The sequence below is a fragment of the Phalacrocorax aristotelis genome, chromosome 1 (assembly GCF_949628215.1).
Source record: "Phalacrocorax aristotelis chromosome 1, bGulAri2.1, whole genome shotgun sequence".
NCBI classification, from domain to species: domain Eukaryota; kingdom Metazoa; phylum Chordata; class Aves; order Suliformes; family Phalacrocoracidae; genus Phalacrocorax; species Phalacrocorax aristotelis.
Genome location: NC_134276.1, coordinates 177,732,067 through 177,804,155, shown reverse-complemented (window position 1 = coordinate 177,804,155; position 72,089 = coordinate 177,732,067).

Sequence of the window (72,089 nt, the reverse complement as noted above, 5' to 3'; positions counted from 1 at the left end):
CAAACTGCTGCGTCCCAGTCAGAGGAGGAAGAAAGCCCCAAATGCTCTTCTCGTTTGGCTGCAATCTTGCTACAGATCTGAGTGGGAATAGATTCTTGCTGTTATTCATATAACAGCTGTGACAAAACTTAAAGATAGGGGTTTGATTACACTATAAGGACAAGATGGACCAGATCTAACCCTTACTAGTGCTCATCAGATCTTTCCAACCAGCCTCTGCTGAGTGCTGCACAATGGTTTTGGCTCTCTTTTCAGTCAATAATTTAAAGCTTCACTAAGCATTTCTGGCTGTTGTTAGTGACTGTGGAAATACCAGAAGAAGTTTTTGTTGCACATCTTTAGGAACAGAGAAGAAAAAGTGTTGACATTTTAATATCAGCTGATGTTTTTGAAAAATTCATTGTGGTGAACCAAGTGGGTTAATTTGGGCAAACTTCTGGGAACAATAACACTCTGGAAAAAAAAAAAAACAACAAAAAAAAGAAGTGCCTAACTAGGAATTTTCATTTTCATGTTTTCTTCTTCGTGTAGTTATTTTTCAATTTCAATGGCAATCTCCATCACGTTTTGTTAAAATAATGCCCTTTAGAGCCTACCTGGATAACTGTGCACCCTATATCGTGTGTTCAAGCAACTTTCTCACTGAATGGAATCACTTTTGCTTGAGGGCACTACTGGCACCTTAGACCAGCAAAATGCGAGGATTCACATTTGTAACCTTCTCATTTCTTTTTTGCTTTTCCTTCTGTCCTCTCTTTCAAGCCCTCCTGATACATCAAATTAATATTCTGTTTGGGTTTTTTTCACTTTGTACCTTTCAGGGAGGGTGGAAAACTTACAACTGGTGTTTGGCAGCCTACTGGTTTGTAAGAGAAGCTTGTTAAAATATGTTGGCAAAGGAAAAAGACCAGACGTTAATGCTAAATAGTCTCTACTTCAAATCAGAACACACTTTAGGCTTTAAAAAGCCCATTTTTTTCATAACAGCACAGGTTTTTTACTCCAGTATTATACAGTTTTCCAATAGTAATGTTCTCTAGGTATTAGTCGGTAAGTGACCTCTTAAACTGTAAGTGAACCATATTGGAGGATAAACAAAGTGGGCTGCAAAGTAAACATCGGTCTCACAGGTTAGTGGGTGTGAAGCCTATTTGCTATTGCTATAAATGAGTGCTTGGAATGAAGACTATTGGCCACTTAAGACATTTTGGATCAGTTCACCTTAGCCAAGAAATAGTTTTTAATAGTTTATCCTAGTAACAATGAGTAAGGGACTTCTATGAAGTCTAGGAATAGGATGATGCTGAGTTAACCCTGAGAAAATTGTAAGTTTGGCTGACAGCATCAAGTAATTGCTCAATTCTAATAGCACTTTATACTGCCTTTAACTTAGCACTACACAATATTCTGATTAAAAATAGTCACTTTACATTGTCACTCAAGCACATATTAAATAGATTAAGCATTCACTAACTAGCAAATCCCCAAAAGCAACTGGCAAAGGGAATCATGGACCTAAGGGTTTTCAAGGAGTACTGATGGTATTCAGATGAGGCTGGATGCTGTTCAGTATTATCTTCAGTGATCTTAAATTATATTTATGATCAGAGTTGATAAAATGCATGGATGAGACACTTTATAGACAGATAATGATGAGGATTAAATATCTCCCCAGGGCAGTTTGGATTACTTAGTAAATTTGGCTTATTCATGTAGGATGTATTTCAGCGTAGCCGAAACTGAGCCAAAAATCTCAACATATTTTAACAAGAATACAGCAAGCCTTCTTTGCCACACATTTGCTGTCCAGATGCTGCCTGTTTCCAGGTGGATCACACTCAGTGTGTAAACACTGGAATTAGTAAACAACAGTAAGGGTAATACATGAGCTATAGCTTAACCACAGCCTTGGGGCGTACATGACCAACAGAGCAGACATGGCTTTCAAGCTGTGTCCGTTCTCACTGAGATGGGCAATAGCCCATTGTCCCCTTTTTTTTCTGGCCCCTTTCTGATAATCACAACCCATACCTTTTTTAATGACATAATGACTTTGCAATTGTGATGCTTCTTTGTTCCATTCCTCTACCCTTTGATATTCTCTTCTGTGTAGATGTGAGACTGTCCAGGAAAAAAGCATAAAAAACTAACCTGACGTGACCTGATTGTAAATAGTGATACATTAAAGTAGCGCATTTCTTCAGTTATTATTTTGCTCGAGTTTAATCTTCCTCACTTTTAGCTGTTAGTTCTGCAAGAAGTAGAAGCAACACCTTGTGTTCCTATAGATTTATGTCTCGATTTCAAATTCTCTAGTGTCTAGCAGCATGCTACATGTGATAGAAACTTTTCCTTATTGTTAGAGTGTGGATAACAGCTCTTCCAGTAGGGATTTTTTGGTGTCTAATGGGAGCTGAGTGCACGTCTTTCCTTCGCTGGGGAGAATCTACACAGACTTTCTCCTCTAGTTGCTTATTTTCTGGCACCTTGCAGAGATATAGTCATTTCTGAGACAGTACTTCTGAAATAATAAATCTATTTCTGTGGCAAACATGGTTGCAATTTATCAAGAGACACAAGCGAGATCAGGTAGAGATAGGCAGCTGGACAAGACAGACACAACACAGTTCCTTTGTTTTGAAAGCCAAATAAGAAAATACATGCCTAATTTTTAAATGTTAATTTGCTTAGCTTCAGCACCCAAATGTTGTTTCTTGGTGTACTTTTTCTGAAGATTATAAAGGCATTTGGAACTTATTTTCTTCCTGTCAAGGCAGTTCCGTGATATAATCAAGTTCCAGCTCCTGTTTCTTTTGACAGACTCAACAAATCATATGCTCTAAATCTGTCAGTCCAAGGTATTTTTATTCCAGACCTGAGATCAACTCTATAGTTCTTTTCTAAATATTTTCCATATCTCTTATTATACTTTACAGAAAGCACTTACTAGACATACATGTGGTATTCTAATATCAGCCTTCCTTTCTTTTGTAGGTTTATGTTTAGCTTTGACCATGAATAAAGTATGATTTAAAAAAAAAAGAAAAAGAAATCTGAATATTTAGTAGCTTTTGCAGAAAATTTCAGGCTCCTAGCATAGCCATAGCTCTGATAAAATAAGTTACAATTACTGGTTTCAGCCGTCACTGGAGGTTTCAAGAGCCTGATGCCTCATAGAGCACTGTTTGTTGTAAATTGTTTAAAATGGACAAAATGTAATAATTTAATGGACAGTTAAAAAAACCGTGCATTTAGAAAAATGTAATAAGTGCTCTGCTCCCCACTCTATAAAACAACCCAACCCTCATTATATTAAATGAAAACATGACAAATCTAAGCTTTAGAGGTAGAACAATGTGTGGCAAGCTCATTACATGACTGTGATGTGCCAGTATCTCCCAGCTGCTGCATGACCCTGTTTTATGTCATTTTTTTTGCACAAATACTTTTCTGAGTCCTGGAAACACTGCACCACATCTTTGGACACATCTTTCATAATGCTCCAGAATGATGTCCTCATTACAATATAGTGCACATCTTGTTAACAGGTGCATTTTATAGCTGCTTATAATCTCTTTATCTATGTCTGGGGATTAACGCTCCTCATCAGTTTTCCTCATCAGTTCTCCTGCTTGTTGTAGGGGTTTTTTATTGCAGCACATCAGATTTCAGACTTATTTTAGGTTTGTCTTTTTTCCTCTTGTTGTTGGTGAGTGACTACCATGGAATGTAAACCTGGTCTAAGTTAGCCCTTTAAGCAACTTTTAAGACCAGCTGGCCTCCAAACGACTATTCAAACCTCTGGTTCTTTGTAGAAGAAAACAAAACCAAACCTGAAACACCCTGGAAAATAGTTTATTAGAAAATATATTTTAAAGTTTTTGTGTGAACTGGAAAATTTCTGGCAGAAAAGCAAGGGATGGCAGAAGGTTTCTCTTCTTGTGGCTCTGGGTCTCAGTCATCTTTTTGGGATGTTTCGCCTTCTGTAGAGAGGTCCAGTCCTTTACATGAGGTAAAAGAAGTGAGGACTCTCCCTGCTGTAAAACATTCAGTGTTTCTTTAGTGCACGAGAATATCAGTGTGTGTTGGTGGGCATCTCCTCTGTAAAGCCTTTGAAGCACGGCAGCTCAGGGTGTAGAGGCTCTGAACTATGAAGATAAACATTCTCAGCCTTCTCATGGACCAGTTCTGACCCTCTCTCAAATAGAAATAAAGAAAACCTTTAAATGGAAATTGTTAATTCCTTCAGTAAGAAGCTACTGGTCTCATTTAAAACAACAAAAATCTCAATATTTATATAGTGTTATTTTTATTATTTAGTCGTATATTTCTTTAGATAACAAAGTAAGTATTGTGGACCCTGTTCTCAACCAAGGTATATCTGTGTTCTTGTTGCTTCTGCAGACTCATTTTGATTTACATCTGAACAGTATCTGACAAACTGAGGACACGACTCTTCCTTTCTTCTGAAAAGCATGTTTATGCAGTTGTGAATCTTTTTTTTTTTCCAGAAGGAAATGATGCACCCTAATAACTCTGATAACTCTGATACCAGAGCTGGATTTCAGTGCAATGTCATGGGTCTCGTCTCTGTTATCTCTACTGACATTGACTTTTATGGTTCTGATTTAAGGCAGCACTTTCATTAACAATTCTTTAATTTGATCCTTGGCTAGAATTTATTTAATTAAAAAAATGTAAGTACATTTTTAAAAGACAAGATTTATTTTAGAGCTGTCTGATTTATTTATTCACACATAATTATTATGCATTTATTGCATTTATGGTTTCCTTTCTTTGAATGGCTCACACACTGAACTTGAAGGACACTTTATGATACTTTATGGTACAAACCAGTACAAACGATAGTTTATCTCACAAGAGAAAATTATTTCCTCCTTTAAAAGTATTTCTGGGAAGCATAGGACCAGTGTATCAACTCAGTTCAGGAAAAAGGACTGCTGCTGTTGTGACCCTCATCCAAGATAGTCCCACACATCTTCTGACAGTGGCAAGCCAGCAAAAGTTATATTGTCTAGGAGCCAATTCAGGGCCATAGTCAGTGCTTTGGCGTTTTTCAAAAAGCATTTAAATACCACACAGAATTTGTATAGAATTTGAATCACAAATTCCAACATAGGTATTTCTGAACATAGATGGGCAACGAGGGATATTTTGAAGGCTTAAGCAGATCTGGTCCTTCTGCAGGGCCTTATGGAAGCAGGTTACAGTAATCAAGCCTTGATTGAAGCAGATGAGATCTGGCCCTAAGTGTTTACAAATATTTAGCCAAGGACCATTCGTTACTAAACCTGACTGCTTTATCTTGGACTTCGGGAACACACTGACCCTCAGCAGGATTTTAAGAACACATCATCTTCTCATGGACCATAATTCTTAACCACTCACTGTTGGCACAGGCTGCTTTCACAGAAGTGGCACAGTTCATTTTGACTGTTTGTTACTCATGGCATGTGATTAGTCATCTCAGTCAGTTAGTTTTGTTTTCACTCACTTCCTGGCTGAGAGATTTTTAAATACAGAAGGATCAATAGGCAGCAATGAATAACTCTCTGCTTTTATTTAATGATTAAAAACATTTCCATGAAAACCTGACAAATATGACTAGTCATATACCAGAGACTTCTTAATGATCTACATGACAATCATATCACTCTCCAATGAAGTGAAGTCAACCCATTTGGTTATGAGTATACCTGAGACTCTACTTTTCCATTGTTCGTATCCATTAGACCTTGAAGTATTTATTTCAGAAAGGAAACAAAGAAAACCGAGGTAAAATCTAATCTAAAGGCAGACTAAATAGTGAAACATAAAGGTGGGGCAGTGGGGGAAGAGGAAAATATTCCAGTGATATTGTCTTCTAAGTTGTATTCTCAGATACCTTTTCTAGGATTTTTTTTTCTTTTGTTTCCATCCACTTTCCAACTGGAAGAGCCCAGAGGCCAAATCATGCGAAAGGGCCAGCAATGCAATACTAGGCATCAACAGTAACTTTAAGAAGAATGAAACATTTCTTCTGGATTGTTCACTTTATTTACCTGTTCTTGACTTTATAGTCTTTTTGGTAACAATGACTGCTTTCTTTTCAGCATATTTTGCCTATTGTGGTGGTTCTGTGTATTATAACGCTTTATAGAGACTGAATTGCAATTAAGTTAGGAATGTATTTCAGGTTAAGGACTTGAAGGCCACTTTTGCACCAGAAGCAGCTCTTAGAGTGATTATGCCTGTCTCAGGCATTTTATGTATTACAACAGGTTCGTTGATGTAGCTAAGCTGGTGCAGTTCTAGTGGCAAATGCTTTTTCTGTAGAGACAGCCTGTGCCAGGAAAGGGAAGTGTTGTGCTATAATTTATATCATTTCTTCCAATAAAGTAAACTATACTGGCAAAGTAATCTTTTTTTTCCTTTCAAACACAACTGTATAAAGCACTGGCTCACTGCTTTAATAATCCCCAGCAAGTTATTGTATCGGCACAGAATGACTGTTGGTGTACTAGAGCTGGCTGAGAAGTAAATATACTGCCCATAGAAACCTAAGCTCCTAGGAGCACGGACTGCTCTTACTGACACTTCAGGTAAGAAAGATTTCTCTTCTGTGGATGAGACTTCCATGCTAGGCAAACCCTTTTTGCGTAAGGCAATGGTAACAGACTCAAAAGTGATACATGAAAGCAGGGTTTACATTTCTATGGACATGAGCCAACGATGTGCACTTGCAGCCCCGAAGGCCAACTGTATCCTGGGTTGCATCAAAAACACTGTGGCCAGCAGGTCAAAGGAAGTGATTCTGCCCCTCTGCTCCGCTCTGGTGAGACCCCCCCTGCAGTGCTGCATCCAGCTCCGGAGCCCTCAGCACCAGAGGGACATGGAACTCTTGGGGTGGGTCCAGAGAAGGGCCGCAAAAACGATCTGAGGGGTGGAGGGCTGGGTCCTCCTACGAGGAGACAGGCTGAGAGAGTGGGGGTTGTTCAGCCTGAAGATGAGAAGACTGCAGGGAGACCTTATTGCAGCCTTCCAGTACTTAAAGGGGGACTGTAGGAACAATGTGGACAATCTCTTTAGCAAGGCCTATTGTGACAGGACAAGGGGTAATGATTTTAAACTAAAGGATGGTAGATTTAGACTGGATATAAGTAATTTTTTTTTTACCATGAGCATGGTGGAACACTGGAACAGGTTGCTCAGAAAGGTTGTGGAGGCCCCATCCCTAGAGACATTCAAGGTCAGGTTGGACAGGGCTCTGAGCAACCTGATCTAGTTAAAAATGTCCCAGCTCACTGCAGGGGGGTTGGACTAGGTGACCTCTAATGTGTCTTCCAAGCCAAACCATTCTATGATTCTATGATTCTATTCTGGGTGATATAACCCAGTGTCTCAGCTTAGGCTTTTTCCCATGCTAAGTGACTGTTGTTTCATGTATTCTGAGGTCCATAAATTTCACTGTTTGTGACAGCTATCGACACTGTAATTATGATGTGAAACTGAAAACTACTGAAATCATAAAAATCTCTGCAGTGTGGAGGAATTCCTTCCACTCACCTCTACTTGGTGCTAATATTTCTTCTGCATTGCTTCACTCTATATAAATGGTGTGAAAAGGAACAAGGGAGCATTTCACTATCTCCATGTACCCCATCATCTCATAAAGCTGTTAGGTATGGATCGCTCCTCTTTTTCCCCCATGGTCATACAACTGCTACAGAGCTGGGTTTGGGGATGCTCTTTTCCCACAGTGCAGTAGCAGATGAAGAAAGATTCTTTAAATATCTTCTTTTTGGACCAAATGTGCGGGTAGAAATTTGAAATATTTTCATGCAATGAAAGCTAGAAAAGAGTAAAAAAGTAAGGATGCTATGTTTAGAAAAAACAACAGGGCTTTTTGCTAACTATTGTGCAAGCTGTTGCAACAATAGTTGCAAAAATATTTACTATTAAAGCTCATACCTTTCTTGGTGAAGAAATTTCTGAAAGTGTAATACAAAGAAAATACAATTCAATTCATTGGACTATGCAGCCTACCTCAGCTTTGGGAAAAAAAATTAGTATTATCTCCCTGGCTGATCCACTTCGTTGCATATTCAGAGCATGCATTCAACCCGTAAGTTATTTCCAAGTGATTATTGGTTACCAGACACCTAGGTTACAGTGGTCATAGGAGTGAAAATGGGTTTTCTTTACACCATTTCCCTTCATTACATGACTTTCTTATCACTCTAATGTTTGTTCTTTTCATGATCTTTTTGACAGGAGAGGTTTTGTCTTATGCAAAATGATCAGTGTGAGCTAGCTCGAACCAAGTTTAAATAGACTTGTATTTTCTACACTGTTTGTTCAGCTCTAGTTTCTGCTATTTGATGTAATTCTAGGCAGAGAGCAGAAAATCCACCTCTTTTGGCCTTTTCATTTGAATTGTTGTTAACTTGCAACTCTTTACTTTGTCAGCCACCTTTGAGCAACAGATCAGATTATCAAGGCACAGGATGTTTTCAGCTCTGTACCGTAGAGAACCTTATTAACCACATCTCTACTCTAATTAGTCAACCATGAGTTAGCTGCACTGATGTGGTTTCCCATGCCACTATTTAGAGACCCAACAAATGAAGAGAATAAGCACAGTCCTTGCTTCAGACAATGTGAAGACCAGGATCATGCCAAATTACCACAGACGTATAGCATGGTGATTTGGGGAATAAGGTAACGGCAACAAGGTCAGAGTAAAACATTCTTACATAAGTCAGTATATTCAGGGGTAGAGGTTATCACAGCAATATTTTAATGTATTGCTTAATATATTGATATATATACATGGCATATATACATGATATATATATAACATACTATATAATAATCAAGAATCATAATCTTTCTTTCATCGTTACATCTAATTAATTTTTTCTGTTATCCATCCTGTTCCCTTCTTCCTCTACTTCACCTTTTCCTCTTGTTCCCATTTTGTCCATTTGCACTGTAGAAATAATTCAAATGTCTCATAAATACTGCAGATTTCTGCAGATACAGAAGCTTTGAAGTTCTGACTTAAATTATACATACACCCAATTAATATTTTTTGAGAGGTACCACTCTGAAAACTTTCAAGTTACAAACATCAAAGTTTTCATACATGCTCAAACACTGCCAGATCAATGAATGATTGTTGGAACTTATTAGTCTCATCAATTTCTATTTTTACACGATAATTACTGATGAACTTCAGAAGACTTCCATATTTTCTTCCTTGGGTTATGGTTTTATCAGAACTGGCATGTGAGAAGGGTTGGTGAGCTTTGTTCCTGAGGAAGCTCCACAGCAGGCTTGGAGGTTCAGAAGGAGAAATGCTTTCCTGAGTTTTGAAAACTGTATCAGAATTGGTCAAGAATATTTTCTTGATTTTCAGAAGCTCCAGATGTGTCAGAAGTGAGTGCAAGAAATCATGGACAAGCTGTCTCAAACTAAATTGACATGTTGTCAGACTTCAGGAGCCTTAATAATGGTGGGGTTTTTTTTCCTGGTGTTTGAGACTGCATGAGGTGGGAAGAGGCTGTGGTGGTTTTGGTCTCTGAGATAGTTTTCAAGGTTTCCATTCATAAAAATAAAATTCCTACATTATTTTTTACATGTATAACCTTCATAGAGAGAAGGTTCACAAGCCTTTGTTCTGCCCCTTGTTCTAGGGCCCAGATTAAGCCAATACCTTCAGCAAATGTGAAGGGAGATGGTGTACTCTGCATGGTGCCATCTTCAGCAGAAGAAAGTGTGGAAGAAACTGAAGTCTGATTGTAGTAGACATCTGATTCAACTTCTCACATAGACATCAGAGTTATGCTCAGACCCCTATTTGAATGTCTACTCTAGAGACACTTCTGTTAAGTTAAACAGACCAATGCTTGTCCTATCTATCCCTGGCAGCACTGAGGTCGCCATGCATCCCATTGCCTCTGTATTTTCACCGCATCTTCTACAGGTTTTAAATCCTATCCACCTGCCAAACTGCTGCCTCTAGATTTCTACTAGGATTTGATCCTAGTCCAAATCTTGCTCAAGTGTGTCTTTACTGCTGTCTGGAGAGTGCAGTATAGTTGCCATTCATTCAACTATAATTTTCAAAACTGTTTTGCATCAATTTCTACCCTGCAGCTGCAGATGGAGATAACACTTTCTTTTGGATCCTTATTCTGAGCGGTATTGCTAAGTTGCAGTGCTTCTTAAACAGATGCTTTGTCCGATCTGAGCAGTTCATTTTGGTGGAGTCACTGAAATGGATTCTAGTTACTGGTGACATCTGTGAACTCTTTTGGCTGAGCTGAAAAACATGACCTCAATCTTAAGTTCTTATGCAGTACTCTTTTCTCCCATTTTTACAAGAGTTTTAAAGAATTCCATAGCTTTGTTATGATAATAAACGTATCAAAATTATTCAAAGCTACGGAGTATAAATATGTATTATTATTTCTATTACTTTGTGATATTAATTATTAATAAGATTTCGTTGAAGTTCATAGCTGTAAAATACAAGGCAAGGTGACAGAAGTAATTGTTAGTTTTAATAACATTTCTGGTAATATGTTTCCCTTAATGTATCCAGTGGCAAAGAAGTCCTGAGCTATGGCATTTTGCTACAATGTGAGGGACCTTTACAGACAGGTCTGGTCCCAAGGCAGGGCAGTTCTGACCCAGAATGAATTCAGAGGAGCTTAGTCCAGGGGGTCAGAGGGGTGTGCCTGGGACAAGGTGCAAACCTGCTGCCAAGGTCCATCAGCCATCCTCTCCCCAGGCAGAGAGAGTGAGAGCAGGGGAGAGCAGTGGTTGCTGCTGAGTCTTTCAAGACAAAGTTTTCCAATCTGAGGTTTCTAGAAGGATGGCTAGAAAAGGGCAGGGAAGGAGGCCTAAAAGTAACCAACAGGAAGACCCCAATAAGCAATCAGAAAACGTGATGGGGTCCTCTGCATGAATACTTCTCATCTCTGTAAAATGGATGAAGCTTGGGGACATCTTTAAAGTTCTCTTTCTGTGTGCCTCTTTGATCGAATAAATTTTTTTGTTCACCATGCAAAATGGATTAGTTTCTGGTGGTGCCTCACCCAGAAAAGCTGATGTTCCAGTGACCATGAAATCTTTTGGAGATACAGATTTATCTCCCATCAGGTGATGAAGGTTAGCCCAGGTTCCCCTGCATCTCAGTGGATGCTCTAACTACTGTGTTATGGTGTAAAGCACACATCAATATGTAGTCTGTTAACTGTTGTTTTCCTGATAAAAAGGAGTTGGATTATTAGTAGCTTGACAGATATATTTTAAAAAATATTGATAGAGATGAATACTCAGTGCTCAGCGATTCATCATGAGATGAATCCGGGGTGGTTTCTGACAAGATGCAAAGCGCTCTTTATAGCATACCACTGCTTTTTAAGCCGGTAACTAAACAGGATGACATCTGTTCTGCTATATGCTGGCTTACATGAGCTTTTCCATTGTTTTACAAAATGTGCTCTTGAGGCTCTCTGTTAGGCACCGAAATCAGAAGTTTTTCCTCTGCAAAAGGTCATAGTGATATGGGCAAAGATAGGTGGGCGTCGTCGTCCCAGTAGGAGGGATCTGAAGCCTCAGTTAAAATTTCTTTCAGAAGTGTTGTCCTTCTGAAGAAGATGACTTCCTCCAGAAGAAGCCTTCTGAAGAAAAGGCTATGTAATTACAGCCACCAAGGGCTGAGGTTTTAGTCTTTAACAGTTTTAGGTGCCTGGAATATAGGAACATGTGGATATAAAATAAATGTTCATTTAAGAATCAGAAGTTTTAAGTTTTCTGTTCAAACACAGAATAAGTAATTTTCAGTCACAAATACATTTGATTTTTACTGTACCACTCAAAGAAACCTTTAGTATTCAACAGGATTTTATTATTGTCTTAAAGAGATGAAACCAGTAGTAGAATGTCTTTATGTCTAAAGATGTTATTATCAAGTTTTGCTGTTGGCTACGGGTTATTGTATGTAACAGAGGAGGGGAAGACAGTGTGATCTTTTAATGATAGCTAAAACACATTTTTGACATCCTTCTTGTTTAGTATCTTATATTAGCTATTCATTATTCACCATTGGAATACATTACTCTGTGTTTGTAATATTCATTTGCCAGGAGACACACATTTTATATCATCAAAGCTCTTCTTTAAAATTAAGTACAGTAGCAAAAGCTTAGTGAAATTCAGGTACGAGCTGGCAAGTTAATATTTGCTTAAGCGGGGAAAAAATATTAAAAAGTTTTTGTGACTGAAGAACAAAAGGCCGTGAAAAAAATGTAAGGAAAAACAATCTGAACCATCAACCACCCAGATCAGATTGCTAAATTCTATACTGGAGAAGAATACAGTGGCAAGGAGCAGTGTATAAAAATTATGCAACATCTGACGTTTGCCATTATATTTTTTTGGACTGTAAGAGAATAATCACTAGCTTGTAAATACCAATTACAAGGCAGAATGAATACATTGAGAAGGCATTGATTTTTAATTTTCTATTATTTGGTTCATGACCAATACACTATTTCATATGGAAAATCTATCACAAAGAGCCATACAATAGAAATATACAATCTATGTGTGACTAAAGGTGTGTAAATGCATATTTAAAATTCCTAATAAATAAATCCTGTCTGATTTAGAACAATAAGAAAATAATGAATTTGCAATTTAATGTATATAGGTACAGGTAATCACACGTAATTGCAAAATCATATTTTCTTTCAACCCTGTCACTGCAGTATTTGTGTTTTTCCTCAAACTTCACTCTTCGTATTTTCTCATTTCCCTCTAATTTGATTTTTGTATAGAGTTTCTTTCATATTTGAAAGTCTATTAGTCATCAACAGCAAGACAAGAAGTCAGTGCTTTATCTAGCCTGTTCTGTATATGATTTTCGAAATTGTTTCATGTATTTCTGCTGCCAAAAGAAAAAAACCCAAACCTGCAGAATGGTTTGTGGATGTCATGTGACACAATAAGCTACTTCTGTCTGGCCATAGTAAATGGACAGAACATTAATCCCCCCCCGGATGTTTAGAAAGTGTTTGACTCTGGAATATAGAAATCCAGCTGAAATCAAGTCAGCTACAATACAGAAATTTGTTTGGGAGCTGATATTTTGGGGGATTGTTTGTTCTTTGGATAGAAAATAGTGTTTTCTGACAAAAATAAACATTCCACATGACAGTGTTTTCCTTCTTTATATAGTTTGATCATTTCATCAAACATGCAAACAAGCAAAATCTAAGTAAGACAGAGGCTTACTTCATGGATCTCCTTTCTTCATGGAGAAGGAAGAAAAATGTGTATTTTGGAAGTTGATGTCCAGATGGCCTGAGAATCTTGGTCAAAAATGTGGATGCCATATGAGATTACAGCCGTGTTTAGCATCTGAATAATATTTTTGATATTTTACCAAGATGTAAAATGCATCCACCTATAATCTCAATAAGTACACAAGAAGTATTTCCTGTGTTTGCCAGGTTTTTCTGCAGGGGGTAGCCTGACTCCTGGTTGTCTTTATCTACAGTAATTTTGCTTTTAAAAAATCCAGTAGAGAAGTTTAAAAGCTTGTTCCAGTCACAGGATCAGCACAATAATTTGTGAGAGTTTTTTAAAAATAGGTAAAGGGTTTCTGGTGGGAACTTTGTGGTTAACTCTCTCGTTGTGTCCACTGTCGAGGTTCACAAAGGGGAAAATTTTATGAAGTATTTCTAGCCTGGTTTGAAGAATCAGTCTGATTTACTGCTTGGTGAAAGGGTGAGAACGACTTCCAAGAGTTAAAGGGAAGTTAACCACTTCAAAATCTTGATGAGGATGGAAACCCTGCCAGAATATGCAGGTATCATTGCTTTGTAAAACAGCTTCATGCAGATCTCATTTTTGAGTTTTGTAATTTGACCTTGGAAATTAATTTGTAATATAGTTCCTATTGTCCTTTTACATACATGAGATCTATACTCTTGCAATGTACATGCTGTGAATTGGCAAATGCTGTGCTGACACACAGCTTGTCATTTCATAAGCTTGTTATATATCTATTTTTCTTCTCTCTGAGCACAGCTGTTTTATAATGCTTCTGGAACTACTGACTACCTTCCCTGGGACATGGTCAATCAGTATGGATGGTAAGTGAATTTATTAAATCAGACAGTATTTTTAGTGTTTAGTGTTTTGTATATGCTTAATTTTGTTTGATGGTCACTCTTTATTATAATGTCTACTGCAAGTGTGTCTGTGTATTGAGATATTTTTCAGTAAAGTTCTCTAATGTATCTTCTGCAGCTTGGAGAAAGTTGATAATTTCTACTATGGTGATGCACTTATTTCCTAGTTAACCTGTGCATTATTCTTGTCGTCCTTTAAGATTTATTGCAAAATCTTCCAATAGTGCTTGTAGACTCTGTAGGATGCAAAGGTATGGCAAGATCTGAGGAGAATTAATAGCAATTAGTGATGCAGAAACTTTGAAATCAGTGTCATCACTGGCTTTTTGGATGGTATATGTACAGCATATTCTCTCCATTTCCATTTGTTTCATATACATTAGCCATTTTTCAATAACACTGAAAGTACATCCTTGACCGTATCTTATTCTGTGGTAGTCTCAGTGTTTAAAGCTGTACATTCTCTTGATCATAGTGTTTTGACTTGTGAAGTACTAAATGACCAGGGACTTGACTTGCTACCCAATAGCTTGAACAACAGAAGCATTGAAACTGACAATCTGTGGTCTCAAAGTGGAAAGAATGGAAGCTCAGATACCCAAAGAGTATTCCTGAACTTCATTCTGACACAGCTAAGAGTCATTGATCCTTGGGGCGTTTGTTGTGATTGATCTATCTCTCTGAACATGCCAGGGAGGGTGGCTGCCTTCTTGATTTTTGCTTGGTGCAGGGAATGTTTTGTTGGTTTGGTTTTGGGTTTTGGTTTTTTTTTTAATCAGTTTGGCTCAAGTTGCAGCACTCTGTAAAGTGCATCTGAAATATTTTTCCTTAAATATTTATTTGCCCTTTTCATGTATGACCAAAGTGGAGCTATCTAAAATCAATGTGACCTCAGGGTTTTTGAAATAAAACTGACCTATTTTTCTTTGAAGCAATTTCAAAGTAAGCTTCCTTCCTCCTTTACTCTATGCAAATTTCTGGGATTGGTTGTAGATTCACTCAAACTTTTGCTTTCAAACTTCTTTTCTGTAATGAATTAATTAACTTTTAGAAATGCAAAATACTTCCCCTCAAAACTAGAAAAAACTGCAGGACTAAGATATTTCATATCCCTGCTGATATACTGCAGTACTAATATTCAGTACTACAACCATTTTTGGCAGTCATTTCTGCAAAGAGGAATAAAGCATTGCTAAATCTTTTCCTAATTTTTATACATATCATCACTTGATTTCAGCAATGGGACATTCTGTAGGAATGCTAATTAATGCACTCCTGTGGAATTACCTTCAGTTAAATGAATGAATGCCTTTCTGCTAGCTATATGTACAAGATCAGACCTTATTGCTTTCTACAACTACCTGAAAGGAGGTTATAGTGAGGTGGGTGTTGGTCTCTTCTCTCAGGTCACTAGTGAGAGGACAAGAGGAAATGGCTTCAAGCTGCATCAGGGGAGGTTTAGATTGGATATTAGGAAAAAATTCTTTACCGAAACAGTGGTCAGGCATTGGAACAGGCTGCCCAGAGAGGTGGTGGAGTCACCATCCCTGGAGGTATTGAAAAAACCTGTGGATGCGGCACTTCAGGTGATGATTTAGGAGGCATGGTGGTGTTGGGTTGACGGTTGGACTTGATGATCCTAGAGGTCTTTTCCAACCTTCATGATTTTATGATTCTATGGTTCTATGATTCTATAATTGTATTTGCTAACCTAAACGCCCAGGACCTTACTCTGAATTAGCTGTGTAACAGGTTCAACATTGAGCTTACTTACTTCCGAGAAATTGGCCTGAAACTCATAACTGTAACCCTGGTTTAAACGTAAGTTTTTATCAGTAAAATTATTGTGCTAAGGCTATGACTTTTTCCTGTTAAACTTAGATACACTCTTATAACCACATACAGTGTTGTCAGTCAGACTGGTCTAAAGATGTTATAGTAATACAATCTTTCTCTGTGATATAAAGGTAACTATCACAGAATGCTATAATATCCAGAGTAGAATAGCTATATGACTATATAATTTTTTTTTTTTTTTAAGTAGATACATATTGGTAGGAAGTGATGCAACTCTATAGTACAGGCATATTTTTAAGTCTTTCACTCTGAATGAAACCTAGATGAGATAAAAAATAGGTCACTTTCATTTTAAATCTCTGTGGCCAGAATTCTGGTCTAATATACGTGTGAGGAACTCTCACTAATTTCAAAAGGGATTTCAAACTGCTAGTTGAGAGCAGAATTTTGCCCCCTCGAATTGCCTGCTCACTATTTCTGAGGTAAAAGTAGAGGAGCGGTGACAAGGAAATTTCTATCATCTTTGTCCTCTTAATACACACTTCATAAGCATTTTATTATTTTGCTTACTTTACTGGTAAAAATGCACTTATATGTATTCACAACCTATTCAAATTTTAGGAATGTATAACAAACCCTGTAAATAAAGTGAAGAAGATAGATTACTAAAGTATTACAGAAAGCAGAATATACAAAATATGAAAGTATCTATTCTACTTTTCAGGTGTCCCTAGGAAAATTATATATCCATTGATAAACTGCCCTATGATATAAGGGGAAGATTGTTCTTATCAGAGAAATCAAGAAAAAAAAGTTGTTGGCGGGAAACCACTTGTAGAGTGTGGTGTCACATAATGATATAGAAACAGGAATTAGTGTACCCATACCACACAAAATTCCCACTGTACCCCAAAGCTAATGACTCCAAAAAGAATCAGAATTTTTGATTTGTGACAGAATTTGTCAGAAGATTACCCTAGAGCTTTTGGTTGGAGAATTTTGAACAAGTTCTCCAAGCAGACCTTAAATCTACCTCTCTTGAGAGATATTCCTTTCAGAGATAGTCTTTGATCCACTTGACCTGTTCAAAATCATGAACTTTCATGTGGGTGATAAAAAACATTACCACAAAGTAAAAAGCCCTCATATCTTTGGGACTACAGACTGACCTACAAATGGAGAGTCTTTGAGATGGGAAAAGCTATGCACATGTCAGGGAAAATATATTCAATGAAAAATGCCCTCCAGCTCTTCAATTGCAGAGCTGGGTGTAGCGTAGATTTCAATTTTGCTTTTCAGAAAGTGAACAATCTGTATTTCCTAGCTGAAGGACCCACAGCTGTGTAACTAAAATTGTAAAAATTTATAAAGCAGCTTTACTTCTGTTAGTCTTGCTCTGACAATTAGGGAGGTGAGACTTGTGGAGTTCAGATCCTCAGCACAAGTGGGAGCACAAATAAGAATAGGTCTCTGAGGAAGCAAAGAATATGAGAGTTGTTCAGGGCCCCTGGGATGTCATGAATCCATCAGGATTGAAAATGCTTTTTTCTCAAATAGAAGTACCCAAACACCAGCATTAAGTTACTGGTCAAAACATCTGTTTGTCCTATTCCATGGACATTCCATGGAAGGAGGTGAAGAGATCTCATCTCCAGGATTGAGGGCGTGCCACTAAACAAGGAATATTTTTAGGCACTGCAATCTCAAACTGGCGGACTTACTGAAAAGTGGCATTGGATTTTCACTTTTTTTTCCTACCTGAATTTGTAAGTCACTGAGTTTTAGCAAAAGTAGTTCTAAGTCTCAGCCCCAATTCTAAACTTAGGTCCCAAAGCAGAACAAGTTAATATGATCCTATTTTATTTAATTAGTCTAGCACAATCCTTTATCAGTCCATCTTTTGCTAAGAAATAATGACTAATAAATAAAGGTTCAGCCACTGGAGAAGGAAAAACCTTGACTGTAGTGGCGCTAATGGATTTATCCAGTTCTCCCCCAAGCACTCAACAGAAGGAGGAAAAAAAAGGTTAAATCTACTCCTAAAAAGTAGTCAACAAATTATTTGGTAATAAAATTGTATCAAATCACAGATTTGCTATCAGATATTCTTAGGCAACCAGTTCAGTAAGTACAGATAGAGTACATGACTAGGGAGTAACAAATGCATGCAGTCATATTTAAGAAATGGGAAGAAATGGGAGGAATTGGAAACACAGTAGCAAATGGAAAAACGCCATTGAGGTTTACCAAAAAGAGGATGTGCCAGATTTTTTTGATAGATTACATTTGATGAGAGCTGTTTTTCTAGCAAAGAAAATGCAGTAGATCGCATCTTTTTTGGACTTTAGGAAAACACTCGACATAGTGGCACATGGGAAATTATGAGTTAAGAGGGTGAAGATGGGGGTTACTAGGAGAACTGAATGTATTAAATGAAGTGGCGAAAAGAAGACAGGAACAAGTTGCATTGACAGAAAAACTGTCAGGTTTGTAGGAAATTACCAGTGGAGTAATTCAAAAGTTCTTTGTGGAACTAAGTTTTAATTTTTTCAGAAATGCCCTTGCCACCAAAAGTGTCAGTGTGCTGATGAAATTTGTTGATGGTGTGAAGTTCAGAGTCATCTTTCATACAGAGGAGAGAGATGTGACACATGAAGAACTTCATGACTCTGAGATATGGTTTAATAGAAAGGAAATGATACACATATAAAGAGAACAAGGGGTTTTTTTGCAAAGGGGGGTAATAAGAAAACTTGTGCAGTAAGCAGAGAGTGTGTGAGTTGGAAAGAATGCTTGGAGGGGAAGGTGCAAAGGAAAGTAGTTGATCTCACGATAACTATGAATTAGTAACATATGCCAGTCCGGGCATTGCCCTACCTGCGAAACATGTATGAGGAATAAACTCAAACTGGGACAAATACAGAGAAAAGCTACCGGGATGATCAGAGGAATAGAGAAACCTTTGCTAGGGAGGCTAAAAGATCTTGAGTGTTTAAACCACTAAGCAGAGGATGTTACTGTTACTGATTCAGGGTGAAGGGGAAAATCTATTTAAAACCAGGAACAAGTGGTTTTAAAAAGAGGTAAGTTGGAAGTGAAAATAGCCTAAATATTCTAATATTCAGAGCAATGACTCTGTGGGCTGTCTTCCAGCAGAAGATTGATAGTAATCATTTTGAATGATGCTCTTCATTAAACTCAAATGGATTTCTTGCTGAGCCGCTGAGGTAGTGTGGACCCCCAAATCAGTGGCTGAAAATCCCTCCCAGCACTGTGGTGTTAAATAAATACTCTAGTGAGAGGGACAAGAAAATTATAGCTATGGTTATAATATTGTATTTCTTTTCCTTGATCAACATGTTTCTATAGAAAATGTCAAATGGCAAAAAAAAACCCCGAACCAAACAAAAACCAACCCAGTCAACTCTTCCCCCCTCCAAGCAAACAACACCAACACCTAAGTCCTGGAAAACTGATTTTGTGGGTGTGAAATCTACCACACCGTCTCCTGGGAAGTCTGATGCAGCGGTGGAGGTGCCCAGTCCTACTGTGACCCCCTCAGGCTGGGGTCCCTGCTTTATTTCCCACAGGGACTGCAGTCTATCTTGCTGGTGAACTGCATTGTGCCTGATCAGAATTGTGGCTGGTGGAGAACTGGGACATGCAGGGATGTCTGAGAGTGCTTTTCAGATTTTGGAACTTCTAATTTTGTTAAAAGTAATGCATTTCCATGGAAACAAAGCTATTTGAGGAAATTCAATTAGTCAGAAATCCCATTTACAGTAACAATACAGTTTTGATGAAAATGTTTTTTACATAGTAGTAATTAACAGTTCTGTAATGTGAATAGTTCGTACATGCTCAGGCTAGCTATGAGAAAAACACAGGCTTCAGAGATGGCTAAAATTTCCTATGGTTTTGATAATTTGCTTTCTTAGAACTGAGCCAACATCACACTGATATCAGGAACCCCATCAAAGCTTGATCTTGCTGTCACTGTCTTCAGTGGGAACAAGACTGGACCCCAGGTGAACTTCTGAGATCACTGTTAGCTAGCTTAAATTAATTAACCATCTTCTACCCTCCGGCACTAGCTGCTGTTAGCAATCTCATTTCATTTTCTGAATTGAAATTACAGTAATGCTAAAGCATTTAACTTTGTCTCTTTTATATGACACTATTTTTGACATCTAATAGGAATACTCATCTGGCATTTACTATCCTTCCTTTATTACAAGTCTGCCTGCCTTTCATTACATTTTCATTATTCTTATGGTGACTATATTTCATATTTATCACAGTGGTTAAAATCATATCAGTCACAATCAGCAATCGTGTACATTACTGAAATGTTTATTGATCTGTAAGCAACAGGTACAGTAAATTTAAAAGATGTTGTTTCCCAAAGGACATGAATTAATTCAGGCATTCTGGAACTAGGCAAAATACTGTTACTGTGGTAAGGATGTTAATTTATCATGCAATAAATCTTTTGCTTAACTGGTCAATATTGATTATGTGCAATAACTATGACTACAGTTGTAGGCAGTGCAACAACATGAAAAGAATGCTCTTTTTAAAGGACTTTTTTCATTGTTATTTGAAAACAACATTGTTAAATTACATTATTCTTACTACTAATGAGTTCCAATAATAAAAAGTCAAGAGTATAAACCAATAAACAACCTGATATACTAAAACCCAAAACCTCTCACATATGCCTTTGTTCAAACGGTTGGTTTGTTTTTCAGATTTTAAAGGTCATCTTCTGTGTTTGAGATTTGTAAGAGATGAAATAAATTTTTTTACCCACTCTAAAACTTGTGTTGACAAATATTCATAGTCAATACAAACAGTCTTGGTTTCACTTCAAAACTGCACTGAGAAATCATTTCCAGCTCTAGCTGAAAGGGTATTAAAAAACTGCCAAGGTCAATTCTTTTTGTCCAGTGTTCCATTAAGAGTCAAGCAAATATCTTCCTGCCTTGCTTTCTTAGGAAATCCTAATTATCCAAGGTCCTTAAAGTACACATAATCAGCCTATTAAGGTATATTTCAGTTTCCTGTAAACTCTACCCCATTAAACCACTGTTATTTTAACTAGAGAGCTATACAGATGCCCAAACCTTGTGTGACTGTGAGGAAGGAGGGGGCTGAAGTTGTGACCCACCTAGTGTGACTTTGTTCCTCTTCATTGACTTGGTCCCTCTCATTTCACCACCTAGTCTTGGCTGTCTCAGTAGCTGAGATTCCAAATAAATCTGAGACCTGAGCTTCCTTGCTGTTGGCTGCTTGCAAGGGATGGATCCTCATCCCCAAAACTCTAAATGGTGGTGAAGTTCATTGTTCTAAAATTCTGTTCAATTACAGGTAAGGCTGAGGAGAAGGTACGCCTCTTAGTGCTTAGAGTGCTATTTCAGGACTTCAGAGACCTAACGTAAGTCTCTGAGAGCACCAACATACACAGTCAGGAAACTTGGAAATAACATTCTGTCTCCCTGTTCTACTGGCTGAAGATGGAATTGCTTGCAACAACCTACCACTGCTTACAAAGCAATAGAAAAAAGAAATTTCCATCCTGAAGTGTTCAAGGAAAAGAGCAATCAGCCCACTCCACCTGTGGAAATACAGCTGAGGGGAAAGCAGGGCAGAGAAACAATGGACAGTATTCCAAAGGAGACCTTGGAGTAGATGGACAATTTCTGCTTATACCACGTATACATAAAGTGGCCGGAGTAGCACCATGCAAGTCAAGTGTTACTCACTGGTCGTTGCTGCTTAATGAGGACATGGTCTCCCAGTTCTTCATATGCCCCTTGATGCTTTCATTCAAAGGGATAAAGTGAAGCAATTGATGTTGGACATGAGCTCACCTATGGTGCAAGGCTGCACTATTGCTCTATACTTTCTGATTTTTGTTAAGTAGAGGTGTGCATTGATGTGCTGCTGGAGTGTTAAACACTGTTAATCGCTACTTAAATAGACATTGAGAAGAGTGTAAAACACTGCTTATTTTGACAGGTGAAATGAACTTTTTGTGTTGTTATCATTCCTTATTTTGGCAAAAATGGCAAAGGTGTCTTGTGGGAAAGAGTGAAGCCCATGGAAGCTGCTTGGGGCTCCCTTATCTCATTGTTCAGCATCACCACCGTCGCTCTTTTTCTGCCTTTTTGAGGCAATGACTGAGCAAGTTGGTCCAGGACCTTTTCCTGGGCCCTGAGTGCAAGTGACATAATCAGTATCATACTGATAAACTCTCTTTCTCTAAAGCAGAGAGATCTCACCCAAACTGCTTCTTGGGAACAGTTTAGGGCCAGTAATACCATGTGTTGGGGAAAGTACTGGTTTTGGGAAAGTGCGTGTGAAAGCTGTGCCAAGAAGTGTACTTAACAGCAAAATGATCATGGCATTTGCAGGGCAATGTTTGAGGCTGTGTCCTAGCTAGCTGGCTCACTAGAATTGATGTGACCAGAATGGGTGAAAAGGAATTGGAAGGGTAGAGGGGAAGGAGCAGAGTAATTAGTAGGTTACAATATACACATTACCAGTTGGAGGTAGGGAATAGGTTAAGTTTTTTTGTATTCTTCCTCAGAAGTAAACTGCTGAAGACTTTCAGCATAGACCATTAACCTCCTCTGACTCTTACGAACCACAACATTTCTGAAGATAATGTAAATTATAATGTAGATTTTCAAGTACTTGGAAAATCTGTTGTCAAACAATCAGATAATATAATCTGCAGTACTTCAGCTCCTGCAATCTGTCTTTATAAAGTCCCCTGTCATTTATTCCTAGAGCCTTTTCCCCATACTTCAAGTTTAGCCTTCCTACCATACATTTTACTTTTGCTCCTAGGTGGGGTGTAACTCCAACAAAAAAATCACAGTCTTATTACATTTTTGAACTGTCCTCATTCTTAGACATGTGTTCAAATCCTAACCCTTGTCCTTTTATTTTCTCTTTTCCTACAAGCTGCTAAACCAGGCCTTGGCCAGGCTAGATTCCTGAGAGGGCTTCCTCATACTGCTGTGAGAAGCAAATATTATAGGCAAGAAAGAAAAATAAGGAGGGTAGGTGGTTGAAGGAAAGAATCTCTGGCAAAAAATAATTACAATACATGTTAATCCAGGTGCAATTGTTGTGATATTATTGCCCTATAAATATAGTTACTCAGTCTTTGATCTTAATGAACAAATACAATTATAGAATCATGGAACCATAGAACCATAAAATCATAAAGGTTGGAAAAGACCTCTAGGATCATCAAGTCCAACCGTCAACCCAACACTGCCATGCCTCCTAAACCATCACCTGAAGTGCCACGTCTACATGTGTTTTTGAACACCTCCAGGGATGGTGACTCCACCACCTCTCTGGGCAGCCTGTTCCAATGCCTGACCACTGTTTCATAAAGAATTTTTTCCTAATATCCAATCTAAACCTCCCCTGATGCAGCTTGAAGCCATTTCCTCTTGTCCTCTCACTAGTGACCTGAGAGAAGAGACCAACACCCACCTCACTACAATCTCCTTTCAGGTAGTTGTAGAGAATGATAGAGGTCTCCCCTCAGCCTCCTCTTCTACAGACTAAACAACCCCAGTTTCCTCAGCTGCTCCTCATAAGACCTGCTCTCCAGACCCTTCACCATCTTCGTTGCCCTTCTCTGGACACCCTCTAGTATCTCAAAGGCCTTCTTGTACTGAGGGGCCCAAAACCGAACACAGTACTCAAGATGCGGCCTCACCAGGGTCATGATCACTTCCCTACTTCTACTGGCCACACTATTCCTGATGCAAGCCAGGAAGCTGTTGGCCTTCTTGGTCACCTGGGCATACCGCTGCCTCATGTTCAGCTGGCTGTCAACCAACACTGCCAGGTCCTTCTCTGCGTGGCAGCTTTCCAACCACTCTTCCCTAAGCCTGTAGTGTTGTGTGGGGTTGTTGTGACCAAAGTGCAGGACCCAGCACTTGGCCTTGTTGAACCCCACACAGTTGAGCTTTGGCAAATCAACCCAGCCTGTCCAGATGCCTCTGTAGAACCTTCTTATCCTCAAGCAGATCAGCACTCCCACCCAACCCGGTGTCGTCTGCAAAGTTACTGAGGGTATATTCAAGCCCTTGATCCGGATCATTGATAAAGATATTAAACAAGACTGGCCCCAACACTGAGCCCTGGGGAACAGTGCTCGTGACTGGTTGCCATCTAGATTTAGCTCCATTCACTACAACTCTCTGGGCTTGGCCATCCAGCCAGGTTTTTAGCCAGCGAAGTGTACACCCATCCAAGCCATGAGCCACCAGCTTCTGTAGATTCTCTTCTGTAGCTTCTGTAGAAGGATGCTGTGGGTGACAGTGTCAAAGGTTTTACTAAAGTCCAGGTAGATAATATCCACAGCCTTTTCCTCATCCACTAGGTGGGTCACATGGTCATAGAAGGAGATCGGGTTGGCCAGGCAGGACCTGCCTTTCATGAAGCCATGCTGACTGGGCCTGATCCCCTGGTTGTCCCACACATGCCTGGTGAGCTCACTCAAGATGAACTAGTCTATAACCTTCCCCAGTACTGAGGTCATGCTGACTGGCCTGTAGTCCCCCAGATGCTCCTTCTAACCCTTCTTGTAGATGGGTGTCACATTGGCAAGCCTCCAGTTATCTGGGACCTCCCCTGTCAACCAAGACTGCTGATAAATGATGGAGAGTGGCCTGGCAAGGTCCTCTGCCAGCTTCCTCAGTTCTCTCGGGCTATTTTGGATACTGACCTCTATGCAAGCATTTTTCTTCTTGAAGAAGAGTAACTTTTTATCTGAGAGATTAATCATTCTAAGGTGTCATTTTAAATTTGAAAATAGATGGCCAAATATTAGAGTTTTACACTGCCACTACAAGAACTGGACATGAATTATTTCTTTGCGGAAGTGAGGGAATAGGATCTGAAATATCCTGTTATAATATTTAATGGAAAATTATTACTTTTTTCCAAAAAGTTTAAATCAGATACGAATGCTTATAGTAGCCAGAAAAATCTGTGGTTTGGTAAAAAGATATACTGTCAGAATAACTAAGTTGAGATGCCCAGATCCATAGTGGTGATTCACCCTACTTCTGTAAAAAACCCCATATTTCACATTTACATCTGGAGTCATGTTTTCATTTCGAAGCCCATATTCACATAAGACTTGAGACAGTCAGGACTGCAGTTTGGTTTGCCTGAGACTGAATTTTTTTACTTTAATATGCCTATACTAAAGGCTCAGAAGGAGCTCCTTGCATTGTTTTGTCTTCAGCAGATGCACCCTCATTTATTTCTGACCATGGAGACCCTTCAATTACTTCCACTTTCCCTTTAGTCCCAACAGCTCTTCAAAGTAGAGCAATGAGGTGTATGTCCTGGAAGGCTATAGATCGAAGGTCTCATAAATCATCTCTTTCTCTGTAGGAATGAAATAGATGTTAGTGAAGTTTTATTTGTTTTGCAAAGTCCTATGAAGGATTCACCTTTTCCCCATTTGGAGAATGAGACAACATTTCAGCCTGAGATGCAAAAAATAGCGTTATAAAAAACATACCCTTTTCATTTTTTGGAACATGTTAGGTGCTAATTATACCAAGGCAAGCTACTTTCCGCTGGGTATTTAAGTAAGACATCTAAAACAATCTGTCAAGTACATATATATATAATTTAATGAACTAGCTTTGATTTTTTTAACAGAGCAGAAGCGAGCTAACTGTCCCTTTGATGCTGTAAATGATGACAGTGAGGAAATCAGAGACTGGGTATAGCTGTGAACATAGGGCATAAAAGGCTGCAGCCACTGCCAGGAGCTTACTTCAGGTACTACTTCTTTTGCCTTTGCAATTTAGAGAATTAAAAGAGATTAAAAATGAGATGACAAGATAATCTCTCATTTTACACAGCTAATTGAGAGCTCAAACACTCGTATCAAATACTTTGGCAGAATAAAATAAAGATGAAAGGTAAATGATGAAAACATTTAGAACAGATAAAAGAAATTCTATCTGTTTCTTGGGGACATAAATACCCCATATAAAATCAGTAGTCTCCACTGGATTTCACAGAACCTGTACTTCTCTAGTATCAACTTTCCTCCCCTGCCACTTTTCCAGTTTCCTCTGAAATAACCTTCTAATAAGACACCATCAAGAAAAAGTCAAGGAGTTAACTAGTGTGTCCATGGAAACAGAGGGGCTGATGGAGCCGTGTGTACAGTGAGACTGTCAGTTTTAACCCTGTTACTTGCAAGGCTTTTCCTTTAAAGTTTGGGGCAAACCTAGAAGGTTACAAAGAATATACAAAATAGTGTTTGAATAATTTTAAAAAGGTACAACAACAAGAGCCTGCAGACCTGACAGTCTCTTGGTTCTGCCATGGACCTAACTTCTGTGAGCATGGACTTGTCCTTTCAATGTCTGTTTTCCCCTTATACTTTTTTTTTCCCCAAGACTTAGACTCGAGGAAAGGACTGTCTCCTATGGTGTATTGTTACAGTGCAAAGCACTTTGGGATTCTGACCTTTAACGTCTCCGGGTGCTACTATAGTGCTAAATCTAAATAATAAAAATTATATAAGTATCAATATGTGTTCTTAATAGCTTTGGAAAGGCTGAAAGTTGTTTTGATCTTAAGGTACAGCCAATTATACTTCTTTCTTCTAAGGCCCTACCCAGCAGAGCAGGGGTAATGATTCACCATTTCCCTCATCTTTTCCTTCGTTAGGCGTTTTAAAAGCTAAAATACCAAATTGATGAACAGCTGTATGAATTATTCCAATTTTATTTTTCTAATAGATAACTGAATTTCAGTAACATCATTCATCTACCACAAGAGGCCCACAGACCTAGCTGTCATTTTCTGCTGAGGCCATAGGTCCATGACAGAGCACATTAGTTTGAGCAGAGCACTCTGCTAAAGTGGGCGTTCAGCTTTCAGGATAGACCTGGCTTATATTTTCCCAGGTTAGTGTGTGTGTAAAGCAAGTTCACCTACAACTGAGCAAATTAAGCATGCAAACAGATAAAGAATGTGCCTTTTCTAAAGACTCCATCCTTTTTTGTACTGCCTCTGTTGCTGGTTGGCTTTAGGTGCCCGGGAGTAAACCTCTAAAATAGAGTTTTTCAAAACATAAGGCATGAAATGCTTTTCAGAAGACAATGCAGCTTGCACTGAAATGTTTGGTAGTTTGAAGTGGTTTCAATTTAAATGCAAAATCAGCCTTTCTAAAAAAAAAATATCAAAACACTCCACCTGTTCCAAAACCCAAGCCAACAACAATACCTTCCCTAATCTATACAAAGCAAATTTGGGAAGCTGTGATATGATCCAGACTAGAAGTTCTCATTTATTTCCTTGATGAAATTTAGTTACTTTTTATTATTGTTCCCTGTGCTACTAGTATAAATACAATATACAATACAATTTTTAATTAGCAGGAAATGAAATACAAGTGGCATTAACAAACAAAACTCTAAACCCATATCTAAAAATATCTTTGCAGCAATTTTGCCTGGTATGGCCCTCAGAAGAAACTTGCATCAAGCACGTTTTGTTTTCTGCAAATCTACTGCTTTATTTGGTACCTAAATGGGTGTAACTCTTTCTGAAAAAAGCCTTCTCCTGCCTTTTATGTACTTACCTCTCAAATAATTTACCCTACTTTAAAACTAGTGTGCTTTAATTGCTGACTTACACCTGTGAGCTGCAGAATGAGACCTCTCAATCTCCATATCTTTTATTTCAGTTGAGGAAAGAAATTATGATCTATTAGAAATAGGTTAAAAAACCCAAATAAACAAACAAACCCTCAAGTTTTAAAAACTATTATTCTTGAAAGTAATGGTTGTAAAGGAATGCAGAAGGAAAAGGGGTATATAATAAAGGAGAAAGAGTTTATACTGAAAGAATAAACACAAGAAGCTTTGCCCACTGTATTTGTACAGTGTCTGTTTTAAAACAGGAATATTACCAGAAAAGTGCTTGCAGATTGTAGTGTAAAAGTTGCTGTCTTAAGATATGCACCCTGAGGTCATCAGTTGTGTTAAACCCTAATAAGTGATCAAAGTGCTAAAGAAAACCACGTTTCTGTTTTGTTAACTGTATTTATGGCTCACGTCATTTATTTCACAGATTCAGAAGTGCTAGGAAAAAGAAAAAAACCACTGGGTATTAATTGTTATTTCAGAGGAAATACCACGAAACATTAGGCAGAGAGATCGCTGCAAGCTAAGAAAACGCCATGCACCATTCACTGCCAGATCCAAGACGCCTATGGATGCTACCCAGCTGAAGGCAAATACGTAATTTGTGTACAGCCTGATAAGACCTTCTCTATTTTTGCACCAAGATCACATAACTGAATATAAGGTCTTTTTTTATTTTAGATTTTTCCATATTTGGTGTTTGAAACCTCATCTTGCGTAGACAGAACCCCAAGAAGGCACCATGTCTCTTTGGCTGCCCTGAGTGAGTAAGAGCTGCAGCCATGGACCTGCTTCCTCCTGCTTATCCCAAATGGTGCAGCATGGAAGAACCAGCTGAGGATGACCTAAAACAAGTGTATTCCTCAAATGTCCTGCCCCATGAGCTGACACACGTCCATTCAGCACTGGCATACTCCTAGTTTTGGGGATAGTTTGTGAGAGCAACATGAGTGACAGGGCATTAATAACAGCCCCAGGCCCCTCTGTGATCCTCCTCATCCGGAGGGCTAATCTGTACTATCCCAGGAAGGGAAGCCAAAACCACAATGACAAGGGGTCCATCCTCTGCAGGTAGGAGGCTGTGGGATTACTTTACAATGATAAAGTCATGGCTAAAATAAGGATTTTTTAAATACTTCCCTCTCCTTTTATCTCTTATTTAATTTCTTCCCTCATTCTCTTTTCCATTATTAAAATTCATTCAGCCAATTATTTATTTAAAATTTTCCGTTGACTTGGAGTGTCCTATTTCAGATCTCATCTGATTAAAGCTTTTATCTTAACATACTATATATTTCTGATGAAAATTTACACATTTCTCCTTTTTTTTTGTTCAGACACAGATGTGAGCAAAGACAGAGTAAAGGAAAAGGAAAGGATATGATTGTCATCCATGTTTCACAACTAATTGTTGTGCTTGGGAAAATTAAAGTTTTGATATGGAAATGTAGCCTTGGCAGGATCAGAAATAAAAACATGGCAGGAGATTAATCTATACAAGTCCAGCAATATGATTAACTAATCCAGTCTTTGTGTCTGTGGTGGGTATTTTAGCCTAAATATTTGTAATGTAATTTATCATGATAATCAGTAAAATGTGGATACTTTGCATAATACTTTAATAACTGTGTTTGCGCACAGAATAAATCTTTAATTGCTGGTTTGAGGAGGCCAATTTTAGCAGTTCTCTGTCAGCCTTATTATGATGAATCAAGTTAATTTATACGTGTAGCTTACTTCTGTGTCTGAATTCATCTTGCATTTCCACTGGCTTTTACTGGAGGAAATCACAAGGCAGATCTCTGACATCACAGTATTTGCCAGGCAGAAAATGGTAAAACTGTGAACAGCCCCAACCTTCTTCCAGTTGGGCATGGGGCAGAGCAGGTAGCGGCCACAGACGGCAAACACAGAGCCCAAAGTATGCATGGTGGGTGAGAACATCCAAAAAATAACTCTGTGAGTGCTTTCTGCAGAATGTAGTTTTGATGTGTGTCGTGTGGAAGACAGCAACGGAAACACTGTCTCATTTCTCTATGTTCTCATTTCCCTATGTAAGCGTCTTTTTTTGGTGATCAGGGCTTTTCTAGGTAAGGCGAGGTAGGTTGAAACTGTCTTCTCTGCTTTAGTGAATCAAATTCACAGGTTATAATTGTGGGCCCAATCTGGCGAACTCTGATACACTGATGGATACTCCTCTGCAAAAAAAGCATATTCCTGGAATGGCCCAATTAAAGCTACTTGGAACCATTCCTGTGAGTAAAATTAAGCATATGTGTAAGTATTTGTGGCATCAGGATCTATGTCTAAGATGGCTGGTGAAGCACAATATAGCCATGAGAACTGATTTAAGAATGTAAATTTTCTTTGCTAATGAATAATTCTCCTGACAAAAGAGAAAGATAGGGGTCACTTAGTACGCATACCTGCACCTTTTTTCACGAGTTGTTCTGCATTCAGTTATACCCAATAATAATTTTTCCCTGTACTGCCTGAAAACAGAGCAATTAATTTATGCTGATTTCAATTACCGTTTCCCACACTGACTAGACTTAAAACACAGTATCAGGTCAGTATATAGTAGGGAAATTGCAATTTTCTTTGAGCCTCTGTAGTATTCAGACAGCTGGTGTAGGTTCATTAGGAAAATTAGAAAGAAAAAAACCCCCGCAAACAGAAAACAAACTGGCAAAATGAAACTGCACAATATTTCAGCTTCTCTTTTTGGGTGAGATAGCTGCCCTCCATTTTCCAGTCTACTAACTCTTTCAATTCCATTGCAGTAACTGCAATTTTGTAAGTTTTAACAATAACGGTCTGAAATACTACAGGATAAAATCACTAGGAGAGACTGGGTCTATGTAACTTCTAACAGCTTCTGCAGTATGTAAACACCAGGTCAGAGAGTCAAAGTGTAGGTCTCTCAGCAGCAGCTGCTTACCTTGAATATAATGCAACTCTGAGGAGATAAAAAAGAACCTCTTAAAATAAAATCAATTGAAAAATTCAATGACTTTATTACATCTCCTCAAAGAGATAAAAAGCCCTGAAAGAACGAACAGTTATAAGGACATTCACAGTCCCCACACCGAGGAAATGGATTGCTTTATGGTGACAGATCAGGCACAGCTTGTATTGAGGACACAGCATAGACAGTCTTCTTGGCCGCAGAGGCTCCTGAGATAACCAGAAGGTTTGCAGAAGTTTGCTGCATGACAGCACCTTCAACATCACCAGGAGAGAGAGTAACATTCATTCAAGGCAGGCAATGAGCAGAGAGATGAGCTCATCTTCATCATGGCCCAGTGGAGAGGTCCAGTGTGGGGATGCAGAGTCGATGACCTGACAGGTCCCTGCATGGAGGAATGCAAATATCTTTTCTTCCCATTTGACCATTTCATATAGTCCCAGGCCTGGGCTGAAGGTCTGTATATGTCTACAAAGCAGACAGTCACAGAGAGAGCCTCACAATTATGAGCTTTATCGTTAGCTGAAATCAAAGGAGCTAAGATGCATGGGTGTGTCATAGTAGGAACCTCTGGCTGTATGAACATAGAATTAAGTTGTTGTGGCAGAACTGATCCTAAAATTGATAATAATTCTACTGAGGCTCAAATATAGCAAAACCAGAACTATTATTTTTTGTTTGCAAGAATGCCTTTGGCATTAAGATGCTAAAATTCAGTGGAATTTAAAAAGTAATGAGCTTAAAGCAGTGTCCTTTTGAAAAATGATTAAAATCATTCCATAGGAAACCCTGCAGTTTCCCTTCTCTTTTCTTGTAATGGCAACAATACCACCCACCCTTAACTTCCCTGTCACTTACAAAGTTTCATAAAATGGCTATAGACATTTGCTCCGAGGCTGAATTTATGTCAGATAAGTTCTGGGCCCAGAAACAATTTGGGCTTTGACTTGTGAAATAGAGGTACCCCGGGGTCTTTAATCTTTCTGTGAAAAAGCTTTTATAAGTTTTCTGAAATGTCATGTAGGAAACCCGTATATATAGGGACAAGATTATGACCCAATTATCACTTGTGCAAATCCAGAGTGATTACACTGAGTTCAATGGAGATGCTGAGGATTTAAAATTACATCAGCTGGTATCAGAATTTATCTTGTTGCCTCCTATGCTAACTTCAGATCTAGATATTCCAGTAGAAACATTAAGAGTTTAATTATATGGCCTTCTTTTTTCCCCCTAAACCCAGGCATTAGGAAAGTAAATCTTCCTTTTTTATGCATTGCTATTTCATAGAGTCTTTTTTTCTTTTCCTAAGATAGGTGATAGCAGGGAATACAATTTTCTGTTGGCAATTTGTTCTTTAATAAGCTCTTTAACATTCCAGCTATTCAAAGATCCATGAAGCAAAGTTACTGCTGGTTGCATTTTACTCTAAAAGGCAATGATGATTATCATCTAGGTAGAGTGCTGTAAGATAATTCAGGTAAACTGAAATGGCTAATGTAGGTTACAGTGAATTAATTATTTAGAGATGCTCAGCAAAGGATTGTTAAAACTTTACTGTAAACCCTCTGGGGCAACAACCGGGCTTTTATTTGTGTACAGATCCCAGAATAACAGGACCCATGACTGGCACACGTACTACAAATTACAAAAATATATCACCCAAGCAAATCAACAATGGGTGATTCTAATCTCAGTGTAGTGAAACTGTGTTGTCTTTAACGGTGTTATTCCCTATTTATTGCAGTGTAACTGTGGTCTACTATACTCAGTCCTCTACCCACCATTTTAATTTTATAACAGCTATAATGAGTATGGCACAGGGCATTTTCAGTGGATCTTTACTGTGCTCTGTCACAGCTTCAGTGCTGCTGTGGGAGATGCAGCAGCATTTCTTTAAAGTACCAGCCCAGCTCTTTGTTGCCTCAGAATAATTTGTCTGGTACAGAGGGAAGCATCTGACAATGCGTCCTATCCCATGGACGCCATATGCTCAGCAGCATTCAAGAGGTTAAATGATCAAGTATGAGGCTGCACCTCAGGCCATCACATTCTTCCCAGCTGGCCATTAATCCCCAGGAAATACCCTACAGATAGGTCATTATTACTTACATACACAAATAGGGATTTACAGTATGCTGCTGTCTGCTGAGAAATAACAGGGGAGAAGCTAAAGAGTTCAGAGGCATTTCAGTTAAAATGTAACGTGGTAGTGACTTGGGATCCCATGTACAAAGGCATGTAACTGTCTGCCCAGTGCTTTGTGAACATGCTGCACGAGCCTCCTACAAGCCCTCTTCAGCATATACTTTTTTTACCTTTGCTTCATACTCTTTTCCATGACTTTCCAGCTGTCATTTGCTGTGGGGGTGGCTAGAGAAGCCATGGCTCCATTACCCCCAGGACCCTTTAAGTTGCCATTGCATTGGACTAGACTTGCCCACAAGTTTCCCATTGCTGATACTGGCACAGACTCATCGTGCTGCTGAAGGTGGAGCTGCATTGCCAGCACCTAAGCACAAACTGCACTCTTTGGTCTGGTTTTCCCTGGAACATCTCTCTCCCAGATTTTTTCCTACATGAGAATAATAACACCCTTCTATGAAAGGTTTGGCCCCATGTTTTTCTACCTGCAAGGTACAAATGAAGAGCTCTAATACAGACTGTCTTGCCTCTGTTTTGAGACACTGTTTTGCGTAAAAATTTGTTTGACACTTTCTCCACAGAATGAGGCGAGATGAAAGAGTGATAAAGGAGAGAAGGAAGGTTTTGCCGTAGCAAGCTGTAAGAGCGGGCTGGGGATTGGCTTAGTAGGAGCACCTTCTGTTTGTTCTCACCCAAACTCCATAATATTTTTTCCTAAAGAGTGTTCAAAGCTTGGGGTTTTGGCTCTCACCACAGGGCTTTGGATCACCTGGTGAAAAGAAGGTGCTGAGTCACAAGGTTGCAGGCAGTCACAGTATGCCTGGAGGGATGTCTTTTCTGGGGGTGTGCATGGCCCCATTAGATGGCCAGGTGCCTGCCAGAGGTAAATGATGCCTTGCTGGTCACTTGGTGCCTGGCACAGGAAAAAGGGCAAAATGCAGCATTTCATTCACAGGTGCCTAAACTTCAGAAGCTGTAATATCAGAGGCCCCCCCTGGAGCGTCTCAGCCATGCTGCCAATTGTACAGGAGTTGGGAAGTTAGAAGATCCCTGGGGAAATTTTTCAGCGCATTTCTTTGTTTGATTCTCTGGACTAGAGAGGATTCCAGATGCCCTCTTCCCTGTCCACAGTACACAGGAGGGAATTCAATCCCAGGTTGGAAAAGCTTAAAAAACACCACACAAAAAAGGCCGCTTTCAGCTCTAGGTAACTTTATTATGTGCAATTACCATTCTGTTTATCCTTGAGGTTGATTTGACTGCAGTAAAGTCTATTCATATGGGAGCACTTCCAGGGAACAACATTCCCAGACTTCATGCTGTTTGGAGCAGGTACTGTTTCCTTATTCTCTGTAAAATGCTGTGCATATCTAAGGGGTCATAACAAATGCTTAAATAATATTGCTCTGGCATTTGACTGAAATGGTTTATGTTTACTGGAAAGATCTAAATCATGGCAGCTCTCCCACATTTAATAAGAGATCAGAATTTTTTTTCAGTTAAATGCGTTTAAAAGTCTTTAGAAAGAAGGGGAGAACTCCTAAAATATTTGCAAATACTGCAGGAGCTACCAGTCTCAAATAGGTGAATACAATTAAATTGTGGCTTAAATTATCAACAAAAAGAGTAAATATGGACACAGCTATTTATACCACTTGTTTCTTATGTAGATTTTTTTCTCTGAAAGCAATGACACACTGAACTATTTGAACAAGTATATAGAAGATTTAGATGCCTTTAAATATACAATCCAAAGTCTTCTGCTTGAATGTTACTTTGCCATGAAGACACTTGAATGCTTTAGTTTTTGACATGAAGGTTCTAATGGACTTTCACCTGTATCTGGCAGGACATCAACCAACATCTTTGGAAGTCACTGACTGCTTACAGATGGCCACTTTCTTCTAGTCTCTCCTCTTTGCAGGATGTGGGGGTATCTGAACCAGATATCACTGAACCAGAAGGTGAAGCTCTTAAAGTACCTTAAGGAATAGGACTCTCATGTGGGAGCTGATCTCAGACCATAATCCAAGAACAGTTTATACAGTTACAACAAATAACCCATAGATAAAATCATTAGAGAAGAGGTGCAATTGCTCCCAAAGGAGACCACTTACCACAGCTTATCCAGTGAATCTCTGAGGTCCGTGCAAGATGAAAGAGCTGCTGGGAAAATTTTAAGTGAGCGGGGCCCTCCCTTAGGAAGGACTGGCAAGGTTTTGGCATGGTGTTTAAGATGTTCTTCTCAGAGATTTTGAAATTCTTCATGCACAAAAGGGAAAAACCTGACACAGGGCTGTCGTGTTCTGAGCGAGGGCACTGACAACTGCTTAATGCAAAGTGAGCTTTGCTTCCTTCTTCACTGCGTTTTGCACAACATTAAATTTTTGAAAGGAAAAACTTTGTCCTTCAGTCTCAAGTGGGAGGTCAGAACAGTGTGTAATAGTTCAGGGAGTCACCCCTGGGTATGGATGAGTAAAGGACATGTATTTCATGGGCAGGAGATGTATTTTGTGGTTTATGAGTTAGGTAGCTCTCAAAATGCTGTTCAACCTGCTGTCTTCATGGATCCAGTTCTGAGGCGACTAATTCTTCATGTTCATGAAGCTGGATGGAGGAGGCCTTATTCATGAAGGTGTACTTTATAATAAGGATTACATATGGAAAAATTAAGGAATAGCCATAGTCAAAGTGGTTGCACCCGTTTGTGGATATAAGGCTAAGAGAAAAAAATAGAGTCTACCCTTTCTGGTATATGCTTCATTGGACGAACAGTGTTTTGCGTATTGGTAAGCAGATTTGTCTTGTACTAACAAAAGTGTTAACAATAGCTAACATTTATGTTTCATTAGAGAGGGAAAATGTCCAAAACCAAAACAAAACAAATTTTAATTTTCCCATTAAATAGGTTTGCCAAAGTTTTTGGCTTGACACAATAAATTTCAGAAAAATTGAAACTGTTTCATTCAGAATTTAATCACGCAACATTTCTGTGTTTTTAATGCTCTTTTACATAAAACCAATTTAATTTCACAAAAGTCCTTTTGAAGCAAAAAGTGAAACATTTCATTTAACAAACATAGACATTATTGAAAGGTTTCGCTTTGATTTTTCCTTAAACAGAAAGGTATCAGAGTTAATATTTTTTCAAAACGTAAATTTCAGGAAAGGTTGTGTGTTTTTTTCCCACTGGAAAAACATATTGACAAGGGAATTCGAATGGAACCTAATGGTTAGGGGTTTTGTGTGAAGTACTGAGTTTTTTTTGAAACTTGAATTTGGATATGTAAGAATTAATTTATAAAGAAGAGGTTTGTGGGCTGCTGTTGAAATAAGTTGACTCCAGTAATATTCACTTGAAGAAAATTTGGACCAAAAAAGGTCTTGAAAGCACCAGAAACAAAAAGATGTAATGTTTCCAATCTGTAGAATAACAGTAATTTTCTTAAGTACACTTTTTAGAGAAGTCTCCTTTCTTTAACCTTCTGCACCAAAACCTATACTTTTGGTGAATGGCTTTGCAACTAGTGGCCCAGCTGAGCCAGCTGTGGGGATAAGCAACCAAGGCAATTTACACAGCAGAGTCCACATGGGGCCCTAAAGGGATAAGCCCTACCTAAGCCTCCCTCCTAGGGGAACATAACTGTAGGTTTGGATGCTCTCTGTTAACCCATGTGTGTAGATAACATCATTTCTTACTGTTACTAGGCCCATTTTGCATTTTTTTAATCTGTGAGTCAAATTAATCATTAGGATGGAAAGAAAAAGCTGGTAGTGTGTGATTTCCCATGATCATGTCTGAGTTATTTTTAGTGTGCTGAGCTCCACCAAACACTTGTGTGTGACACTGCATTAAAACACTGAGAGAATACAAATCCTGAGCAGACAGGAATTGTCCTATACTTGAGATTTCTGCTGAAAAATTGAAAGATGAGGCCTAAATGAGACTCTCTAAGTACATTCAAGGCAGCTGTTCTGACAGAAGAGCCTGAGATCTCCAGAGGTTCTACAGTGATGTATTTAGTTGTCAATAATTAATGCTTTAAAGGTTTCCTAAGAATAATTCACATATACAAAGTGCAGACATACAGGTCAATAGTGTATATTTGAAAGAGTTCATAAGCATGCAAGATCTATTAGAGTTTAAAGGATCAATAATTCTCTCAGGAGCCCATACATATGCATCGACAACACAGGGAGGGCTGTTATTGTAGTCTATCAAATCAATAGTCCACATTTAAGAACTGTATGAAAGGTAGTTTTAAATGCGTACCAGAACAGGTGCTACCATGTTGTTAGAGATCCAGGGATCAATAAGTGGGTTGTAGCCAACCCTGAGTTGATAATAATCCAGGAAAGGGCTCACATCTGATCTTTTGTGTTCTTCCAAACATTTTGGGACCAACTGTCAGATGACATGGCTAGTTTTATGGCAGCAGCACTGCTATTTCAACTGCACTGATGATATTTTTTTTTTATGGTCCCAAGAGGGTTCTGAGTCCTACCCTTTCCTCATTCACATCAGCACAGCATGTTTTCTAAGCTCTCAAATGCTAGGCAATGTTTAATGTGCGATTAATAAATGAATTCAGAACTGGCAACTTTGTCTTGTCAACAAAGTATGTTTTATCTTCAAAACAAACAAACAATGCAAAACAAAACAGCCTTCCAGCAAAGCTCCAGACAAATGAAATATTTTAAAAAATGGATTGATGTAGCTTAGAAACCTGCTGAATTATCCCAATTCCCATGGATTTCAGCTACAGAACTAGTATCTGTGAATGTCAGATAGAGGTCCAGCCCTGATATATTTGTCAGTATCTTCCCTTGAGAAATTTGATTATTCCATACAATAAATGTTATTATCTTAATTTGATCTATTTAAGAATGCATTTTATTTATTCAAGAAAGAGGTTATGATAAGGCAAGCAGAGGAGGATATTTTTCCTTTTGTTGAACCCTGATGTGTTTCTAATTCGTTTGCAGAATACCAGATACTGTGGAAATGCACATAATGATGCAGTTACTGAAAATTCAATCATAATGATGCCAACTGACATTCCCACTAGGGCTCCTCTCTGGGGATTGAACCCAGGGGAAGAAAAACTCCATGTTCCTTCTGTTCAGCTCGACATTAACAGGGCACATGATTAGAGGGGTTGGAATGGGTTTACTGGCCTGTCTCAAAATCTAAGTTAAGCATGTAGGAGACCAAATAGAGGTTGTTGTCCAAGGAGCAATCAGTGGGGAAATGGCAAAGAGACAAAGTGGAGAGGACTCTGTGGCTGGGCAATGGCCAACCCAGAGTCATAATCCTTTTCCAGATCCTGCTTTGCAGGCAGTGACAGACATTATTGTACATCTTCCCAAGATGATGGTATCAAACTTGTGTCCTGAGGTGCTAGGCATGTGTGCTTGTATTTAAAAGAGTACATAGTAGTAAATCACGTCCTCAGAAAGACAGTGAGTGTATAAGCTGTATTATCTGTGTAGGCAAGTCCAGACTGGCCACAGTAAGCTTGGCTTTTGAACCTACCATCTAGAATAGAAGCCATGGACTCCATACTGGTCAAGAGGACTTTACATTTTACCTTTCATTTTCATGAAGAAACTGCTTAGTTTTTTATTGTACTGATAACTATTTCCCCTATAAACAGTCAGGTCCATCCTCATCCCAGCAAATAAGTCCTAGGTTTATGATGTCTGTCTTGGAGTACCAGAATAGTGCCACAGTGCTGACTGTTTTCTTCTTCATAGGAAGGTCTTCAGTCTGACTGGGATCAAAATAAAATTTTGAATGACTCAATACTGGGAGTTGTTAGCTGTAACTTCCAAAATACAAAGGAAATCAGAACAGAACCTGACTTTTGAAAACAGCAGTAGGTCCCCAAATGAGACAAAAGTACTAAATAAAATGAAGCATGCTAAAAGGAGGTTCCACATCTTAAAATTCAAGCACTTTTTAGATGATAAAAATGAATACATTAAGTACAAAGCAATGGGAACTTCTGTAAAATATTTTCCTCTCCTCTCTTTCTGAAGCTCCTTCTACTGCATTTACAACCTGTATTTACACGGTATATTCTGATATCTTGAAATAACAGTGGAAACAAATATTCAATATTACAGTCTCACATGCTATTTTATTTACCTGAAATAAACAGCAATCTTCATTTTTCAATGGCAATTCACTGGAAAAGGTACATAAAATGTTGCCAGCTGATAAACTGAACAGATCATAAAAGATTATTAGTGTCATAAAACTTTAAAAAGCATAAATGAGGAGATAATATAAGGGGTGGGATTTTCTAGTTGAAATGTGGGGGCAGAATCTAATAAGAGTGGTCTACTTTGCTTCTTATTAAGGTACTGGTGAAAATGCAAAGATGATAATTTTAATAAAGGAGATGTTGGCTGCAGTCAACCTTTTTTGTCTCAGAGGTGAAATCTTAAATAGTCAAATGAGCGTGAGAATAATATGGCCCCCATTAAAGTGATTTTAAATTTAAGCATAATTTTTGCTAATACCACTGAGCAATGGGAATAATTAGAATGGTTTCAGTAATGCTGAAGATTTGAATAATTAAAGACACAAGATTAATTTGAGAAGAGGCATCATTAACCTAAATCAAATATTAGATTTCTTGTAAAGGAGAGGGGGTTTAGCCATAGCCACATTTTTCAGATAGGGAATCTCATTAAATACCATGGTTTCTGTTTTACTCTGCACCCACAGGATTTGCTTGCATGAATATTAAATCTGTGTGTATTGAATATAAGCTTTTAAATCCCATGATATGGCCCAACATTTTTATACTGTGTAAAGTATTAATTGAATAATCTTGTTTTCACTTTGGATGATAATAGTTACCTAAAGGTCACTTTCAATCACATTTTTTTCCAGGAAAAGAATAATAAAAAATTCAAGACTGATCAGGTCAAAACCTTTTTTCTGCCTGAAAATATTTCTCTCTAGGCTCCATTTATTAATGTCACAGCTGCTTTTTTTTTAGATGAACTAAAAAGCATTTTCATAAAGACCAAAGCAAAGAGTAAATACAGGACAGAATGTATATGTGCTGTACTGGGAACTGCAGTTACCCAGCAAGGGAGTGATTTCCTTGAAGGAATAATGAGTAGAGCACTTTTGTTACTTGGTTAACAAACATAGTGCATTTGTGTTGATTAAAATGCAGAAGTGGATAATTAAACAAGGAACTCATGATAAAAAAGCAAAGTTTTTCTTCATTTATAGGAAAACAGTCCTTCATAAATATTGATTTGGGCTATATTTTTTCCCCCAATGTGGTGGTTTTCTATAAATATCAGTATCTGATAATGAGCACTTCCACTACTCATTATTTCACTACTTGCAGAATTTAATGAATAGAAATGCATTCATTATATGGAAATCTATCTACCTGTTATGCCTTTGATGAAGTCAGCCCTGATTTGAAATTTTGTCCACCATTAATGGTATGCAAAGAACTGTCTTATCTTTAATGATATGCCTGAAGAATTTATCAATGGAATTTATTAGATGCTAATTCATGTTCCATGCATTACTTAGGCAGCTGTGTCTCATTTCTGTATCACTTTTTGGAATATTGTTTCCCTGTTTATTTTTTTTCTCTGCCCTTTCCAAAAAGGTTCTTCTGTGATGGAAACAACCTATTTCTAAACCAGGTTTGAGTTAATTGACTAAAAAAACCCCTTTCCTTTTCTTGGAAGCTCCTGCAAAGTATTGGATGTTGGTGATGAATTTCCTAAGCCTGTGGGCCAGCCAACTTGAATTTTGTTTGAATCAGCACTCCATGGTTTATTCACTGTTCCAGTACAAAGTCAGATTCTTCCACCTTCACTTCTGCAAAGAGAGAGCTTACATGGAAACAGGTTTGCCTGAGCAAGTGCTAACTCTGTATTGAGGCAGCACTTACTGCTAGATGCAAGGTTGTGCATTTTTTAATTCCCAAGGGTTGTTGCCTCCACCAGGGCTTTTTCAGTGGCTGCAGTTCTTCCACCTCTGTACTCTTAGCAGTCTGAACATCAATTGTTTAGTGAAACTGGAGGTCTATGTCACTGCTGATTGACTTGTGGTAGATAAAATGCTTAGAGTATTTTTGCCTTACAGCAAGCAAGTATTCGCAGTTCTTTACACCGTCCTTCTGTTGGACTTGGTAAATTGTCCCTGCTCTTCTAATACCTAGGGGATGAGCCTTCAACAAGTTGAGAAAGAAAGAACAGGAGATGATTGTCCATTTAGATACCATACGCATTCTTCCTGATGATATACTCCTTGTACCTTCTCTTTCTTCTTTTCTCAAGTATAGCTACACCAAAGCTGCCCTCTCTTGACTTTCACTGTCATCAGCCTGGCAAGCCATGTCAGAAGGGAAGCTTATTCCAAATATGAAAAAGACTCCTCCAAAGAAGAACAGAGGAATCCATTTCATTTAAAACTGTTCAAAACTCTACTTCCTTTTCATGGGTGACGGCATGAAAAATACTGGCCTTAAACTGTAGCTAGGATGTTGAGATTAGATATTAGAAAAGATCATATCTACTCCAACTTTAGTGAAATACTGGAATGTGCAGGTAAATGAAATCTCCATACGTGGATTTTTCTAAAAAGGACTTAAACATCTGTTGGGAAATGATCATGTCTTGGGAAAGGAGCCCCAGGCTTGTTTTCTATGACAGTAGGAGGGCAAACGCACGTTAAATTACTGTATTGTAGCGGTTCCTTGATAAGACAGTGAACTTCCAACACCTCACATCTAGAGATGCCTCTTCAGATCTGGTCTTTTTTCATATTGTTTGCCTGCATGGATACCTCCATCCATGGAGTGTCCCTGGGAAAACACTGAACCTTTTCCTTCTCCCTAAGGAAGTGAAACCCCCACCTTCCAAAGAAAAGGAAATGGCTATATGGATCTCCCCTGCACATACATCCTGGCTGGCAAGCCTCTGCGCCTGCAGGATGCTTCTATGGTTTAGCTGGTGAGGAACCATGGCCACGTCTCTTCCTCCACCCTTCCTCCATCTTTACTCAACCTCTACTTCCACTTCTATCATGAACCTTGCCCCCAACACAAATCTGTTTTACCCCTCCCCCCCAACCAAAGGTTCAGCCGGTTTTAGTAGGCTCTGACTGGATGCTTTGCCTCACCCTGTCCAGCTATTGCACTCATTCACTTTTAGTGCGAGTGTTTGGATCAATTAGTACTGATGTTAGCTTCCCTGGAGCGACAGACAGAGCAAGTGCTTAGTGTTTTCCCCTGGGCATTCATATTTTTAGCCCCTCCTGAGTCACCTTCACTGTCACCAGCAGCCACAGCCACAGCCCTGGCATCTGAAAGAGCTGCAGCAGCAGCTTTTTGGAAGAGACTGCATCAGCTAAGGCTGTCTCTTTTCCTGATGCTTTTTGTCCCTGTCAATGACTGAAAAGCAGGCTGATCAAGCGCTGCAGTGTGTTGTGTTTTTTTTGCTGAGGCATTTTTTCTTTTTTCTGTGGAAGCTGACACAGTGTCAGAGATCGTTTCTTCTAAAAATATTCAGGACAACTCTCAGCTTCAAAAGAGATCTGTAGAGTGAAACCCTTTGTTAAATTCCCTATTTGTCTGCTGTATTTGGTTTGCTTGGCCTACATGCACATAGCTTTGCCTGTTCCTCATACAACTATCAGTTTTGTAAAAAATATGACCTTGCAGCCAATTTTGAAAATGTTACATTTCTAAAATCACCTCTAAATTAACATGAGTCAGCATTCCTCCATTGCAATTAAAACTAAGGGAGGATCTGGGATGCTTCTGACTTTAAGGCCTCACTTTCCCACAAACTTCATCATGCTCCAAATCTGTGGAGAGGTGGTTTAATTTCAGCCTTACTGTTCCTTCTACAACGGTTACATTTCTTCAGGAACGAGATCACATCCTTTTCCAGTTAATTCCTCAGGCTTCTAATTGTCTAGGGCATCTACATAATTTCTAATAGCCTGGTCCCAGGCCCTGCAGACTCCAGATGTAAATTAGAGCAGAGCTTCTGTACTGCTTGTACATCTCACTCGCATGTGTGCATGGGGAGATTCAGCACATGATGAAGCATGCTGTGGAGATCCCAGCTGGCGGTGGCAGCGGTGTCTGGCCTGTGTGGCACCCAGCCTTAGGGCAGTTGCTCTGGCTCAGGCAGCTGGCTGCATCAGCATGGGTTCACATAAGGTCTCCCCTTAGATGCCCTGGTGCTCCCCACGGCAGACAGGAGAACTCAGCACCACGCTGTGACTTGAGCTGGATGTGCCCTACAGCCTCACTTGCAAGCTCAGAAAGCTGGGAAATTCTAGGGAGTAGAAACTCTCCATTAATACCTTTTACTTTAGATCACATTTTTGTTATAGCCTGTGAGACCATTTATTCCTACATAAATATAGTGAGTAAGTAGGGTCAAATGTACACTGCTATTTAGTTATGGATTTATTTTCTTTTTTTAAAATTTTGAATTCCTACAGTTTGTAAAAAGAGGGCAGAAATCTAGATATTAAGAATCCACTGACATAAATTACAAAGCACCTCCCAGAATTCAACACTGTGCATTGCCTAGAAATTTGCTTTCCCATCAAAACCCAGCCAACTCCACCTGCTGAATGAACGTAACAGGCATTTCAGAAATCGTGACTGTTTCTGGCTCATTGGGCTCAGAATCAAAATGTTTCTGGCTGTGGGACAAAGTATGTTTTAGGGCTTAGTGTCACCAAGCTCTCTTATAAAGCTGTCTCATCAAGCTTTCAGGTATATATATCATTTAGGGTCAAGTTTTGAAATATGTATTGGGACCTACACACATACAGACATGTAGTGTCTGTCCTTCCCATCTCTGTTAACTAGGTGCTTCAGGAAGGATTTTCAAAAGTATGTTGACAACTGACTCAGGAGATAAGGTCTAGAACTACAAGTTATTTAGACCTCCAGCTCCTACCAGGCTTAAATTAGGCTTGTAATTACCTCTGTGGGGTTTTCATTAACATCTTTCAAGTATGGGATTTAAGGACTTCAGTAAATTCTGCTGCACCTTTATAGCTGTTTATGCCTTTACACATCTTTCTGTTAGGGTTTTATGTATAGTAAAATCTGGAACATGATAGACGTTATTTTACTTAATTGAAGGGGTAGCCAGCCTCTTACATTATGACTATACTAGTGGATTAAACAATGTTTGGGACAGTTCCCATGCACTGCAGTGTGACTGTGTATTCTCTGTCCCTAGCCTGCTTTTGGGCCATGCTAGCTAACTCATTCCCAAACACTTCCTGAGAGCTCCTGGAGCCATTTCTGGTAGGCTGTTATACATTGCCACCTTGATCTAAATCTAAGTGAACCTGCAGGCATAGATACAGCCCATTCTATGCAGGTTGGCCTTGGTGGCACAGACAATTTCATTTACTGGTGAAAATATATAGCCCTATTTACCAAGGCTCACCATTTCAAAAAAGCCCTACACCAACACGTTGTGCCGATGTGTCACATACTTCTGGCAATATTAAAGCATAAACGGTATGTAGTTTTTTCCACATATATTAAAAGTACCATAAAATTTCACAACCCCATAAAGGCTTCAGTTTTCATGTCCAGTAAAGCTTAGTACCATTAAACACGGTGAGACCATCTAATTTCCTTGTCTTCTGTTGTTCTGGGTCACTAATACAGTAAAGTATCTTCATGCATTAAGAGCATGCTTTGCACAGAATGAGCTCATTTTTCAGTAATTTCAGATGGTGGGATATGTTCCCTACCAAATCAAAGCTCCAGAGATCAGTTCAAAGAAACTGCGTCTTCAGGATGCTTTTATTTTTTTTTCCCCCAATAGGCAGCCCTGGCAGACAGTTCAAAGAGTTTAAGAACAACCCAAACAGTAATTATTATTAAGAACAACAACAATAATAATGCTTTTCATAATACCCAAATAATTGTCTGAGAAAGGCATATGCCTTAGTTGCAAAACTGCTGCTGGTGCACAGGGAAAAAAAGCCAGCTCATAGTAAATGACACTTTGGAGATGATATTTTCTCTCTTTTTCAATCTATTTTACAGTGTTTTGGTGTCTTCGTTGCTGTTTTGTTTGCTCATCTTCCCATTTGCCAGATGCTAAAGGCAAATTGGCTCCGGTAGTATCTCTCTCAGTAAGTAATATAGACCCATAGACTACATCTTTACAGCAAAACTGTTTGGTGCTGAGGACATGATGCCTACATTATGCACTTTTTGAGGAAGTAGGAAGGAAGGAGTGAGGTAACACTTTGGACTAATCCTAATCTGGTTCCATGAATTGGAAGGGCATTAACTGTTAGGTACCTCCTGGAGTGTGTCTTCCAGTTTAGCAACAGCCAGGCTGCACACTCTGAGACTGTTCAGCCATGTGAACTCCAGCAGAGTAAGGGGAGATGATACAAGTTTTGCTTTACAAGTTTCTCCCTGTTCTGAACTGAGGTGTTAAGGTAAGTGCGCCCTGTTATCCTATTGCTGTGAGAGTAATACAAAATGAACACTTCCCAAATGCTACATATTATTGTGTAGAAAAATGATGTAAGCAAACCCTCTGGGTGCAAATCCCATTCATACTTCCTCATATTACTGTTGCTTTCAACGCTACTTGTGATTGCTGCTGGCACACAAATGAAACAAGTCAAAGCGGTCTAAAATAAAGCAAATCAAATATCCTTATTAGAAATGAAACTGGAAATGTCCAGGTTGAGTGATTCTCTTGGTACTGAACTGAGTGCTAACATTACAATTTTAGATTAATTTTTCTGTTTGTTGACAGCTGGGGAGTAGCAACAAAAAGTGGAATAGTGTTTTTGTGCAAATCAGCTATGTTGATCTGCACTTAGAGTGGAGAGTCGAGTTTGTGAATGTATCACATTTTCAGGTTATATGTTTGCTCTCCAGAAAGGGTGAATTTATGTGAGTTAAGAGCACACATCCCTTTTCAGTGGACAGATCATTATGTACAATTATAGGTTAGGTGGTGGTTGGAGATGTACACAGCAGTGATCAGAGTGCCCAGATGGCTTATTTTGCTCAGGTTAGCTGGTGTGATGGAAGAAGCACCTTGAGGTTAAAAGCAGCTTGTATAGGGCTGGGATTTTGTCCCAGTATTACTAAATGCACCCAAGCGTTGACCTTTCCTTCATGTAGGTTGGTAGACTGTGGGCTTTACAGGTGTCACCACTACAAGCTCAGTGATGTCTCTGCCTGCTGCACTTTCCTTTCTGGCACATCAGTACTACTGAGAAAGAGAAAGCAGAGAAAACTGCTCAGAGAGAAAAAAGAAAAATAGGGTTCAGCCCAAATCAAACTGGAATTACTTCTTCCACTTCATCTTCTTCTTTAACCCTCATGAATGGAAGTTCTGAGAGTATTCATTTTTGGAAACACTTAAATAAGCATTTCTGGCATGAAATAGCTCCCCAGAATCTGAAGTTGCCCAGTGAAATTGAGCCTTTTCGAATTGGAGACTACTAATACCTGCCTTCTTTCTATATTCAACCCTCCTGAAGCAGAAATTAGGTCCCTGGGGAAGTTTTATGTCAGAAATATAAGCTCCTGCAAACCTTTAGGAACCTCTAGGCATGAGCAGTATGTAGGTTTTGAGATTAAAATTTTGACGGTAGGTGCTCAAGTCAGATAGATACGTAAGTAACACCTGTCTGCTGGTGAAGAAAAGCCAGCGTAAGAGAATTTTTTTCAATGGAGAAAATATTCCTGTTCTGTGTGAACACAGACCTCAGACACAGACACTGAGAGATTCAGAAAAGATATGTCATTACCTGGACTTGAGCCACATCTTTGTTTCTCTCATAACCGTTCTAGTTAAAATCACAATCTGGATTATGGCACATACAGAAAACAGGAAATCATGGTAAAACCTAGCATCTCAAAAAGATAGAGAGCAAAAATCTTAGACTTGAGATTAGACAGGTGTTGTATCTGACATTGTATCCTCTAGTTGGCAAAAGAAAGAGACATCAGCAGTTTTCTCAGTGCTGCTGTTTCTGATGCAAGGTTTGACACTGAGAGATGAAGTGGCTGACAAAGCACTGTCAAAACCAGCACTTCAGATGGTGTAAACTGGCATTGTTTCATTGCCAACTGCAGAGGTGCTACCTCAGACATGTGCAGAGAATATTTTCCAATTTGCAAACAAAATCAAAGATTTTCCCTGTTTTAACGCTTTCCAATTCCCAGGTTGGGGTCTGCCATGAACAATTATTTGACTAATCTTTGGCTGCCTGTATAAACCCTGAGAAAGTAGCCAGAACTGAAAAATGACATGGCACTACTTTTCTGTCAGCTGTACGTGATGTCATTCTGACTCATGTTTCCAGAGCAATCTCAGCCAAGGAGAAATAAAAGGAAACCCACTGGCCGTGCAGCAAAGCAAAGCAATCTCTTCCCTGCTCAAAAGACCTGCTCAGCAAGGGGCAGGGGATCAGAGGATGCAAGCATTATCTATATTTCACTTTGGTGAGGTGTCCTACCCCAGCCAGGATTTGGGGGTGTCCATCTCTTGCAGGGCTATTTAGGGACAGTGTCAGAATTTCTGTTGCTGTTAGGTATGAGGAATCTACCTCCCTGTGGAGAAATGAGTTATTTTCTGAGTACTTCAGTTATCCCAGATACCTGAAACACCAAAAGGAAATCTTTGAGTGTGTTCAAAAGCATCTATGGAAAAAAGGGAGGTAATCTGCTGTGACCAAAAGAGCAAAAGCAAATAGGATCTAAATTACCTTTTTGCTTAAGATTCACTAATCCTTGTTGGCTAAATCCATCCCAACCTACCAGTGATTTCATAAGAAAAATAAAGGTGAGCATAGAAATCTCATTTATGCTTTCTACATTTGGAGGCTAATGGCATGGATCCCCTTTTGTTAGCTGCTGTAGTTGTGCATAATTTGAGTGTCTTTGTACTATCATAAAATACAATTCAAAACAAGAGTTATCTTCAGTTTTAAACATGTATGAGAGAATGTGAAATGAACACCAGGGAACTGCTTGAAAGTACCTTTTTAGTGGCAGCTATCATCTTCTTAAGAAAAGCCTCAACATCCTAGAAAACTAAACCTTGTCTCAGAAAAATATAGGTAACATAATCACAGGATTACAGACCAGTTTAGGCTGGAAGGGACCTGTGGAGGTCTGTGGTCTGATCACCTGCTCAAAGCAGGTTCAGCTACGAGGTCAGACCAGGTTCCTCAGGCCCTATCCAATTAGGTCTTGGAAAATCATCCTTGAATGAAGACTGCACAGCATTGCTGGGCAACAAGCTCCACTGCTTGGCTGTGTGCATTGCCTCAAATTTCTTTGGTGTTGCCTTTTACTCTTATCGATGATCTTTAATGTCCACTTCAGAGGAGGAGGGAGAGATGTCAAGTGCAAAAAATCTTTCAAAAAATAAAGAGATATGCCTATTCTGCTTAGAATATTTTCATTAAGGGTAGACTTTTTTCCCCCCATTGGATAAGGAGCATTTTTAGGAGAAACAGTTTATGATTTTCCTTATAGAGTAAACATCACTGTTTTGCGTGTTTATATTATCTCTGATTTAAAGACAGTTCTCCAGTATGCATACATTTGCACCGATTCACAACACAGCATTTAAAGAATCCTACCAGTGTCTGATGCACCTACTGCTCTAATTTAACAAACTTACTCTCACTAAATTGCATTTCTTTATAGAGAAGGTGAATGGGGTGTGTAGTAATTTAAAAAAGGTTCTTGCTATCAAGTCAGGGACTGTTGCCTTGGTGAAATCACATATTTTAAAAACCTGAAACGTTGGAAAATTGTTTTATCAGGAAAGGTAATTGATTCAGCCGGTAGTGAATAAGGCTGGAACCTGATGGTACTACAAGTATAATTCATATAAAATACTGAAGTCAAGGTAAGATTAACTTTAAGTTTTAAATTTTCTCAAGTTCTGAAAAACAACAACTGTGCCTTGCTTTCATTCTGATGGCAAAACAACAATGATGTTATTGACATTTTCATGCATTTGATCCAATCTGGTATCTTTTCAAGTTTAAAAAATTCAAGTGTTTTCCAAACTAGTCCTCTTCCTCTGAAATCGTTTGTGACTCAGAACAATTTACAGAAAGTGGTGGGAGGAAACTGTATGGAGGCTGCCCTGTGGATGCCAAAGGATGGGTCAAAACTTCAGCGTTGAAAAGAAAGGAAAAGGATCTTCACAAAAAGGTGATTTCTCACCTCCCAAACACTCTTTTCACTTCTAGACCCTCTTGCATTTTCAAAAAGCAATTTCTCTTTTCCAAAATTAGACTTTCAGACAATAAGGCAAAGAAGCAAACAAAGCCAATGCTCGAAGCAATGAAACAACCAAACCTGTCCTGGAAAACATCCCGAGAAAACAGAGAAGTAAACAGATCCAAGTGGTGTGCCAGAATTGGGAGGCCCTTTTCATGACTCGCCAATTTTTCAGCAGCATCCAAGCCATGTTTAGGCAGATCTTGCTGGTGAGCTGGAGCAGCACAAGCTCTTTTTGGGTCGTCGGCTGCACTCCAGCCCCATTGAAACAAGTGGGACTCCTGCCACCTGCTTCCTTCTGCTCTTACATTTGACACAGACAACTTGTATGGTTTTCCCCACCTCCATTCTCTTTCATAAGCAAAACAGCTGAATCCCTTTCTTCTTTCCAGTACAAAGAAAGCTGCAAACAATAGGAAAGAATAACAACTAAGGACTAAACAAAAAACAAAGGATATCTGGTCTGTTACACATAACTGCCAACACTTCAACTTTTGGCAGGAGACTTCTGATGTCAGCGTTAGTCTCTTGCATTGTTGGTAAGCAGGTTAAGTTTTGTTACCTATTTTCAAAAGTTTTGTAGGCCAAGCTGCTGAATCCTCGTAGAGATAGCCCCACTTGATACCACCAGTGAATTTAACAAAGTCTTCATAAGACCCTCAGCTGTGAATTTTCCTACCAATGTTGACAGGTCTGAAAATATGGTGAAAAATTGTATGTATGTAATGCAGACATGTACATTCAATCTCATATTTTTGTACTGCAAAAATTTCCACCTTTTGAAATCACAGGAAAAGTATGGAAGAAACCAAAGTGTCTGAGTGTTAGTAGCGATCGAATGGGGGGGGAGGGGGGGTGCAGGGAGGAGCTTGCATCATCCTTCAGTACAAACTTTGCTATAATACTCCAGAAGGCAATACTGCCAGAGTAAATTAACTGCCAGAGTAAATTAACATAAAGTCTATAAAACTCACTTATTTACTTCCTGACACGTGAATAATGAAGTCTGAAGAAATGTCAGTCAGTCAAATGGCATTTGAAGATAAGTACACCTCCACTGATTCCAGTTTGTTCATTGGAAACTAGTATTATTTGTGTCCTACAAGGTAAGCAGTTTTTACTGACTCTGTTTTTGTCCATCCTTTAAAATATTAATTCTAAAAGACAAATACTCTGATAAATTGTTCGATTACGGGAGCAAATATGTCAGTCCCATTGTTTGAGAAATGTAACAATCAACAGAAGTAACGATACTTATCAAGTAATATTGTGACAGGTTTTGCAGAAGGAAAAAAGAGTATAGGTTGTAACAGCTTTATTTTCAGTGAATACCAAAATTTATTAACTCCTGAGGTGAACTCCTGAGCTTTTTAATTTTTTAAAATAATCTAATATTCTGCTTTTCATAATACATTGTTCTCTTAATATCAGAATTTAGAGCAATTTTTCCTTAAAAGGTCTACTATTGTTTTGCGTAATTCCAGAATGTACTTAATCCTATTTTAATATTTTAAAATATTTAAGTGTGTGGAGCCTAAGCAAGCCCAATGTTTATTTCTAGGTTTACTGGGGGAGAAAAATGGTGGATTCTGTGTTGTAATATAACAGGGGATGTAGAAATATCTAGAATGTATTTCATAGCTTTTAGTGAGGGCACAAAACTGTGCATGGCTATGCAGATGCTGAAATAATGTCATTCATGGCTTTCTTTTGTGCATGTGTGGGAACATTTGAGAAATGCTTCTTTATGGATACACTTCTGCTAATCAGGCATCTCCTTTCCTTGCCCCCAACTCTTAAATAGGAAAGAACTTCCTGAGTTCCAATAACATAAATGAAAATAACCCAATTTACAATAAAGGATTGTTTTGTAATACTCTTGAAAAAATAACCATTTCCCCATGGCAAAATTCTTCATTATTCTGATATAAAGATTCACTAGAGCCTTGGGGTTTTTTCACAGAAAAAAAGGAAGAAGAGGAAGGCACCAAATCAGAAAGCAGAGTTAACCGTGCTTCTTGCAACTTACGACTTTTTCCAGATTAACTGATGATTCAGGATCCCATGTTATCATCGTCCTCAGTTAGAACTGAATAGGAGATGAAGGAAAAAGGGGATGCTGCAGGTGTGGAGGAAATACTTAGAGAAGATTGTATATAAAATTCCCTTAAACTAGTCAAAAATCATTTACTATAGTCCAGCTGTTCATTTACTTATTTTTCTTTTAAATTTGGCATGAAAATGAGTATATTATTTTTGCAGAGGGTTTTTATTTTTTCTCTTTTGTTGTTGTTGAGATGAGATTTATCAGATGCAGCTGGGGGATTGCTGTACTTGGGAAGCTGAGAACAGCAAACTTTGGTAAGAAGGAAACAGGATATGGGATGCCAAGAAAAATACATTTTTGTGGCAGTAATATGTAGATTTTAAACACATTTTGTTCAATTTATGGGAGAAAGAAAAGCAAATCAAAATGCTAAGCAGAGACAGCCGTTAAATTCTGTATCAGAAAACTGTATATTATTTACCTCAAATTGCCTCTGAGAATTTCATCTGAGTAAGAAGTTACATACCTTCAACCATGAACTATTGTATAATGGAGCTGTATATGGCTGGATAACTGTCTCTTCCATTCCAGTGGTGGCTTCTTTTCAAAGAAGTGCAAAATGCTCCTCATAGTCAGGTCTCTTTACTGTGGAATTGTTAAGGCCATGATTCAGGAGTGCATTCCTTTCAAGGAAAACATGCACATACTTATCTCCAAGCATTTGTAAACAGCAAGTTATAGGAGTAAAGATAGAATGGTTATGTATCGCTTCTTGCAACAATTTTACTTTTGAACAGAGTTAACCATTTAAAATTTTTGAATAGCTAAGAAGGATAAGGAAGAATTTATTTCAGTGCAGAAAAAAAACAGGATTCAATTTTGTTGGTCTTCACCTCACTCCTCTTCATATACCTGCAAAATAGACCCTAAAATCTGAGGTACAATTTTTGTCTCTCTTCACAATAACTGAAGAAAAATGGACTGACGTGATCTGTCTGGTTTAGATATCGATCTTAGGATAACATGAGCCTTGCTAGGCAAAAAGCAAAGAGCAGATGTGATACATGTTCAAAATGATGAATAAGATAAAGAAGACAACCCATGTCTTGGTGTATGAAATCAAGATAACAACTGTGGAAATTACAAATAGAAAAGCTTTTTGACAAATCTCAAAATGACAATGTCATTTTCCCAATGCTGATGAAGAGCAAAGCAGGGGTAAAATGCTCAAATTACAAAGCAACAGTTTGGTACCAGCTCCTTCAGCTTGTGGCAGCCGGCAGGTTTTGGGTGTATTTCTCCCCATTTGGTGTCTGCCTCATAATGTTTGTCTATTCCTGACCCCCTTGCTTGTGTCCTTTACCCACCTCAGTAGCCTAATTGCTATGCATGACACAACCATTCTTCTACTACTTGCAAGAGCAGTAATCAACATGACATTTTGCACATAAGTTTTGTACTTCTATTAATAATAAACTTAAATATCTCTTAGCTAGCTATTTAGACAATTACCTCCAGCCATGGTCAACTGCTGCTCTTTGGCCACTTTCTGCATCATAGGACATGTAAACTTAACCGTGGAGCAGACTGAGGGAGCATGTTAAACATACTGAACCATGAATTTTCTGTCCCCATAGGTGTCCAGAAGCCAAGCTGTACCTTGGATTCAGGTATATTCCCTGGATGGATTCGTTTGACCAAATGCAGACAACCAATGTGCAGATGCCAATACCAAAGCTAGCAGCTCTTCTAAAGGTTTCCCTCTAAAGCCAGTGTACAGAACAGCATGCTTCCAGCATACAATTAATTTGATCTTAATTTAGCCATGTAAACTAGGTCAGATAATGCCTGATTGTAAAGCACCTGTTTATTTCCATGAACAAGGGGACTTAGTTCAGGTGGTGTCTACATTGAGCTACGTGAGATAAGTCACCTGAAATACCAACAAGAATTATATCTGAGCTCTCTGCTGATGGACAGGCCTAGAAGGTGTTTATCTCCAGCCTTTCTGTCTGGAGAAGCTGAGTTTGCAGTTACATGAGCTGTTTTAACTTTTCCACTTAGGTATGCTCCAGAGAACAACATAAATCTGTGCCTGTGGATGAACAGTATAGGTGGTAGGTGGGACTGGGCTTAAGAGACCAGCAGTATCAGTATGCCCATCTTGTTACTAATACCTTCTGCTTCTATTAGTTCCTCTCCTCTTGCTAGTCATCTTTTTTCTTGTCTTGCTCTAATTTGACTTTCTTCCTGTTCTAAGGAAAGTTATGAAGATGCTCCTAAGTTTTGGAGGAAGAAAAATTCCCTTGTCTGGCTCTACACTTTGAAGTGGCTGAGATATCTGAATGGGCTGGAGTGTTCAATCATTTGGGGAGAGACCCTTCACATAGAGGAGGTTTGTTTCTGTGTTTGTTTCGTAGGCCTTCTGCTTAAGAAGGTCTTAAATTAGCGGTAGAATAGATCTGTTCCAAGGAGTTTAAAAACAGATGATATATGGCAAACTCTAAAAAAAGAAAAACAAATGTAATCATCAAACTACAAACTTTATTGCTGTTGTGGTTCAAGGTCTTACACGACCCATGAGTCCTCTGCTTTTTCAAAATCATATCACCATAACCAAACTTACAGCAACTCTAGTTCATCAGCACACTAAAAAAAGTAAATATTCTGAAGTGTTTAGATTTCAACCAGCTAGCTGGCAGTATCTAAATAACACTTTAAGTGTCACTTCTTAGATCAATTATATGAGATTATTATAGGAGGTAAGGAGTCTGTATGCTTTCTTTTATTATTATCAGAGTTTTTAAAACTGCTGTGTCACAACAGTCTGCTAAGAGGGGTGAAAGTGCATAATCTTCTCATTTTTTATGCTGTGTCCCTTAGGGATGACTTTGTTTTTCTTTTCCTATGACTGGCTGTTGTCATTGGTATGATCAAGAAGCAGAAGGAAAAGAGTTCATTACTTCTTCTGTCTTGAACTGCTGTGGTTTCCAAAAGAGATTTTTTTCTAAGTGACACCAAAGCCCTGTTTGCCCAATTTTCACTGTTACATGTCCACATTACCTTTCTGAATCAATGTGTCTCTTCTTTTGTTGTGATAAAGGGAGTTTTGCAGCTAAACCTTGTGTGAAGTAACAAAAGCCTCAATGACTATCAGCTGCATGTTGGACCACAGAGAGCAGCTTTGTCTTTTCTCTTACATATGCATAATTGAATTAAATGTTTACAATGACTATAATTTAAAAAAAGGCAGGGAAAAGAAAAGCTACAATGATTAAGTCAAAATTATAAACTGTTGCTGTGGTTTTAAAATGGTCTCACAAAGAATGAAGATATTTTTATGTTCCACTAAAGAAAAATACGGTCAGGTTTGGTTTTAAGTGGGTATTTTTATACAAGATAGTGTGCGTCTGTATACTTTTGTATTTTGTTTAAAAGGGTGATCCATATCAGCTATTACCTGTCAAATAATGCTACAAAGACATATTCATAATTTGTTGTTTTTATAACAGGTCATGACTGATACAGTTAGAATATGCATCAAGAAATGTAGTAGCACTAGGTGGTAAACTAATGCAAGCAGAGATAATTTCAAAGAATTTTTAACCTAAATTCAGGAAGAAAAAGTACACATTATTGCCCTCATTCTGCAGATCAATAGACCTATACAAGTTTAGCAGGGTATCTGCATTAGACCTTGATCTTATGTCTCTACCACAAACCTCCCCTTCTTCCCTAGTGTCTGGTCAGCCCTATTATGGGGAGAAGACCTGGGCCTTGGTGTGGGAAGAGGGAGAGTGCTCTCTGAGCTGCTTCTTGGTAATCTCAGTGCCACGTACTGGGAGAAAAACCACCTGACTGCTCAGCCCACTGTCAGAGGTGCCATACCCCTGATGATCAAGATATTGCCTGAGGTGTGAGAAAGGAAGGGATGCTAAATTATTGACAAAGGCAAATACAAATCTCAAAAGACAACCAACCAAACATGCATAACAAACTCTCCTGTCCATGTGGGACCAACCTTCAGCTCTGTTTGTCCTCTGGTGTTCAAAGTCCAGCAGAGGAAGACTGAGCTGGCTGGAAACACCTTTGAAATCTCCGCTGGCACTGAGAGTGCTGGAGCAAATGCAAAAATATAAAGAAGTTGTGTTAATTTCAAGGTCCATTAGGCACAGAGGACCTGCTCCTATTCCCAATGAAGTTAAACTCTCATTGATTGTAAAAGTCTCGTTGGCTGCAGAGGTACAGGATCAGCCCATGTAGAAAAAATAATCAATGCTCTGTATGTAAAAAGAATATTAGTGAGCCAGATTTTTTTTTCAATTGTTAAAGTGACTATTTTCAAAATTCTCAGTGTGGTAGATACAAAACTTCAATAAGGCAATTTACCTGAATATAGTTGCCATGTAATTACAAGTTTACGGGGTTTGGGGCCTGAAGCTATCCAATATTTTAACATGGATGTTTGTATAATAACATGGATTTCTCCATCAAGTGTCTAGTCTAATGCATCTGCTTTCATGATAATGACCTAAGGCAAGTATAAAAACTTAGAATTACATTGAGAAAATCTGACCAAACAAAACCTTGACAGTACTTTACTCAGGAGCTCCTGATTCACTTCCTCACACATGTTGTACATTTATTGCAGAGCTCATGTTCAGCATAAAGGCAGTAAAGTATCTATCTATCAATACCTTTCTACTTATTTGACATTTAGAGACTCTCTTGTTCCATTATCTTTGCTTTACTTTGTGACATTTTTATCAACTTCAACATTAACATGGCAGATTTTACAACCAATATACTTAAAAGGTACAAAGATGTCAGCAACATCAATTATAAAAAAAAAAAATTACAGCTCCTGCTTTATCTCAGAGGTAATTAAATGAGCTGTAATTATTAGCCTAGATTCATTAGATTCGTGTTCTCCTGACCTCCTCAGATTGGATTATTGTAATTCTTGGTACATCTGTTCTGCCAAGGCAACACATTGGCAGCCTTGAATGCAGGCAAAAAGGCAGAGGTTAGGGGACTGTTAAAAACAAAATTATTCAGGCCCTTTATAATTCCCTGCAAATGAATTCTCTATAATCTGTTCATGATGTTATTGCTGTAATTCCTTGGTGTTTTGTGGATAAGGACCCTTATACTTACAGGTTGTTGTCACTTCTAGAGTTGTCATTTAACCAGCGTTACAACTGTGTTCAGAGTGGAGGGGTTTGGAGTGACAAATCTGATTTGTACAGTAGCATGTAAGATACGCTTATAGGTGTTATTTGAGACACGTTCATATCTTGGCTGCATTCGTTTTGCTTATACTATGATCTTATTACTTGGAGACCAGAACTAGAGCTATTTTGAATTTAGTAACAGAAGATAGAAAGTAGGAAAGTTCCATGCAGAAAGTAGAGAGGGATACCCAAGAAGCAAACCCATGCGATAATTAGACAATAGGTATAGGACTAGCAGTATATTAGATTATATTTGAGTGAAACATAGCTTCTTAGGCATCAAGTAATACGGTTTTATTTAAATTTTTGTATTCATTCAAGTTTCTTGATTGCAGCACTATAGGCTCCCTGTCTTTAGGGAAGAAACTTCCCTAAAAGTTCTGTAGAAAACTAGGGAAGTTTTGCAGAACTCCTCAGGCTGAAGATGGCATGGCCTCCAAGAATCATGTATAAGACTTATCTGTTGGTGTTTTTTGGCTGAGGATCAAATCTTGGTCTATTAGAATTGTCCAGTCAGTGCCTGTGGTGAGTAGCCATTGCCTGTGATCTAAAGTGTGATGCCACAGAGAACTTTATGGTATCATCCCCATTCTAGTCAGGTACCTGTGCTTTAGATCTTAGCAGTTTAAGAACAATGTTAGTAGAACAGAGAAATTACATTAGCTTTGATGTGTAGTTTGAAGATATTCCCCCTGGACAACAGGAAAGCCCTTTAATCTTTGGAAATAAAGTCTCATCAGATACCAATTAGAAAAAAAAAAAACTCACAAAAAATTAATGTTTTATTTTTATCAACATATCTCTGTATTCTGTATGTAGTTTGGAATCCTCTCAGAGATGAAGACCAGACATGTTTTTCACTAAGACAAAGAGCGTCATTGTCATTGTCATGAACGGCAGTAGGAGCAAAAGCAGGGCAAAAGAGATGAAATTAAAACATTGCATGCCCAAATATTGTCAGTCCTAGGGCTGTCAGTGAAATGCAAGCATTATCTCTGTCCCACTAAGATCTGATGGAAGAGCTAGAAATCCAATTCCTTTGAATCTCCAGAGAAAGTAAAAATATTCCCTCTGATGTTACTGCATGTGAAAATCTTCTAAAATAAAAATAAAAATAAAAAACCCAAACCCAGGTCATGCAAGGTAGAAAATCTAATATGGAGTGACACAGTGGAGCAGCCTACAGCAATGTCTTTGGACCAGACATGGTCACCTTTACTCTCATGGAATAGCACCTTACTCAGAAACATATTTCATTAAAATTAATGTGTGCTCCCACAGTATTACTCCATTTGATTGTGTGCAAGCTGCCACTGGCCATCTGTGTTCAGAGAAAAGAGAACGCTATGGGAACTCAGAAAGGTACCCAGTGAAACTACATGTGTTTTCTCAGCACTTGCAAGGCTGCATTTGAACATGGCTATTTGTTTAGACAACTGCTGTGACTACAAAATGAATAAAAAGCATAAGCCTGTGCACTCGTGTCTGCTGTCTAGTACTCTTAGCTCAGGTCCCAAAACACAAATATATGTGTAGATGGTGCTCCTCAAAACAGAGGACTGTGTGAAATTTTGGCCCTTTTTGTGTGTGGTCTGATTTGCTGTCATTAGCAGAACAATGTCCATAAAAATACCCTGTTTGACGACCTTACACTAGGGTAAAACAGGCACCGTTTAGTTAACTTGTATTGATAGAAAGGTCACATTGTATTAATTCCTGTAATAATTCACAATAATTAAATGCATATTCTTAAATAGCTTCCTAATAGAGAGCCCGTGTCTCATTAATCTTGAATGTACCAACCTGATAATTCTAGGGAGGTCATGTGATAACTAAAATTTGAGGAATGCCATATACAACCCACCCAAATGATTCAACACTATAATTTAGATGTAAATAGAGTACATATCTTTCTCAGCAAGGTGGGCATCTGATCATGGCAAAGAGTTATTTCTTAATGAGTAACATAATGCAAAACAATCATAATTAACTACATTCTATGCTTACTTCCCAAGATAATAAGCCCAAAGTAACTTAAAGGCCAAATCTTTCTTGATTTTCTAAGCCAGCTTTCATGTCTTCAGTAAGATGGGTCAAGATGATAGGAAATTGGTCCTTATACATTATTATATACAATTCACCCCTACTCATTTAATTTTATGGGTACAACACTAAAATAATACCCAGAAATTAATTCCTCTGCTATGATGTTAATTTTAACTTTTTGTGCTTTTTCCACTGAACAACCTAGATAGTACTGTATTACTGAGTGTAACAGGCAGCAATCCTGAAAGCTGTCTGTGTTAAATTCCTGCCTATGCAGATAGAAGGACGCCGTTCCACTAAGAAAATCCCATTTCCAAGGGTAAAAGGAACGCTGTTTTTCTGTCCCAGCTATCAGGACTCCTGAAAAGTGATTTTGCACTTTACAGTTAGTTTGCAGGGACATGTACTTTGAAATCAAGGGAAAGTATCCCACAAAATTCATTGGGCTTTGGTTTAAGGTCAAAATGAGAAAAAGCTTCAGATGTTAAGGGCAAAAAGGACCACAGTGGTCAGACATCCTGACTTATTGTAAGGCAAGACACAATTTCACCAACAGATATATCAAGACTACAATTTCTGATCAAGGCACTTCACATCTTTGAGAAAGATAGCCTGATTTTTTCCACAATTAGCCAATCTCATAATGTTTTGTAATGTAGAATTTTTCAAAGGGATACCCAGTACCATAATCATGCTGCTGGCACGCTGCATTTCTACCCAGTGATGGATCTGGCAGTATGAGTACCTGGAATAGCTTGAAAAGAGTAAAATGTCGTTTCACTTCCCAAAAATATTTTACTGGTCTACGTTGTGTAATGCAATCAGTTCAGACATTTGAAGAAGATGACTCTTCAAGGGCATAGGTAAAGAGTTTTGTGGATAAACTGCAAATGAAAAATTGATGCAGAAGACAAGTAATACACAGAAACTCTGCCCTGCATTAATGAGAATGCTGCTAGGTAGCCATAAAGTCACTCCTGTCTAGAAGCAGGGGAAAGATCAAAAAAGGCTTTACTTTACTAAGTCTCACATTTGAGAAGGCTGAGAAGCAAATGCAGTTTAATTTTGCCTCACACATTGCCTCTCTGCGTGGTTGTATGACCAGGCTTACTTTGGACATAAACATACCGAGTGATTGATATGTCTAACTACCTAGTGCGAACTACTGTCAAGAGTCTGACCTAACTTCCATTGAAGCTGATGAGGTTTTCCACTGGAAATATAACTGGCTTGTGAGGACCAATTCCTTGATGGTATTCCGATGCCTAGCAGAGTATTAGTAGAGGCTAAGTGGAAGGTAAATTCTATGTGAACTTTGATTCAAATTAAGATATGGGTTCAACTCTGCTGACTTTCAGTGTCACTGCTGTAGGTCCCTGTACCTCACTCCAGAGCAAACATCTACATCTGATGTAGGAATCACACTGTAATCTTCACTGAGTTTGTTCACTATTTTTATCCATTTGCTGTAATCAGAATCTACATGCCCAGCTCAGCTATAGATACTTACATTGGAGACACCTGAAGTTAGATGGGTTGAATCCTACCCTAGGTACCTAGTTGCTTTTGAAAGTCTCACTAGGCACTGGCAGGCTGACCAAGGTGCCCTTGTTAAATTTATTGCAGCAGAAGGTGGGGGCTTAAATGCCTGTTAGGTTGTGGGTTTAAATGATTAAATATCAGTATAAAACTGCCCCATGGTGCAAGTTAGTCACCTGCAAAGGGTGACTTAGGCTGCCAAAGACATGAATCTTTCATGAGTTGCTTCTCTTTCGACATTTACAATATAAAATTGTAAAAGTGACTGCCTGAAGCTGGGGGCATGAATCCTGGCTATAATGCTCTATCTTTTGTGTTCATGTGTATGTCCTCACAGCAGTGCCTACTTTGTACTTTAAATAGAGCATTTTCATCACCAAACTGTGCAATAAAGGTACTAAGGGGGCAATATATATTGTTTTACACAGTCGTAGATGGAAAAAAACCTCAATAGATATTAACTAAAGAAGCATGCTAAATTCAGTTTAAATGCTTCCTGGTTTCTAATAATTAATACATATAGGTAATTATCACTAATTGTCCCTTCATTAATATATAAACTGAAATACAGTAATTGTATTAATTGTAATAATCATTACTTCAGACATTTTGAACAACATATTCCACAGAGAAGAGATTTTTAGATAAAACTGAGTAATAGTGAACATATAATACAAAGAATAAAAGTTTGTTTTATCACCAACTTGGATTTGCCCAGCCCTAAAAGGAAAATATCCCTGCCGCCATAATACTGTACTCTGTAAAAGGATTGCTAAAAATTAAAAGCTTTCATTCTCCTCTAGAGCCTTGTTGTAGCAAAAAGGTTTCATAGTCTCCTGACTTCTGTGGTGCTGATAGAAATATGTTTGTAGTCTAAATATGCCAGGAAAGTGTTCCAGTAGAGATTATGGGGTAGCTGGAGTGCTACTGTGATTTACTTAATTCAAAGTGGTGCTTGAAAGAGACTTTTAATCTGCAGTGGACAGAAGCTGCAATGCTGATACCGAAAATGACATTTAGCAACAATTTCTGATGGCTTTTTATGAAAGTGGTTTGGGAAAAGCATCTCACTGATACCAATGGTGTTGTTAAGCTTCTGAATTTTACATATAAAGATGGTGGAGGGAAAGCTATATTTAGATGAAAGGGATTCACTTCTTTCTAATACCAGGAAATCTGAGGTTCTCCGTTTCAGCCCTGACTCAAAATGGTTGGTGTTAAATTTTTCACTAGTTTCACTGACCTCTCTGGAGGCCAGTAAAAAGGACACCAGAAGATCAAAGGTCCAGAATTAAATGGTATTTACCTGTGTAACAGCCATTCATTTCTTGGAGCGATTTTGCTGATTTTAATTGAAAATTAGGATGCTCATTCTAGGATCTGAACCTAAGTGATTAAAAAAAATTACTGCATAAAATCCTGTGTTAGGACTGCATACTTCCTTTTTTCTTAAACATTTGAGTGAATAGTCTTATTGCACCTGCATTAACCCAAACATCTCATGTTTCTATCACTCCATGTCACCATGTGTGCATTAAGGGTCAAGGTGGAAGCTCCTAGAAGTCAAAGAAGGAAAACTTTCTGCTGGCTTGCAATCAAATCAATGGTGCTCAACTGCTGGCTTCAGATCCAACCTCTGGCTTCACCTTCAGCACCATGATCCTGCTTGTCATGAAATCTAACTCATCAGCCACCTTGTAAAGCATAGCAAAACACATGCCCTGGTTAACAACTTCTGCCCTCAAATTCAAATGTGCCATTAACATAAGTTCAGTTGTGGATAGTGATAGAATAGGAGGGAAGTATTCAAATAAAAGAGGTAGTTAAAAATTCATCTGTAGTTTTACAGTAAATAGAATTTGGACAATTCATACAGACTAAAGCCAGCCTGAGTTACTGCTGTTAATAATACACTTTGGAGACAGATATGAGATACTGGGTATGGAATACAGTTTATTGAGCTATCTAGAGAACTTCAAAAATAATTTAAAAAAAAAGCTGGAAACAAATCAGTACTTGAAGATTTACTAAAGAAATCTGATGAGGAGAAAATATTACTGGAGGGGGTTTAATATGTCTGAGAAGATTGCTGATTGCAATAAGAAGCGATCCAGGAAAAAAAAAATAAAGACGTTAAAAAACTATTGTAGACAAGTATTTTCAAAAGCTTGTCATGGTTTGAAAGCTTGTACTTTGGAGATTGAAACCAACAATAGGATCCACAGAATATCTTGCTGAATAATCTGAAACTGAAAAGGTAAAAATAATGCACTATCCACATTTCCCACAGGGGGCACATGGAATTTCTAGGGTAAAAGTTACAAAAGACAGAGGAAGGAGGGCTCAAAGTCACTGTGACACACAGAGGATGTGTGTTTGGTTTGCTTTTCAATGAGGCTTGCTGGTAGAAAGGAAATATTTCTACATGCATAGAAAGGAGGAAGAGAAGGGGATAGGAATTCGAGTGAGTTAGATTTTCAAGAACAAAAGCAATTTTTGTCCAGGCACAAAGAGACAGAAATGAAGATTGATAATGTAGCAATAGAAGCAGGAGCATAGTGCAGAAAGATAGTTATGGATGGTTAAATGTTTCTAACTAGTTACAGATGTCTGTTGCCAGGATATCCTATTTTAGGGCCTAAAGGACGTGCTTGATTTTAATGAGATTTATGCTCAGGCTAAATGTTAGGTATAGTGCAAGGACTTTGCTGAACCAGGATCAAAGAGAGAAAACTGTCATTTGATTTAAGTACGGTGATTTTGTCATCTTCTTTTGAATTTATAAGAATAAATTCCAAATTTTTTTTTCGGAGGTAACAGTCAGATTACGAGGAAGATAAAAACCAGATTGACTCCAACCTTCCTGGTCTAGGTTTCTACTTGTGGACATGAGATCAGAATCAGGATTTAGTTATTAAACTGTAGAAATGAAGAAGCAACAAAAGCAAACACTGTCATAAATTGGATGAGAAATGTGAAGAAATGGGGTTGAAATTATGATGGTAAAGGAGGGACAGAAACAGTGTAAGAAGAGACTTTTAATACAGCAGAACATTTAAAATGAACATATTATTAACAGTCCACACACAAAGTTAGCTAAAAATGAAGTCCGGGAAAGAGTCAGAAAAGAATTACAGAATAAGTCTTACCAGCACTGGAGGGAGGAAAATATAAGGTGGTGGTAGACAATGGGGTTGTGTACTGGGTTTGCATGGCAAGGTTTTGGTAGCGGAGGGGGGTTACAGGGATGGCTTCTGTGAGAAGGTGCTATAAGTTTCCCCTACGTCCAAATGCCAAATGCCAGCTGGCTCCAAGACAGACCCACCACTGGCCAAGGCCAAGCTAATCAGCGACGGTGGTAGTGTCTCTGTGCTAACATAGTTAAGAAGGGGAAAAAAAGTCCTGTGCAACTGCAGCTGAATATAGGAGTGAGAATATGTGAGTGAAATAACTCTGCAAACACCCAGGTCAGTGAAGAAGGAGGGGGAGGAGGTGCTTCAGGCGCCAGAGAAGAGATTCCCCTGCAGCCTGCAGTGAAGATCATGGTGAGGCAGGCTGTCCCCCTGCAGCCCATGGAGGATCCTATACCAGAGCAGGTGGATGCACCCAAAGGAGGCTGTGACCCCACTGAGAGCCCATGCTGGAGCAGGCTCCGGGTGGGAGCTGTGGACACATGGAGAGAGGAGCCCACACTGGAGCAGGTTTGCTGGCAGGACGTGTGGCTCCATAGGGGACCCATGCTGGAGCAGGCTGTTCCTGAAGGACTGCACCCTGTGGAAGGGACCCACACTGGAGCAGTTTGTGAAGAACTGCAGCCCATGGGGAGGGCTCACATCAGAGAAGTTCTTGGAGGACTGTCTCCAATGGGAGGGACCCCATGCTGGAGCAGGGGAAGAGTGTGAGGAGGAAGGAGCAGCAGGGACGATGTGTGATGAACAGACCACAGCCACCATTCCCCATCCCCCTGTGCTGCTGTGGGGAGGAGGTAGAGAATTTGGGGATAAAGTTGAGCCCAAGAAGAAATGAGGTATGGGGGGAAAGGTGTTTTAAGATTTAGATTTTATTCCTCATTATCCTCCTCTGATTTGGTTGGTAATAAATTAAGCTAATTTCCCCAAGTTGAGTATGTTTTGTCCATGACAGTAATTGGTGAGTGATCTCTCACTGTCCTTATCTTGACCCATGAGTCTTTCATTATATTTTGTTTCCCCTGTACAGCTGAGGAGCAGGAGTGATAGAGCGGCTTTGGTCTTTCCTATACTCTTTCCTAGATAGACAGCGAGCACTTTGTTGAAATGAAGCAACACTATCAAACCAACATGAAACCTTTCTCCCTAGCCTTTCCTTATCCCCCCTTCTCTCCTTAGGTAGTGGGATTCTTCTGGCAATAGGGAGTGTATTTTAGCGTGCTTATACAGCAGGTAGGACTGGAGGGCTTTCAAATCATTATGAAAATCCATTGACTTCAAGTTCTGCCAGAACATGGGTAATATTTATAATACCGATAAACAAAAATGAATGCCAAATTTTGTTTTATCTGTCTAAATGAAAGAATAAAGAAAAGAAGCAAAGGTGTATGTCAAGTTTTATTTTGTTTATCTGCTCAGAATAATAAATAAAAGGAAATTTCCTACCCTCTAAAATTCCAGATACATAAGCAAACATAATATTTAAAGTCTTCTCATTGTTACTAGGAAAAACAGTGAGGCCAGCAGCTGTCATACATTTTGAAATCCCAAGCAATTAAGAGCAAATAAAAGAATAGTTAGGAAAAATCTAAAATTGGTGCTGCCTAAAGAACAAACAAGTTTGACCTGGTTTTCCATGCTCATAAACAGACACAATGTTCCCAAATTTGGTTAAGCTACAGGTATTTCTACCAGCTTCAGTGCTCCTGTATTACTCTTACCAAGAGCAGAGGCAGTTTATTGCAAAACACTTCAACTGTAAAATGAAAGTGAAATACATATGTAAAATATTATATGTTTACCAGCAACTGTGTAGTAAATACAGCATAGTCCTTATGAAAAATACACACAGAATGTAATTACACAGACTGTTTGTCAAAATACATGTTTGAGTCCTGTAAGCATCTGAATTCTCACCAATGTTAACATTGCTCACTATGCAGAGGTGCCCAGGACTTTCAGAAATGTCTTACAAGTCTTCTGTAAATGTACTGATCTAGATCTCGCAGTGCTCCAATGATCACTTGCACAAGTGGTAATATTTTAAAGTTAATGAAACTGGTTCCCACTTTTCTCCCAAAGGTGGAGGAGGAGAGAGTTTGCAGTGAACCGCCCAGGTGCCCTACAGAAGGAGGGTTTTGGCAGCCTGTCTGTGGCCAGGAGTCCTTGCTCACACTTCGAGCTATCAAGGTCAGTAAAGACTTCTCTCTTCAGCAGACCTGCTGGGGTAACTGCACAAAGGGCTTGGCTGGGAAGAGTTTGACTGCAAGGCAAAATAGATGATCCCACTCTGATTCACTCTGCAGGGCTTCTTACTCTTTTAATTTATTTCTGTAGACCATATTCTGAGTGTAGGCACAATAGGCAGGTAATTTAGGTAATCTGAGTCATCTTGCTAGGACCAGGCAAGGGCATTTCATGTATTGATTGTAGCATCTATGTGAGACAATTAAAGCCAGTAGGTAGAATCCATCCATAAATCTTGGGTGAACTGGAACCATTCTTCTGCCTTTGCTTCAGGATATACACAGTTTCTTAATGTACCACAAGTATCTTACCAGGGCATTTTGCTGTCAATAGATAATTAGCTGCTAGTGTTGTCCATGTAAGAGCTTTCCTTTAAAGAAAATATTCTGCTACTGAAATCAAGATAACACAACCCCACATCTAATAATACCCACCTTTCTGTGGGTCAGTGGTAAGGTCACTGTATAGTAATGAAGTATGCATTTCATTAGACTTGATGAGATATATGCATTAATTTCTGAGGTAGCAGTGGACAGTTTGTGATGGCGTCTATTCATTTCCTCGCTTTTAAGTGTTTGTGCTTTGTTAGTAGAGAGATCGCTAACTAAATTGGTTTTTGAAATCAGGTTTTAAATATATCGCAAATGCATTCTTTAATACATTCCCACTCGACATTGGAAGGCTGGGAAGACAAAGGCACTGTCTAGATTATTGTCTGAGGCACAGCACCTGCACAGTGCAAACCCCGACAGAAAGCCACAGGGTTCAAGAAGATCACATGGGGGGAAAAAAATGATGCATCTTTTCTTTAGAGACTTAAAGTTAAGTGTACAGCCTATACTAGTTATGCAGGCTCACTTTGTTGGAACTGTAAAGTAGACTAGGCACACCAGGGAGTAATGCATCCTACTTACCTCAGACAAGGAGCTAGGCAGCTAGTTTCCACTAGAGTGAGTGAGGGCCAGCTGGGCCAAAGTGTACACATTTGCTGCCCCTGGCAGGAACAATGTTGCCTACAGCCACTTAACTGACCGCACCCCATATATAAAAAGTGTGTTGCTCTCTGTTAATGGACTAAAAGAGCTCTTCTGAAAGTAAGTCTGCATTAATTTTGCTTTCTGCTAGGCTCATAACCTTCTTGTGTCATCTCTTCATTTCATAAACCTATCAACTTATGGCTAGAATTTAACCTTCCAAGTATGATTTATATTTTCTTTGATTATACTGTCCCAGGTCAAGACCACAAGCACTGCATAAATACACTGGCCTGGATCCAAAAAGATGGATTTCTGGGAGAGGAAAGACTAAAAGAGTGAGCTAAGAAGGGCTTTTTGCTTTTGTGACCATCATGCCATGTAGTACACATGCAGGGTAAATTGATAAGGTGGTCATATGCAGCTTTCTGCATTAGCATCAGAGCTGCACTAAGTACTGACTTAGGATGCTTAGTTTCTTGTAGGATGCCTAAGCTTCCACTGAAATATATATGGGGCGTTCATGCCTAAATTCTTTCATGTATGTGGCCGTACAAGACAGATAATGAAAAAATACTGTTTGCCTCTCCTTAATCCATGAGGAATTAAGGAATAGTGGGAGGAAGGGACTTTTTTCAAGGTCGTGCAAGAACTTTTTGTAGGGAAACAGGGAAATTAAACCTGTATCTGCATCCCAGGGCCCAGAGCAAAGAGTGTGAATGGAGGTAGGCACATCTGATATACCCTCTGCACTGGAGTTTGTTGCCCATACATATATGTGTACTACTGTATAAGGTACAGCAGCATCCTGCAACGCCCTCAGCTGAGGCTCCAGAGGGAATGGATATCCTCCTGTAAGCTTTGTGTTATATGTTTCTATGTTTCTATGTGGAAACTCTGGATATCCTCAGGTGTCTTAGGTGGCACTATAAATTTCTGGGCAAGCAAATGAATCATGTTCTAAATGTTTAAAGACTAATCATAAAACAACTAAGTGGTGGAAATGACCCATGGAATTAAATATTTGATTGGATTACTTGAAACACATTTGAGGAGTGGAGTAAGCTGAGCAAAACACAACAAAACAGAATTGTTCCCAACTTACATACCTACTGCAGTATTTTTTTTCAGAGAAATCTGGAAGGAGGGTTTATATAAAGTAGACAAATAGGCTTGGATAAATAGCACTATTTAAATGACAAAGGGGACAAATTATGATATCTAACTTATGATACCTAATCTTTAAAACCTTTTAGGATCCTTCAGAATCCTCTAAGGTACATTTACTGACAGCTTGAAGACGTTTACTTTATCATTAGTTACTTTTCTAGAAGCTATGTTCTATATCTCTAAGTTGGATTGTTTTTCCATGCTGCTGCTGCCTTTTGCTCAATTAGGAAATTCCTCTGAAATCTGTTTGCATGCAGTTACTAAGCTTGAAAAAAGGCATCCAACTCTGATTCCATTTTGACAGTATAACTTTTTGAACCACCGTCCAAGAAAAAAAATCCTTCTTAACTAGGATAATAGCAAGATAGATACTTTGTTATGCAAATGTGTATTTCTGTGCAGATATTATAATCCACGTTGGAGGTTTCCTTGAACTCTAAAGCCACTCTATTTTGGATTCACAGATATATAGTTGCAAAACAAAATAAGCTCTGAGGTAGAATTTTTGAGACTGAATAGAGAGAATTAAGTGGATAGGAAAAGTCAGCAATGTCAATGTTTCCTAGTATGATTTTGTTTTGCCTGAGGATCAATCCTTCTCAAAGGTACTGGATTATTTTTTTCTCCTGGATGAGTAAAAAGACGAGTGTATGTGAACTTCATTTCCCATTCTATATAAAAATCTATTCCGTCATTCAAAGTTTTAAGAATCCTGTTTGCAAAATCTGGTTTCAAAAATAATCTCCATGCCTTCAGTTTCCAGAATATCAGTTTTATGATGTGGTTGCTGCCCAGAATATGCAGTAACATTGGTTATGCAGCTGACTACATGTTAAATGATCACACTGTTCTTTATCTGACCTAAAGGTATTTGTGACTTATTTATGAGCTATGACTCAGTTTGGACGTGTGAGTAAGAGTTCTCTTCAGTAGTTTCTTTCACAGAGTATTTTAAGGATGATAATATGTATTTTGTCTATGCTTCCACAGGCTCTTCCCCTGGAGATCTATAGGACTCCATCTGTTCCAAACAGCTGCCAAATACTTTTGTGAGTGTGTGTGTGTCTTTATGCCTATGTATAAATAAGAAATACACTAGTAAGAAAGCCGGAGACTTTTGTGCAGTTGTGATATCACCTGCATTGTTATAGTGCAGTTTTATATATCTCTGCCTCTGAAGCAGAGATATTACCCTTTCTTTCTCAGCTGATATAGTATGCTGAATGTCACCTATCTATCTTTGCCTCCCTGTAAATATGCAGAGGTTTTAAAATTATTATTATAGGGAGCACTTGATTGTAGTGGAGGGATGGATGTGATTGATATTATGATTATTATAGGGAGGCTGTAGGGAGATGCAATTGCTCCGGGTGTCTTGACAGCTCAGAGTTTTTCTGGATCCATCAGCTCTGATCTTCAGGTGGTCGTGGTAAGTTGGTTTACAGGGTGATGTTCTTCTTTCTGAAGCGCACTGTTACAGTTATCCATGCCATTGCTAACTTCAGGTTAATCTACTGTAACACAGCCTGTACTGATCTTTCCTGCACAGGAAGGCAGTTCAGGGTCTTTTGAAGATGTACAACACAGAGTTCTGCTTGTTCAACTAATACAAGCGGATGGCCCCTGTGCTTCAATTTCTTTAACAGCTTCCTGTTCCTTTAGAGACATCACTCAATGTAGAGATGACTTTCTGAAAAGCCCTAAATAGGCTGGCACCAGCCTCCTTTAGAAGCACACACTACTCATGAAGTATATTTTGTTTGTCTTCAACATCAGAGAGCACGTTAGAGGAGATTATTAATACAGATACCTATGAGAAAATAATTATATTAGTTTTGGAGATGCTAGAGCATAAATTATTATACAAAAATAAACCTATCATACAGCAATACAGTAAAGCAAATTTTTCATGTGTGCTTCATGTTTTTTAATAATTTTGCATCTGTTGAAGTTATTGGGAGCTTTACAATGGATGCAATTGGAAGAGTTTTGATGTTGTTAAATGGTTTGACAAACCCACTCCTGAAAAAGTTTATTTCAATGTAGAGATTTTTTGTTTAATGCTGAAATTGGTTTCAGCTGATTTCTCTAAAATGAAACACATCTTCCTGAACTAGAAAACAGGTCTCAAACCACAAACTCAAGTTAGTGAGCTTGTACAATCAGTTTGTCTTGTCAAGTATAACATGTATGAATAAAATAAGTCAAAGCTAATTATATTCCATTTAGCATACTCATTTACTTTTCATAATTTATGGCACTTGTTTTCTTGTTGACTTTCACTTTGGTTGTGAAATTATGTTGTACGCATTTCCCATGCACAATGCTTTTCTGCTTATTTGGAGAAGTGGAAGATAATATATATGTATAAACTTTTTGCTGTTTTTAAAAAATATTAATACTAATTGGCACTTCCAAAGAATTCTACATAATCAAAATACTGTACAATTATTAACTATTGAATCCTTATACTATCCCCACTAAGGAAAATAATTAAATATTACTATTGTAATTTTACAAATAAAAATGTGAGGTTAAACTCTGTGTCCAAGGCATCAGAAACATTTCATTTCAGTGGAAGGATTATTTCAGTATCCAACAGGTATTTTCAAATGACTGTAACAGTTTTTTCCCCTTTACTGAACCAATGACATTTAAGAAAAGAGACTGGACATTTTCTTTGTGTTAATATCCACTAGTTATTTCAATAAACCCTTTTTTTTTTTACAGCAAAGTCTGCAAAGATACCTTCCAGTAAGCCAGAAGCTATAACAGATGCAGGTATGTGTTTTTCCGCCTTCTGCCTCACTACCTAAAGAATAAAACCAATCAGGACTTAGGGTTTTGGAGAGTAACTTATCCTCTTTAGGCATACTTTCTTAAAAACTGTGCATTCATTTGTGATGAGCCAAATGAATTCCAGCAATACTGCTGTTTAGAAGTAACCCAAGCAAGAGCTGTCATGCACAATTTGGTTGTTTTTCAGGACATTAAATTTGCAGAGTTTGGTGTTGCATGTGATTTCATTTTTAACATTTGGAACCATTACAATGTTGTTATATACACTTTGCCAAATCAAATAAGAAGCCATGTCAGTAGATGGTCTTACTAGTGCCAGGATAGCACTGTGCAAACTATGGATAGGGATTCCCTTTTGTGTTTCTTATCTGCTTGAACTCTGGACAAAATAAGTGTTTATTGGCATGGCAAAGCAACACAGAAATACTCCCAAAGGACTCCAGGAGGTCTGGTTTTGCTTTACAACTGTCCTGGCTTCAGCTGGGATAGAGTTAATTTTCTTCATAGCACCTAGTGTGGGGCTATGTTTTGGATTTGTGCTAAAAGCAATGTTGATAACACACTGATTTTTTAGTTGTTGCTAAGTAGTGCTTACACTAGTCAAGGACTTTTCCGGCTTCCCATGATCTGCCAGATGCACAAGAAGCTGGGAGAGGAGAAGGGACAGCCAAGACAGCTGATCAAAACTGACCAAAGGGATATTCCATATCGAGCACATACTGAGCATGACGTCATGCTCAGTATATTAACTGGGGGGAGTTGGCCAAGTGAAGCAGTGATCATGGCTTGGGAGCTGGCTGCATTGGTCAGCAGGTGGTGAGCAGTTGCATTGCTTGTTTTTTTTTCCCCCTGGGTTTCGCCTCTCTCTCCGTTTGTTTTCCTTTTCTTCTGCTTCTCCTTCTTCTTGTTCTTCTTTTTCTACTCCGATTTCAATTATTTCTATTTCTACTATTTTATTTTAATTATTATACTGTTCTTATCTCAACCCACAAGTTTTCTTACTTTTGCTTTTCCGATTCTCTCCCCCATCCCGCTGGGGTGGAGAGAGTGAGCGAACGGCTGTGTGGTGCTTAGTAGCTAACTAGGGCTAAACCACAACAACAGCCTACATGAGATGTTTATAGCTGTGCACATATCATTACACTGGTTTCAATTTTCTTGAATCAGCCAATGCTACAGTACAACCCTCCCTTCTCTAAGCTTTGAAAGGAGGTTGTAGTAAATGATTCTCCCAGGAGTGAGAGCAGTTGAATTCTCAGACTGGGGACCAGATTGTCACTTGCTGTGCACCATTGCATAGTGATTAGAGCAGGACAAAAGCCGACAGGCAGATCTGGCTGAAGCTGTGATCCTGCAAGTTGTACAGTGATGTTTTCTTTCCCTTATCATATTACTCAGAGGAAGTGTTTCGTTAGACACTGCCAGAAGGTCAAACGCAGTCTTTGTGTCCTTGATAAACCTTTTTTTTTTTTTTTGTCATAATACAATGTGCTGATTTGGTATCATTTTATGAATGTTTTAGCATCATAGAATCATAGAATCATTTAGGTTGGAAAAGACCTTTAAGACCATCAAGGCCAATGTAAACCTAACACTGCTAAGTCCACCACTAAACAATGTCCCTAAGTAAGTCCCACATGTACATGTCTTTTAAATACCTCCAGGGATGGTGATTCAACCGCTTCCTGTTCCAATGTT